At 49.3% G+C, this 72,089-nt stretch overlaps 1 protein-coding gene across 1 annotated transcript; it reads left to right on the top strand.

Annotated features, from left to right (window-relative positions):
* Positions 1-26,487: 26,487 nt before the first annotated feature.
* On the top strand, positions 26,488-58,050 carry LOC309398015 (serine/threonine-protein kinase PAK 1-like; the record flags this gene model as incomplete). The annotated part of the gene is made up of 6 exons (XM_081964498.1): positions 26,488-26,677; positions 35,756-35,856; positions 36,261-36,408; positions 43,006-43,043; positions 55,346-55,462; positions 57,873-58,050. Coding segments are annotated over 6 exons (772 nt in total), but the record flags the coding sequence as incomplete, so codon positions are not given.
* Positions 58,051-72,089: the final 14,039 nt, after the last annotated feature.

The following is a 72,089-nucleotide window of genomic DNA, read 5'->3' as shown; positions in this document are numbered from 1 at the left end:
AGCTCTCTGCTGGTGAAAACGGAGCTGGGGGGCAGCGTGACCCTCCCAAGCTTCATTTTCGCTGGCAGAGGCACCGTGGGCCAGTCCTTTGCTGCTTCCAGGGTGGCCCCCGGCCCCCTGTGGGCCAGATCTGGCCCCCGGGCCTTGAGTTTACCACCCCTGATCTAGTGGGATTGACATCAGCCTTACGAATCCGCTACTCCCTTTCAAGGCAGGCTGAAAATCTCGATTTTATTAGCAGAGGTAGCTCTGATCTGAGTGGAGAGGCTGTGTCAGGGCTGCCTCCAATCAATTTCTAGGAATGAAAACCCTGAACTCCATAGATTCAGAGAAAAGGTGCTTTTACTAAAAAAGAACTGAATTCAGCAAAAGTCAGGGAAGGTCCTCCTAGATGCCCGGCTGTCGATGGATGACCATGTGGCAGTCGTGGCAAGGGGGACGTTCCACCAGGTTCGCCTGGTGCACCAATTGCGCCCCCTATTGGACAGGGACGCCTTACGCACTCATGCGCTGGTGACGTCTCATCTGGACTACTGCAATGCTCTCTACATGGGGCTCCCCTTGAGATGCACCCGAAGACTACAGCTAGTTCAGAATGCGGCCGCGCGGGCTATCGTGGGGAGTACTAGGTACTCCCACATAACACCTCTCCTGCGCGAGCTGCACTGGATGCCTGTGGTTTTTCGGGTGCGTTTCAAGGTGTTGATTACCATCTTCAAAGCGCTCCATGGCACAGGACCTAGTTACCTGCGGGATCGCATCCTACCGCATACATCCCTGCGACCAATTCGCTCTCACAGGGAGGGACTCCTCCGGGTGCCGTCCACCAAGCAATGCCAACGGGCGGCGCCTATGAGTAGAGCCTTCTCTGTGATGGGCCCAACCCTCTGGAATGACCTCCCCCCCGATATCAGAACTACTACTGACCTCCGCTCCTTCCGACAAAAACTTAAGACTCACCTGTTCCAATTAGCTGGCCTGGCCCATTTATAGTCCCATTTATACCTCCTGGAAAATATTTTACCCTGGGATAGTTTTTAGGGGTGTTTTTTAATGTATTTTTAAATTTTAAAAATTTTAAATCTAACTTTAACTATTGTACAGTAAACTATTGCTACCTCCTCCAGCCACATCTATATTTATTTTATATTTATATTATGTATAGTTACTGTTTTTAATATGACTGTACACCGCCCCGAGTCCCTTCTGGGAGAGGGGCGGTCTAGAAATCAAATAAAAGTTAAAGTTAAAAGTTAAAGGTCTGAAGCAAATGCACACGAAAAAGACAAATTGAAAATAAGAGCTCCAGTAGTCAGGCTAACATATCATCAGCCAAGAAGACATTTTGAGAACATCTCTGGTCCAGGTGCTCCACGCTGCCCTCGTGCATGCTCTTCCCAGGATGGTTGGCCTTGAAGCTGTTAAACAACCCAAGCTGGCCTCTCTGAGTCCCCATCACTTCTCGGCAATTCCACCCTCCCGCCACCTGCACAGTTCCCCTCCCAAATGCCCATTGCTCCCTCCCGCAACGCTTCCACGGCAGCCAGCTTGAAGGAAAGCAGCAATGGCCAGACTGACAGGCTGCTTAGGAAACAATTAAAGTAGACTTCCCCAAACTTTCCAGCTTTGTGGACCGGTGGGGTGTGGGAGAGAGAGGAGATGGTTCTAGGCGGGTGGCAGGTTGTTTTATGGCCCACCAGCAGCCAACAGAGCTGGCAGCCGATTTGGACAGTGAGGAGGTTGGGGAGGAACCTGGGCCAGTCCTGGAGTCTGGGGAAGACTCTGTGTTGGAGGCAGAGATGGGGCCAGGGCCGTCTGACAGTTATCAGCTGCCTTCAGAGTCAGACATTAGTGAGACAGAGGAACAACTGGAGCCTGTTCCCGGTGTGCGCATGCACAGAGTTGCCAGACGAAGGGAACAGCTAGAGAACAGGGGTCGACTTGGGAGTAAGGCCACAGGAGGACGATGAATGGTCCCTCCCATAGGGAATAAAAGAGGAGCAAAAGGGGAGTGGAGTTTGCAGGAGACTATGAGTTCACTTCATTGGTTCGGGACTCTCCGAGACTCCTTGCCAAGTTCTGCAGATATCGGCCTGGCAGCTCTCCAAGCCAGAGAAGGTCTGTGACTGTAAATCCTCCCTTGAAAGATTTGGAGTTTTTGCCGGGACAAGGAATTTGCTTCATGCTCTTGGTCAGATAACAGGTAAGTGCATGTACAGCTTCATTTGCACAAGTGGCACAAACGTCTGCCACACGTAGAAATGGAGCATGCGTGTGTGAGCTTGCCCACTTTACTTTTACTTTATTTCAAGCTTATATACCGCCCCCTGTCCCAGAAGGGACTCGGGGCGGTGTACAATCAGGTTAAAAACATAAATACATAGGAGTAATACAAACATAGTTAAATACTAGTTACTTAAAAGAGGAGGTTGTAAAAAACTGTACCTAAAGTAAAGTAATTAAAAACAATGTTAAAAAATAACCCCTAAAAATACCCAATTAAAAATATCTGCCAGGAGGTAAGAAAGACTATAAATGGGCCAGGCCGGCTAAACAGAACAGGTGAGTCTTCAGTTTTTGTCGGAAGGAGCGGAAGTTGGTGGTGGTTCTGATATCAGGGGGGAGGTCATTCCAGAGGGTTGGGCCCATCACAGAGAAGGCTCTACTCCTAGGTGCCGCCCGTTGGCATTGCTTAGTGGACGGCACCAGGAGGAGTCCCTCCCTGTGAGACCGAATTGGTTGCAGGGAAGTATGTGGTAGGATGCGATCCCGCAAGTAGCTAGGTCCTATGCCATGGAGTGCTTTAAAGATGGTAATTAACACCTTGAAACGCACCCGAAAGACCACAGGCAGCCAGTGCAGCTCGCGCAGGAGCGGTGTTACGTGGGAGTACCTAGTACTCCCCATAATGGCCCGCGCGGCTGCGTTCTGGACTAGCTGCAGTCTTCGGGCGCGTCCCAAGGGAAGCCCCATGTAGAGAGCATTGCAGTAGTCCAGGCGAGACGTCACCAGTGCATGAGTGACCGTGCGTAGGGCATCCCGGTCCAGAAGGGGGCGCAATTGGCGCACCAGGCGAACCTGGTGGAACGCCCCCCTTGCCACGGCTGCCACATGGTCCCCTGCCAACACACATTGTGTCCGGTCGGAGAGGTAGGAGCCGAACCACCGCAAGACGGTGCCTCCAACTCCCATCCCCTCCAACCGGCGCAATAGGATACCATGGTCGATGGTATCAAAAGCCACTGACAGATCTAATAGGACCAGGATAGAGGAACAACCCCTATCTCTGGCCCTCCAGAGATCATCAACCAACGCGACCAAAGCCGTCTCCGTGCTGTGTCCGGGCTGGAAGCCGGACTGGCGTGGGCCTAGATATTCGGATTCTTCAAGGTGTCGTGGAAACGGCTGTGCCACCACATTCTCTACAACCTTCGCTAAAAAGGGAAGGTTGGAGACTGGACGGTAATTAGCTAGCTCCATCGGGTCAAGGGAAGGCCTCTTGAGTAAGGGCCTCACCATCGCCTCTTTCAAGGCGGTAGGTAAGGACCCCTTGCCCAATGAGGCGTTCACCAAGCCCAGTAGCCAACCTCGTGTCACTTCCCAGGATGCCAGTACCAGCCAGGAGGGACACGGGTCCATTAAACATGTGGTCGGTCGCAGCCGTCCACGCAACCTGTCCAAATCCTCGGGGGCAACAGAATCAAACTCCTCCCAGAATGGTCTCACAAGACTCACTGTTGACGGCTCCTCTGGTCCACTGAAGGGGGCCCATCCACTCCGGATCTGAGCGATTTTGTCCTGCAGATATTCCCCAAACTCCTCTGCTCTGCCCTGTAAAGGGGCTTCCTGCGTCCTCTGCGATAAGAGGGAGCGGGTCACCCGAAACAGGGCGGCAAGGCGGTTATCGGCGGACGCAATAAGAGTGGCACAATGTCTAAGTTTGGCCACTCTTAATTGGGCCACGAGGGAGGTCTACCCCTTGTGGAAATGTGCCCACCAGGTTATCGAGCATTTCACCAGCCTCGGGCCCAGGGAAGGGGCGGTGCGGTAGCTGTGATTATCCGGGAAGACTTAGAGCCGAGAGAGTTCACTGTGCCGCAGACATCCGGGTGTGAGTCCCTCGTCGTGAGATGGGGCCCAGGGAGGCAGTTGGGCCTGCTGATAGTATACCTGGCTCCTCGCTATACTTCAGCGGCCCTGCCCGAACTCCTTGAGCTGATCTCATCGGTGGCGGTTGAGACCCCCAAACTTTTAGTGATGGGGGACTTTAATCTGCCGTCGATGGGAGAAGCGTCTGAGGGGGTTCGGGAGTTCATGGCTTCCATGACAGCCATGGACCTGACCCAGTTAATTCAGGGCCCTACTCACGAGGGAGGCCACACCCTGGACCTTGTTTTTGTCTCTGGCCAGTGGACGAGTGATCTGGGAATAGGGGATTTAGACACTATTCCCCTGTCATGGTCGGATCACTCACTTCTCCGGCTGGACTTCCCTGGCGCTACCCCCCGCCGCGAGGAGGCGGAACTGGAAGGTATTAGATGGTTCCGCCCCAAGCGCCTGATGGAACCGGATAGGTTCCAGACGGAACTTGGGCCACCTACTGTGGACCTGACCCGCCCCCGAGTGGAGGACCTGGTAGACGCATGGAATAGTGCGACTACCGGGGCCCTAGACCGGGTGGCGCCTTTGCGGCCTCTCCTGCGGCGACGAACCACCCTGGCACCTTGGTTTACCGAGGAGCTAAGGGTGATGAAACGCCACAAGAGACGCCTAGAGAGTCGTTGGAGATCCTCCCGTTCCGAATTTGACCGAGCACAGGTACGAGCATATTTGAAGACGTACCTTGTGGCATTAAGAGCGGCCAAACGTCAACATTGTGCCGCTCTTATTGCGTCTGCAGATAACCGCCCTGCTGCCCTATTTCGGGTGACCCGTTCCCTCTTGTTTGAGAGACCACGGGAAGCCACACTACAGGGCAGAGCAGAGGAGTTTGGGAATTATCTACAGGACAAAGTCGCTCAAATCCGGATGGGATGGACCCCTTTCAGTGATTCAGTAGAGACGCCCGTTGCGAGTCTTGAGGGACCGCTTTGGGAGGAGTTTGACTCGGTTGCCATCGAGGATTTGGACAGGTTGCGTGGACGTCTGCGACCTACCACATGTTTATTGGACCCGTGTCCCTCCTGGCTTGTACTGGCATCCTGGGAGGTTACGCGCGACTGGCTCCTGGGCCTGGTGAACGCCTCGTTGGGTGAGGGTTCTCTACCGGCCGCCTTGAAAGAGGCGGTGGTGAGGCCCCTGCTCAAGAAGCCTTCCCTGGACCCAACGGACCTAGTCAATTATCGTCCAGTCTCCAACCTTCCTTTTTTAGCGAAGGTTGTAGAGAGTGTGGTAGCACAGCAGTTCCCACGCCACCTGGAGGAAAATGATTATCTAGACCCGCGCCAGTCCGGCTTCCGACCCGGGCACAGCACAGAGACGGCCTTGATCGCATTGGTTGATGATCTCTGGAGGGCCAGAGATAGGGGTTGTTCCTCTATCCTGGTCCTATTAGATCTCTCGGCGGCGTTCGATACCATCGACCATGGGATCCTGTTGCACCGGCTAGAGGGGCTGGGAGTCAGGGGCACCGTCTTACGGTGGTTTGGCTCCTACCTCTCTGATCGGACGCAACGTGTGTTGACAGGGGAGCAGAGTTCGACCCGGAGGCCACTCACATGTGGAGTGCCACAGGGATCGGTACTCTCGCCTCTCCTGTTCAACACATATATGAAACCGCTGGGCGAGATCATCCGTGGTTTTGGGGTGGGATATCATCTGTATGCTGATGATACTCAGCTATACATTTCCACCCCGAACCACCCCAATGAGGCCGTCGAAATGATGTCCCGGTGTCTGGAGGCCGTACGGGTCTGGATGGATGGCAACCGACTAAAACTCAACCCTTCCAAGACGGAGTGGCTGTGGCTTCCGGCCTCCCGGTTCAACCAGGTGTTTCCATCTCTGGCCATCGGGGGCATCCAACTAGCCCCCATGGAACAGGTGCGCAATTTGGGCGTCCTCCTGGATGCCCGGCTGTCCATGGATAACCATGTAACAGCCGTGGCAAGGGGGGCGTTCCATCAGGTCCGCCTGATGCGCCAATTGCGCCCCATATTGGACCGGGATGCCCTACGCACAGTCACCCATGCGCTAGTGACGTCTCGCCTGGATTACTGCAATGCTCTCTACATGGGGCTTCCCTTGAGATGCACTCGGAGACTACAGTTGGTCCAGAACGCGGCCGCGCGGGTGATTATGGGGAGGACTAGGTACTCCCCTGTAACACCTCTCCTGCGCGAGCTGCACTGGCTTCCTGTGGTCTACCGAGTGCGTTTCAAGGTTTTGATTATGATCTTTAAAGCGCTTCATGGCACAGGGCCTAGTTATATGCAGGATCGCATCCTGCCCCACACATCCCTACGACCAATTCGCTCACACAGAGAGGGACTTCTCCGGGTGCCGTCCGCCAAACAGTGCCGGGGGGCGACACCCAGGAGCAGAGCCTTCTCTGTGGTGGGCCCAGCCCTGTGGAATGACCTCCCCCGTGACATCAGGATTACTTCCGATCTCCGCTCCTTCCGTGTACAGCTGAAGACCCACCTCTTTCAATTATCTGGCCTGGCTCAATCGTAATTATTCTTATTCCTCCTAACTGTTTTTAAATTGTATTTTAAACGTTAAATTTTAATTCTATATTGGGTTTTTATAATTGGGGTATTTTAATGCGGGTCTTTTAACTGTCTATATGATGTAAATTGTTTACCTCCTCCGAGTCCGTGTTTGTGTATCTGTATGTATGTTCTGTATGTACGCCTATGTGTTTTATATATTTTCTGTGTTTTATATGCCCCATTGTACGCCGCCCCGAGTCCTACTTGGAAAGGGAGCGGCTAATAAATTCAAACTTATTATTATTATTAATGCCACAAGGTAGGTCCGTGAATAGGCTCTTACCTGTGTTCGATCAGATTCGGAGCGTGAGGACCTCCACCTGCCCTCTAGGCGTCTCCTATGGCGCTTCATCACCCTCAGGTCCTCGGTAAACCAAGGAGCCCGGGTGGGTCGTCGCCGCAGGAGAGGCCGCAAAGGCGCAACTCAGTCCAGGGCCCCAGCGGCCGCCCTATTCCAGGCGGCCACTAGGTTCTCGGAGCGAGAGCGGGTCAGGGCTACAGGGAATGGCCCAAGCTCCGTCTGGAACCTGTCCGGTTCCATCAGGCGCCTGGGGCGGTACCAACTTGGACAGTTTGGTTCCGCCTCCTCGCGGTGGGGGGTAGCGCCAAGGAAGTCCAGCCGGAGAAATGAGTGATCTGACCATGACAGGGGAGTGATGATAACATCCCCTCTTCCCAGATCACTCGTCCACTGTTCAGATACAAAAACAAGGTCCAGAGTGTGGCCACCTTCGTGTGTGGGGCCCTGAATTAATTGGGTCAGGTCCATGGCTGTCATGGAAGCCATGAACTCCCGAGCTACCTCGGATGCTTCCCCCGTCGATGGCAAGTTGAAATCCCCCATAACCACAAGCTTGCGGGTCTCAACTGCTGTTTCTGAGATCAGCTCGAGGAGCTCGGGCAGGGCTGCTGATGCATAGCGAGGAGCCAAGTATACAATCAGCAAGCCCCACTGCCTCCCTGGGCCCCATTTCACACCAAGGGACTCACACCCGGGTATCTGAGGGACAGTGAACTCCCTCGGCTCTAGACATTCCCGTATAACTACAGCCACCCCGCCACCCTTACCCAGGGCCCGAGGCTGATGGAATGCACGGAAACCCAGTGGGCACATTTCCACGAGGGGTAAACCACCCTCGTGGCCCAACCAGGTCTCCGTTATCCCTGCAAGGTCCAGCTCCCCCTCTGAGATTAACTCATTAATGAGGGGGGCCTTGTTGATCACGGACCTTGCATTGCAGAGCATCAGCCTCAGGCCCTGGCTCTGTAGTTCCTGACCACCTAGATTGCGGGGGTTGGTACAAACGACCGGGCGTATCCAACAGCCGCGGTCTCCCAACCGACCTTGCGATCTTCTCTTGTCCTCGCATCCCCTCCTCCCCGCGACCGTTGTAATAAAACAACCCTCTGTTGGAATGTCCTTTCCCCTCCCCCCCTCCACCACACTCACTTCCCTCCTAGACTCACCTGTTCGCCTGACACTGGCCCCCCCTCCTGAGCAGATTAACCCGCCCCACCCTGAAACCCTCCCTGGAACCCCCTAAAAAGGATAGAAAACATTTGGTTAAAAACCCCCTAAGCTTCCGTTTCCTCCACCTCTCGGGGTCTATAAACCCGTCATCAAGGCGGGCCCTTACAAGCGCCAAGGGCCATGCCTGCGAGAGGGGGGACTCCCGCAGACGGAGCAGGTCTAACCTCGAATAAATAATCTTAAAAACACGATGGGGTCAAAGGTGCTGTAGATAGTAAGTGATCAGTCACTAAAGGGGGGGGAGGGTGATCAAATGATCAACTGCTCATGCAAATGCTTGCCTGTCCCTTCAGGTAGCCTGGTTGTGAACAGCTCGTGGCCCAGTAGTGGGCTGTGGCTTCTGGGTTGGAGAGTTAGAGAACGGGGACAGGCGCCTTCAGAGGCTCATGAGTTAGAGGAAGGAATGGAGGCTGCACAAGGGGTAGGGATGCGGGTGAAATTTGGGCACACAGATTTCGCCATGGACTCACAACATCCTGGGGTCACCTTTTGCAAACATCTCAGCCAGATTCCGACAAGCAAAGTCAATGGGGAAAGCCAATTCGCTTAATGACCACATGATTCCCTTAACAACCACCTTGCTTAGCAACTAAATTCTGGTCCCAGTTGTGGTCGTAAGTCGAGCCCCAACCAGCGGTAAAAAAAATGACCTCCCTTTTTTGAGCAGCAGATGAGCGACCAGTTGCTCCTCTCTGGAGGCTTTTCAAGGGGAGACTGGGCAGCCCTTGGTCCAGGGTGGTATAAGGCGGTGAGGGTGAACCTATGGCACGCAGGGCACTCTCTGTCGCCAGCTGCTCTTCTGGTTTAAAAAACAGACCTTTTGGGGGGTGTTTTTTAGGCTGTTTTCAAGCTGAAAAACTGCCTGAAAATGCCCCCAAAACAGCCCAAAAACAGCCTGGAAAAGGCTCAAAAATGGCCAAAAAACAGGCATGCGTTCACTGACCAGTTGGTCTTTGGGCTTCCGGCACTCCGACGTGTGCACATGGACATGTATTTTGGTTTGGGCACTTGTTGCCGAAAAGCTTCACCATCATTGGTATAAGGTCTCCTGCTCAGACAGGGGGTTGGGCTACAGGACCTCTAGGGGCAATTCCAATTCCGCTATTCTGTTAATTGATCAGGGGAACAGCTTGCCTCGAGAAGTCATGGATGCTCCACCCCTGGAGGTTTTCAAGAAGAAACTGGACAGCTATTTCTCCAGAATGATACATGTTTCTTGCTTGAGCTGGGAGTTGGACTAGAGGACCTCTAAGGTCCCTTCCCATTCTGCTATTTTGTAAATTAATCAGTGGAATGGCTCGCCTTTCAAAAACAAACTGGACAGCTGTTTGTCCAGAATGGTATAAAATCTTCTGCTGGAAGCCACGCCTGATGTGCGTGTGTGCATATGCGCACCGGAGCTCCAGAAACCGGAAGACCAGCTGGCCTGTGTGTTAGGGATGTAACCCTAGGCTTGGCTTGGCAATGTATATAAACTATGATTACTTTACTGTTACTTTAAATGCTAAAGAGATGTACTTGGTTTGTTACCTCAAGTAGCCATAAGAGGGAGTCAGAATGGCTGTTAGCTCTGTTTTGTTAGAAGTTGATCGGTGAATTTTGAGGTATTGTGGTTTGCTACTGTTTAGCTATACCTTGTGTGTTAAACTGACTATTTTGATAACTGAATTACTGAACCGTGTATGACTTGGACTGTTAACTGGACTCTGAATACCTCTATATTGCTACATAATAAACTACCATATTTTATTCTATTCAGTGTATGCTGATTTGTGCGTGTTATTCCATATCATCCTCATTACGCTTCTCTGCATACTCGCTCTTCTAATAGGGAGCATAATTACTTAAGAGGTTGGACTAGAAGATCTCCAAGGTCTCTTCCAATCCTGTTATTCTATGTTCTTTCAGCAGACCCTAGACACAACGCTGCCAAAAATGAAGATTTATTAGTGAAAAGGTACTGCACATCTCCTACTTCACCGCCCCTGATTTTATTCCATTCGCCCCACCGGATTTCCCAGTTCTCCTGGTTTTGGGAACCCCTCCTGGCTTTTCCTGGCTCTTCCTCCAGAAACAAAGCTTTCCTTTCAGGATCTCTCTGCAGAGATGGAGCTTCCCCTGCAGGATGGTGCAGAAGGCGGAGCTCTGCTTGTCCATGGGTGACGACAATGGTTGTGGTAGTCTCCCTGCCTGTCCTCCTCCTCCTCCTCCTCCTCCTCCTCCTCCTCCTCCTCCTCCTCCTCCTCCTCCTCCTCCTCCTCCTCCTCCTCCTCCTTCCCTTTTGTCTCTCTTTTGCCCCCTTCCTTCTTTTTCTTTTGGTCTTGAGCTCTGCCTCCAAATGAACAGTCCCTCTTGAAGATTCAATTTCTTCTCCAGGATGTTCCCTAAAGTGGTCATCTTCTCGCTCTCTGGAGACCTCTGTTCCTGGGGCGTCTGTTTCTTCTTCCCAGCTTCTGGGGGCCTTCCTGGGGAACAGCCGATAGGCCTCCTCCCTCTAGGATGAGGACGTTGGGCCCCACCGCCCTGCCCCATATCTCCTGCTTGCATAAGGTCTACTGGAGCCTGTCTTTTCAGCCAGAGAACCTTGTCCTTACGGTCTGGAATCTCACTTGGCTTTAGGATGCCATGATCTCCAGATCCCACCACTGTGCTGTAGATCTGATCACTTGTTTTTTCCAAGGGGGCCACCAAGGAAAGGGGAGGACCCTCAGCTAAATTTGGGGGTTGTCTCGTTGCTGAGGAGTTAGCCCATCTCCAGCTGCCCATCTCTTCTCTGAGGGACTCTCCTGCTTCCTTGTTCTGGTCTTCCCACTTCACCTCCGACCTTCTCCCCTGGTCCCAATCATCTCCCCAAATGCCTGTTGGGCTGCCTTGGGACTTGGTCTCCAGGGACAAAAGGATCTGCTCCTTAGCAATAGAAAAGGTGACACTCTCCTTTCTCCCCTCTTCCTCACTGTCTGTCTTCAGGGTCACGATACAACTTTCATGATGGACCTGAAGTTCAACATCTGTCCTTATGGCGTCTTGCTTTTGAAGTGGGCCCCTTCTACTCTCCTTGGGAGATTGAACATCATGGCCTCCCGTGGGGGACCTGCTTTGTCTAGAGGATGAAGGATGTGGCAGGCAGAGGAATCTCTCGCATTCAGAAGACCACTGTTCCGGCAATTGGGTCCTACAAAAGGCTTGGCACCTGGTTGCTTCTCCCAGAGAGTGACCAAGGAACTCGTTCCACATAAGCCTCCTTCCTCTCCTTTGTAGCCTGCTGCTCCATGTTGCATGATGCTCCCTCTTGACTTGTCCGTAATGTCTCGTTACAACATCCTCGTAGGAGGAATTGGGAACATGAACACAGTGTGGGAAGAAATAGGAGATTTGTTGAGGGATGGAAGCATGATATGGTTGGCCCTCCCAAGGCCTGCAAGACATCTTGGCAGCTTCTGGCTCTTGGAGAGAAGAACTGCTCGTGACATCTCCTGAGGACCCTTCTGACCCTTCCATGTCGTCTCCTGAGGACCAAGAAGAATCCTGGGCTTCGTTGTCTTCTGCTAGCAGAGAGGAATCATCTACCAGATCTTCCTCTAGCTTCCATCGGACTTTCTCCTTCTTCTTTTTCTTCTTCTCCTCTGGCCATTTTGATGAGGCCATGGAGCTTTTCTTTGGGGCTGGTGAATGGTAGGAGAGACTGATGGGTATCTTAGGAGACCTTTTCAGTTCCCTGGTAGCCGCTGAAGGTTTTGGAGGAGAATCCATTCCTTCTAGTGCGTCTCTCTGCTTGGTTGTCCTTGGAGAACTGTCTTCCATCTGCCAGCTGACCATCTTTGCGTTAACGCCTGGAAGAGGCATCCTGTTTTTCCCCCTCGGCGTGGTCCCTCCATTTGCAAACGTCACTTTTTGGAAGCTGGCTCTCCTTTCAGGCTTACCAACATTGGACACGTCATTCCTGGTGGTGTATAAAGAAGGAGAGGAAGGTGGCAGGATTTGAGGATCTTCCGTTTATTTATTTATTTACTGAGCGCTTATAGACCGCCCCCTCTCCCGAAAGGGACTCGGGGCGGTGTACAGTCCATATCAGAAATACAACATATAAACAATTAAAATTATTAAATAGATAAATAGATACGAAGGAGGATAAAAAGGTAAAAAGAACTGTACAGCTGAGTAAATAATTTAAAACCCCAACAAATATCCCATAAAATTAAATTTAAAAAACAATACCCCTAAAATACCAGATTAAAAATATGTTTGCCAGGAGGTAGCAGTTATGATTATGCCAGGCCAGCCAATCGGAACAGGTGTGTCTTCAATTTTTGTCGGAAGGAGCGGAAGTCGGTGGTGGTTCTAATATCGGGGGGGAGGTCATTCCAGAGTGTTGGGCCCATCACAGAGAAGGCCCTACTCCTTTGCGCCGCCCGTTGGCATTGCCTAGTGGACGGCACTAGGAGAAGTCCCTCTCTGTGAGAGCGGATTGGCCGCAGGGATGTATGTGGAGAGATGCGATCCCGCAGGTAGCTAGGTCCTGTGCCATGGAGCGCTTTAAAGATGGTGATCAAAACCTTGAAACACACCCGAAAAACCACAGGCAGCCAGTGCAGCTCGCGCAGGAGTGGTGTTATGTGGGAGTACCTAGTACTCCCCATGACAGCCCGCGCGGCTGCGTTCTGGACTAGCTGCAGTCTTCGGGCGCATCCCAAGGGAAGCCCCATGTAGAGAGCATTGCAGTAGTCCAGGCGAGACGTCACCAGTGCATGAGTGACCGTGTGTAGGGCATCCCGGTCCAGAAGGGGGCACAATTGGCGCACCAGGCGAACCTGGTGGAACGCCCCCCTTGCCACGGCTGCCACATGGTCATCCATTGACAGCCGGGCATCTAGGAGGACGCCCAAATTGTGCGTCCGTTCCACAGGGGGCAATTGTTCGCCCTCTATGGCCAGCGATGGAGTCAGCTGGCTGAACCGAGGCGCTGGAAGCCACAGCCACTCAGTCTTGGAGGGGTTGAGTTTGAGTCTGTTGTCCCCCATCCAGACCCCGACGGCTTCCAAACACCGGGACATCACTTCGACAGCCTCGTTGGGGTGGTTTGGGGTTGAGATGTACAGCTGAGTATCATCAGCGTACAGATGATACTCAACCCCAAAACCACGGATGATCTCACCCAGCGGCTTCACATATGCGTTGAACAAAAGGGGCGAGAGGACCGACCCCTGCGGCACCCCACAAGTGAGTGGCCTCAGGGTCGACCTCTGCCCCCCTGTCAACACACATTGCATCCGGTCGGAGAGGTAGGAGCCGAACCACCGGAAAACGGTGCCTCCGACTCCCATCCCCTCCAACCGGCGCAATAGGATACCATGGTCGATGGTATCAAAAGCCGCCGAGAGATCTAATAGGACCAGGATAGAGGAACAACCTCTATCTCTGGCCCTCCAGAGATCATCAACCAACGCGACCAAGGCTGTCTCTGTGCTGTGCCCGGGTCGGAAGCCGGACTGGCGTGGGTCTAGATATTCGGATTCGTCAAGGTGTCGCGGAAATTGCTGTGCCACCACATTCTCAACAACCTTCGCTAGAAAGGGAAGGTTGGAGACTGGACGATAATTAGCTAGCTCCGTTGGGTCAAGTGAAGGCCTCTTGAGTAAGGGCCTCACCACCGCCTCTTTCAAGGCAGTTGGTAAGGATCCCTCACCCAATGAGGCGTTCACCAGGCCCAGAAGCCAGCCTCGTGTCACCTCCCAGGATGCCAGTACCAGCCAGGAGGGACACAGGTCCATTGAACATGTGGTGGGTCGCAGCCGTCCACGCAACCTGTCCATATCCTCAGGGGCAACAGAGTCAAACTCCTCCCAGAATGGTCTCACAAGACTCACTGTTGACGGCTCGTCCGGTCCACTGGAGGGGGCCCATCCACTCCGGATCTGAGCGACTTTGTCCTGCAGATATTCCCCAAACTCCTCTGCTCTTCCCTGCAAGGGTGCCCCCCGCGTCCTCTGCGACAAGAGGGAGCGGGTCACCCTAAACAGGGCGGCAGGGCAGTTATCCGCGGACGCAATAAGAGCGGCACAATGTCTACGTTTGGCCGCTCTCAATGCCACAAGGTAGGTCCGTAAATAGGCTCTTACCTGTGTTCGATCAGACTCGGAGCGTGAGGACCTCCACCTGCTCTCTAGACGTCTCCTATGGCGCTTCATCACCCTCAACTCCTCGGTATACCAAGGAGCTCGGGTGAGTCGCTGCCGTAGGAGAGGTCGCAAAGGTGCAACCTGGTCCAAGGCCCCAGCCATCACCCTATTCCAGGCGGCCACTAGGTCCTCCGACCGAGCGCTGGTCAGGGCTACAGGTAGTGGCCCAAGCTCCGTCTGGAACCTATCCGGTTCCATCAGGTGCTTGGGGCGGTACCAGCTTGGACAGTCTGGTTCCGCCTCCTCGCGGTGGGGGGTAGCGCCAGGGAAGTTGAGCCGGAGACATGAGTGATCTGACCATGACAGGGGAGTAACAACTAAATCCCCTATTCCCAGATCACTCGTCCACTGCTCAGATACAAAAACAAGGTCCAGTGTGTGACCACCTTCGTGTGTGGGGCCCTGAATTAATTGGGTCAGGCCCATGGCTGTCATGGAAGCCATGAACTCCCGAGCCACCTCAGATGCTGCTCCCGTCGACGGCAGGTTGAAGTCCCCCATAATCAAAAGCTTGGGGATCTCAACCGCCGTCTCTGAGATCAGCTCGAGGAGCTCGGGCAGGGCCGCTGATGTATAGCGAGGAGCCAAGTATACAATCAGCAGACCCCACTGCCTCCCTGGGCCCCATTTCACACCTAGGGACTCACACCCGGGTATCTGAGGGACAGTGAACTCCCTCGGCTCTAGACAATCCCGTATAACTACTGCCACCCCACCACCCTTACCCAGGGCCCGAGGCTGATGGAATGCACGGAAACCCGGTGGGCACATTTCCACGAGGGGTAAACCACCCTCGTGGCCCAACCAGGTCTCCGTAATCCCTGCAAGGTCCAGCTCCCCCTCAGAGATCAACTCATTAATGAGGGGGGCCTTGTTGGTCACGGACCTTGCATTGCAAAGCATCAGCCGCAGGCCCTGGCTCTGTAGTTCCTGACCACCTAGGCTGAAGTCCACAAAGGCTGCATGTAGGTGGCTGTGGGTCGATAGGGCGAGAGCGGCAGGGATCCAGTCATCTCGCGGGGGGAGAGGAGGCGATATGGGTGGCAGAAAGGCCCTCAGAGATCGCTGAACCCTTTTGGGAAGTCCCCATCGATGCTTCAATGTAAGATGTCTCGGGTGGGCCTCCAAGCGTTCCTTTTCCTCAACGCTAAGGAAATCGAGGTCTTGACTAATGATTTGCACTTCTCCATCCCATGGGGAAACCTTGGCCATCATCCCTCTAGTGCACTTCTCAGTTTTAAAGAGATGTGGGGCAAAAGCTTGCCATGACTGTAGCTCCGTTGACAGCAAACCCCATGCGTGCTGGATCCTTTTCCACTGGATGTGGAATTCCAGAATGTTCTGGATGCCCTCTGGGAGGAAAGAGAGTCCCGTCTTGGTCCCTGAGCAAGTCTGAGCTTTAGTTTGCTGAGATCTGCCTGTTGCTCTCTGTCTCTTACCACAAACACTCCATTTTATAAAAGTCTTCTGCTTGGGCTTGGGCTTAAAAATCACCGGTTCATAGACATCTTCCATTGTCGGCAACGATTTGGGTGGCAAAGGCAAAAGAGGGTGGGATCCAGTCATCCCAGGATGAGAAGGAGATCCGGGTGGCAGGAAGGCCCTCAGAGATCACCGGATTCTTCCCGGAAGGCCCCATCTGTGCTCTGAGGTACGATGTCTCAGGTGGGCCTCCAAGCGTTCCTTCATCTCAGCGCTGAGGAAAATGAGGTCTTGAGTGAGGATTTGCACGTCCCTTGTCTCCCTTCTGGGTTTCCTAGACTTAGTTCTCTCTGCTTGAAGATATGGGGCAAAGACATGGAGAGATCTAAGCATCATCAACGGTAGGGCCCACGCATGCTGGATTTTCTTGTGTTGGATATGGAATTCCAGAAGATCCCTCTCCTCAACAGGGAGGAAAGAGGGCATCATTTTGGGACAAAAGAACCTCATTGTTTCAGTAGTCTCCCCTGCCTTAACCTGTAATGCTCTTTGGGGTGTCTCTATTGCCCCCAAATGGCGCTTTGCCTTTTGCAATGGTGCCAAAACTTGGGGAGCAAGTGATGTGTCCTGAGGCCGTCTATACCTGTGAGACCAGAGAAGTCGTTCTGGAACCTGGGAAGAGGGCTGAGGAGGGGGGAATGGATGAAACAGGTGTTGAATCCGTTTTGGAATCTCCAATCTATGCTTTGTGACCATAGTCTTCACACTGCTCTCTAGATGTTGCCGTATGTTTGTGTTGAGGAACCAAAGCTGCTGGGCCTTCGTTTCCACATCTGCCTTGTCTCCTGGAAGCCTCTGGGGTCTCCTTCCAGTGTGCTTCTCTAGGTTGAGTGGAAAGGGAGCAAAAATGTCCAGAGATTTCAAGATGCCAGATGGCAGGCCCCAGGCATGCTGGATCTTCTTCTGGATGACGTGAAACTCCAGAAGGTTCCAGGACGTATGGACGTAGGAAAGCAGCCTGACCTCAGAGGATCTGACGGCAGCTGCTGGGAAGCTGGAACTAGATCTTGCCTCTGGTTTCCTCTGGTGGATGTTGTTCACCGGCTTGACGGTGGCTTCGTTCCAGGATGAGGTCCACCAGGGTGGTCCTTCTCTTCTGGAATGGGAAGCATGAACTCCCTCTCGCAGGTGGAATCCCACATGACGTTTACGGTGGGCCTTTTCGACAGGGACCTGATGTGGAGGGACCATTGCTCTCAACGAATCTTGGATCAGTAGAGGAAGGCCCCATGTGTGTTCCCGGATCTGACGGCTCACATGATACTCCAGGCGGTCCTTTGCCTCTTGACTTCTCAGAGAAGGGACTGTCGCAAAAGCCTGCAGAGATCTCTGGAGCAACGGTGGACCTGTGACCACTGAACTTTTGGCCTTTTCCAGTTTCTGCACTACAGAAGTTTCAATCTTGGGCAGAGGAGGAGGAGCAAGAGCAGGAGGAGGAGGAGATGACTTCATGTGTCTGAGAGCTTCTTGGACCTTCCAGGGCAGCTGCCAACGCTTCAGTTGGACTCTCTTCTTCAGGTGAAGCTCCAGCTTCTTTTTGGTCTCGGCGGCCACAAAGGCGAGGACTCGAGGCCTCCTCACCACAACTGTGACCCCCAGGGGCCTGTCTGAGGTGGAAGCGGGAGCAGAGGGCATGAAGCTCTTGAGGAACCTGAGAAGAACCAAGGGCATCCCCAGAAGATGCTGGAGCCTCTTGGCTACCCAGTGAGACTCTAAGCCCTGAATCATGGCTTCGTTCATGAAGGGGACGGGCACAGGCAGAAAGCGCATCTCCTCTACCTTGGCAGCCTCAGGAGAAGCTCGCTCAGATGAGCCTCTGCTGCTCTTCTGCTTCTGGACACGTTTGTGGTATTTACTGGACCGGTGGCTCTTCAAGCTGCTGAAGACGAGGGTGGAGTCACTAGAAGAGTCCGTTCAGGTACTGATGGAAGAGGTCTCATACGTGCTGGATGACCAACTTGAGACGTCCTCCATATAATCATCCAGCTCCCTAGAGAAACTGTCCCATGTCTCTCGGTCCTGGGAGGTGGCTTTCAAGGCCTTCTGCCCCACAGGAACACTCGCCACATGCTGACCGTTTTCGGCAAAGCCCTCCTCCCATACATAAAAGGCACCACAGACAGAATCAGCAAGATCCTCCACAAACACAACATCAAGACAGCATTCTACACAAACCGAAAAATATCCACCATCCTAAGAAACCCCAAAGACAAAATAGAGTTAGAAAATCAAGGAGTATATGAAATCTCATGCATGGATTCCCCAGCCAGCATACCGGCTAGGGAATTCTGGGAGTTGAAATCCACCCCATTCTGAAAGTTGCCAAGTTTGAGAAACACTCAAAGGGAATGAAAAATAAGCCGAATTATTTTTATATTATAGATATTAGATCTTTTTGAGGTTTAGAGAAACTGGGCCCTTTCTGTTCTGACTGAGGCTTCCCAAGAGCATGAAGCAAACTCCTTGTCCCGACAAAAACCCCTTTTATTAATTGACTGCGAATTCTGCTCATTCACTTCCAGCAAAATCTTTCGAGGGAAGATTTACAGTCACAGACCTTCTCTGGCTTGGAGAGCTGCCAGGCCGATCTCTGCAAAACTTGGCAAGGAGTCTCGGAGAGTCACGTACCAATGAAGGGAACTAATTGACTCCTGCAAACTCCCCTCCCCTGTCGCTCCTCTTTTATTCCCTCAGGGAGGGGCCATTCATCGTCCACCTGTGGCCTTACTCCTGAGTCGACCCCTGTTCTTTAGCAATTTCCTTTGTCTGGCAGCTCTGTGCATGCGCACACTGGGAACAGGCTCCAGCTGTTCTTCTGCCTCACTGATGTCTGATTCCGAAGGCAGCTGATAACTGTCTGACGGCCCTGGCCCCCTCTCTGCCTCGTGACAGAGCCCTCGTCCGATCCTTCCCCAGACTCCAGGACTGGCCCAGGTTCCTCCCCAACCTCCTCACTGCCACTGCATCTTGGTGGGCCACAACACTTTCTGAGCTGAGAATGCAAGAAGGGAAAGAACTGAATTCTTATTTTATTGATTTACATCCTGCCTATTTTTACAAATAACTCAAAGGGGCGAACATATGCAGCACACCTTCTATTTTCCCCACAACAACAACTCTGTTAGGTAGGTTAGGTTGAGGGAGAGCGATTGGCCCAAAGTCATCTTTCATGCCTAAGGCGGGACTAGAACTCACCATCTCCCTGCTTTCTAGCCCGGTGATTTAATTACTAGACTGGCTCTCTGACTTTCAATTTTGGGCTCAGTTTCGGTCGTAAGTCGAGGCCAGCCTATAGGGCAGTGTCTGACATCTTGCCAATCACCGAAGTGTTTTTAAGAAGGCAGCCAGGGTAATGGTACAGGGTCTCCTGCCTGAGCAGGGGGTTGGACTAGATGACCTCCAAGTCACAGACTGGCTTGGAGAGCAGCCAGGCCGATATCTGCAGAACTTGGCAAGGAGTTTCGGAGAGTCACGAACCAATGAAGTGAACTAATGGTCTCCTGCAAACTCCATTCCCCGTCCGCTTCTCTTTTATTTCCTTGCCGACATCTTGCCGATCACCAAAGTGTTTTTAAGAAGACAGCCATTTGTCTGGAATGGTGCAGGGTCTCCTGCCTGAGCAGGGGGTTGGACTGGATGACCTCCAAGTCCCTTCCAACTCTTGTTATTCCGTATTCTGTTCTGTAAGGTTTTTTGACTCCTTCCTTAACAGGCGTCCTGGTTCTTTTTCCTCCCTTGAAATTTATACTGACTTAATCCTACAAAGGCCTGCTTTCCGAGACTCCCATGAATTATAAATGCTCGCCTTTTTACGAGGTCTTCTGGGGGAAATGCAGATAATTGGAAAGCGGGAGGCTCGGCCTCAGTGCTGGCTCAGGCATTTTCTTCCCTACCTCGTTCGGTTTCATCAAAGCCCATCTGCTTTTTGAGATTTTGCCTCTCCCACCCATAAGGAAAAGGGGAAATTTGGATGAATTTTACATAGGTGGAATGTGTAGCATTTCTGCCCTGTTTTTTTGTTCCTTTTAGTGTCGTGTCCGTTTGTGCAAGGTTGAAAAAATTCCTGCATTTTACCACCAGCCGTCTGCGGCTCTGCTTTCCCTTATTTCGCTCAACTCTGAGGGAAATTGAAAGAAATTTGGAAGGAAAAATAAGATAGAAGATCAAGGGAATTGCAAAAAGTAGACAAGTAGTAAAATTGCAGAACGTATACAGGTAGTAAAAGGGGCTCAGTGGCTAAGACGGTGAGTTTGTTGATCAGTAGGTTGGCAGTTTGGCGGTTCGAATCCCCAGCGCCGCATAACGGAGTGAGTTCCCATGACTTGTCCCAGCTTCTGCCAACCTAGCAGTTCGAAAGCACGTAAAAAATGCAAGTAGAAAAATAGGAACCACCTTTGGTGGGAAGGTAAACTGCGTTCTGTGCACCTTTCAGCATTGAGTCATGCCGGCGACATGACCATGGCAACGTCTTCGGACAGCGCTGGCTCTTTGACTTTGAAACGGAGATGAGCACCGCCCCCTAGAGTCGGGAATGAGTAGCACAGATGTGCTAGGGGAATCTTTACCTTTTATACAGGTGTTCCTTGACTTAAAATCCTTTGTTGAGAGATTGTTTGTACTTACAATGACGCTGAAAAAAAAGGAGTTAGGACTACTTTTCACACTTACGACCGTCGTAGCATTCTCCCATGGTCATGTGATCGCCATTCGGACACTTGGCAGCCGACTCATATTTATGATGGTTACACTGTCTTGGGATCATGTGATTGGCACTTACGACCTATCCAGCTGGCTTTCGAAAAAGTAAAATCAATGTGGGAAACCAGATTCGCTTAAGAATTGCAGTGATTCACTGCAGTGTGGCAAGAAAGAAAATACTGAAACTTTGGGGCTCAGGTGTGGTGGTAGGTCGAGGACTATAGAGATAGATAGGTAGGTAGATAGGTAGATAGATAGATATAGATGATAGATGATAGATAGGTAGGTAGGTAGGATGATAGATAGATAGATGATAGATGGATAGATGGATAGATAGATAGATAGATAGATAGATAGATAGATAGATAGATAGATAGATAGATTAGATGATAGATAGATAGATAGATAGATAGATAGATAGATAGATAGATAGATAGATAGATAGAGGTATAGGTGGTACCGTGCTCAATAGTAGTAACTGTGAGAAGGATCTTGGAGTCCTAGTGGACAACCATTTAAATAGGAGTCAGCCATGTGCAGCAGCTGCCAAAAAAGCCAACACAGTTCTAGGCTGCATCAACAGAGGGATAGAATCAAGATCACGTGAAGGGTTAATACCACTTTATAATGCCTTGGTAAGGCCACACTTGAAATACTGCATTCAGTTCTGGTCGCCACGATGTAAAAAAGATGTGGAGACCCTAGAAAGAGTGCAGAGAAGAGCAACAAAGATGATTAGGGGACTGGAGACTAAAACATATGAAGAACGGTTGCAGGAACTAGGTATGTCTAGCTTAAGAGAAAGAAGGACTAGGGGAGACATGATAGCAGTGTTCCAATATCTCAGGGGTTGCCACAAAGAAGAGGGAGTCAAACTATTCTCCAAGGCACCTGAGGGTAGAACAAGACGCAATGGGTGGAAACTAATCAAGGAGAGAAGCAACTTAGAACTGAGGAGAAACTTCCTGACAGTTAGAACAATTAATCAGTGGAACAGAAGTTGCCTCCAGAAGTTGTGAATGCCCCAACACTGGAAGTCTTTAAGAAGATGTTGGATAGCCATCTGTCTGAAATGGTATAGGGCCTAGGCAGGGGGTTGGACTAGAAGACCTCCAAGGACCTTTCCAACTCTACTATTGTATTATTGTGTTATTGTATTATTGTATAGATGGATGAGCAGAGATAGATAGATAGATAAATAGATGATAGATAGATAGATAGATAGATAGATTGATAGATAGATAGATAGATAGATAGATAGATAGATAGATAGATGATAGATAGATGGATGGATGGGCAGATAGATAGATAGATAAATAGATGATAGATAGATAGATAGATAGATAGATAGATAGGTAGATAGATAGGTAGGTAGGTAGGTAGGTAGGTAGGTAGGTAGGTAGATAGATAGATAGATAGATAGATAGATAGATAGATAGATAGATAGATAGATAGATAGATAGATAGATGATAGAAGAAATGGAGGATATATGATAGATGGAAACATAAGAGAGAGGAGAGATAGAGAGTTGGAGAGATGAAGAGAAATAGATAGATAGGATGATAGATAGATAGATAGATAGATAGATAGATAGATAGATAGATAGATAGATAGATGGAGAAATGGATGATAGATGATAGATGGAGAGATAAGAGAGAGGAGAGTTGGAGAGATGAGGAGAAATAAATAGATAGATTGATAGATGATAGACAGACAGATGATAGATAAAAAAAATACCCCTCAACACCATTAATTTTACTTATCAATTTGTGATATTCTTATTCCCATTTCTTGTTCAGGAACTCCAGTTGACCAATGTTTGTAGCATCCTATCTCTCCCTCCCCCCTGCCCGCCCCCAGAAAACCCTGCAAGGTAGGACAGTTCCGTAGTTGAGGGAGAACTCGAACCTGGATCTCCTGGGGCCAGCGCAGGACTTTCCCTGCCACACCACGAACTTTAGTGTGATGTAAAAGAGTGCTTTCTGAATTAAAGTTACTGTGCGTACATTGTATGACGATGGAATGTTTCTATTTTTTTTTAAATTGCTTTGTCATCTACCCATAAAATAGCAATGACTGAAAGTATTTTTTTAAAAAAAAACAAGCTAGATAATATCAGAAGGAATAAAAAATGGAAGGAAAGTAAAGGAAAAGAAAGGAAAGGAGGGAAGGAAAGGAGGAAAGGAAAGGAAGGTAGGAAGGTAAAGGAACACTTTTTAAAATAAACCCAGAAAACAGAGCAACGACTAAAATGGAAAGAAGGAAAAGGAAAGGAAAAGAAAGGAAAGAAAAGGAGGGAAGGAAAAGAAAGGAAAGGTGGAAAGGAAAGGAAAAGAAGGTAAAGGAACACCTTTTTAAATAAACCCAGAAAACAGAGCAATTACTAAAATGGAAAGAAGGAAAAGGAAAAGAAAGGAGAGGGAAGGAAGGAAGGGAGACAAGAAACAGGATCTGCTTGTTGAGCCCAGAAAGATAAATATTCCAGTTAAGGAAACACAAGGAAATTGGCATGCTGTGCACATTTCCTTAATTTAAAATTTTGTCTTGAGAAGGCATGGCTGCCATATGAGGCCACAAACAGCAGACCCTCTCTGAGGGAGGGGCTACATGCGCATCCATCTTTCCAACCTTGACAATAAAAGAGAAAAAGAGAAACTGAGGCATGGAAGCCCTTGCCAGGATAGGCAGATATGAAACGGGGATTCTGGACGTTTTATTGGTCGGATCTTCACTCAGGCTAAAAAGGCAGGTAAACCGAGGCAGCGATGCTTGTCAGAAATCCTGCGGTTTGGCCAGGCAGTCAACCACGCACAATGTTGGCACGGGCACAAGGATGGCATTGCGCCAAAGCCATCATTAATATTTGCATTCAGGGATGACGCAGGGACGCCCTAAGCCAGGATTATCTTAACCCACTGATGGCGAACCTTTTTGGCACCAAGTGCCCAAATCGGAATATATTTGCATATGCGTGCGTGCGTATGCCGGAAACCCAGAGACCAGCTGGCCGGTGCACGCATGCCTGGTTTTTTGGCCATTTTGGGGGCCATTTTTGGGCCAAACATAGTCTGAAAACTACCATCTTTTTTGGAGTATAAGACGCACCAAGGTTTTGAAGAGGCATTTTTTTAAAAAAGTAGGTAGGTAGATAGAGGGATAGACCGGGACAGAAAGAGAGAGAAATACAGTAGGTAGGTAGGGAGAGAGAGAGTAGTTAAGTAGGTAGATAAAGGGAGAGGGAGAGAGGGAGAGAAATACAGTAGATAGCTAGGTAGGGAGAGAAAGTAATTAGGGAGGTAGGGAGGTAGATAAAGGGATAGAGAGAGAGAGAAATAGAGAGAGAGAGAGAAATACAGTAGATAGGGAGAGAAAGAGTAATTAGGTAGGTAGGTAGAGAAAGGGATAGAGAGAGAGGGAGAAAGAGATAGAGAGAGAAATACAGTAGATAGGTAGGGGGGAGAGAGTAGTGAGGTAGTTAGGTAGAGAAAGGAATAGAGAGAGAAAGAGAGAGAGAAATACAGTAGGTAGATAGGGAGAGAGAGAGTGTGTAGGTAGGTAGGTAGAGGGATAGAGAGAAATACAGTAGATAGGGAGAGAGAGTAGTTAGTTAGGTAGGTAGATAAAGGGGTAGAGAGAGAGCGAAATAGTGAGAGAAATACACTAGGTATGTGGGGGAGAGAGAGAGAGAGTAGGTAGGTAGAGGGATAGAGAGAGAAATAGAGAGAGAGAGAAATACAGTAGATAGGTAGGTGTTTCTGCTGGCACAGCACTTGATCAATCTAATTCTCATCAATCAGTTAAAGAGCTTTCCAAAAGGGGGGAAAAAAAAGTTTTGCACTCTGCAAACCTCCCGAAAACGGGCCCATAAAAGGCATGAATAGCCTTGAAGTGGGGGGGCGGGGAGCAAAAAACCAGCCCGTTTTTCACAAAAACGGAGCTGATTTTTGTCCCACAAAATGCATGCATAGCCTTATGGAGGGTTATAGAGTGCTGCGGGGGGGGGGGGGAGGCAAAAACGGCTCGTTTCTTGCTCATTTCTGCCCTCCCCAGCCCCCCGGGAGCTCTCTGAAAGCCTCCATAAGGGTATGCACGGCCATTTTGGTGAAGGGGGCTTGGTTTCGGGAGGCAAAAAATGCTGTATTCGGTGTATAAGACGCACCCAGATTTTCAGCCTCTTTTTTGAGGAAAAAAGGTGCGTCTTATACTCCAAAAAATTTGGTACCTGAAAACGGCACGAAAAACAGCCTGAAAATGGCCCTGAAATGGCCCCGGGATTTTGGGGCGTTTTTGAGCCGTTTTCAGGCCATTTTCTGGTGCTCCAGTGCCCGTGGAGAGTAGCTGGCAACCGTGTGTGTTCTCACAGAAATGGCTGCGTGCCACCTCTGGCATGCGTGCCATAGGTTTGCTATCACTGCCCTAACCATTAGCCACTTTAAGAATAACAGAGCTGGAGGGGACCTTGGAGGTCTTCTAGTCCAACCCCCTGTTGAAGCAGGAAACCGTATACCACTTCGAACAAATGATTGTTCAGTTTATTCTTAAAAACCTCCAGTGGTGACGCACCCACAATTTCTGGAGGCAAGTCGTTCCACTGATTAGGTGTTGTTTCGGTGTGTGTCAAGTATTTACGGCCATTCAGCTACCGGCGACCGTGCCTTTAATTTGGGATATATATTTTTGCCAGAAAATGGGTTTTACTTTCTACAAAAAAAGCCAGTGCAAAGAATGGATTCAATTTTTTTTCTGTAATCCCTCCTTAACTTGTGGTGGAGTCGGGATGACTGGATGGAGCTGAGCATTTACTGGCCGGATGCCCTTCCTGTCACTTACCTGGAGTTCGCAGCAGATACAGATAGTCCTCGAGTGACAACGGTCCATTTGGTGACCGTTCAAAGTTACCACCCCATGGCAAAAAGTCGCCAATGACTGTTTTTCACACTTAACGACCGTTGCAGCATCCCCACGGTCACATGATTTACTATTTGGATGCTTGACAACTGACTGGTATTTATGACGGTTGCAGTGTCCCAGGGTCATGTGATCCCCTATTTCTATCTTCTGACAAACAAAGTGATTGGGAAAACCAAGTGTGAGTCAATTGCCAAGCTATTCTGACCAAGGCTTCCCAAGTTCATAAAGCTTACTCCTCGTCCCGATAAAACCTCTTTTATTTAGGTTAAAGGGAATTCCTCTCCAGCAAAGTCTCTTTCGTGAGATTTCACAACTACAGACCTTGATCAGGCTTGGAGAGCTGCCAGGCCGATATCTTCTAAATGCCATGCTGTAGCAGCAATTCCTTGGCAAGAAGTCAGGAACAGCTCTTCACCCTCATGAACTGAACTCCTGCAAACTCCAGTCCCCTTTTGCTCCTCTTTATTCCCTATGGGAGGGGCCATTCACTGTCCACCTGTGCCTTTACTCCCGAGTCGACCCCTGTTCCTTAGCTGTTCCCTTCTCCCGGCAGCTCTGCACAAGCGCCCAATGGAAACAGGCTCCAGCTGTTCTTCTGCCCCACTGATCTCTGACTCCGAAGGCAGCTGATAACTGTCGGACGGCCTTGGCTCCTTCTCTGCCTCCGGCACAGAGCCCTCATCAGAGCCTTCCCCAGACTCCAGGACTGGTGCATCTTCCCCCCCAACCTCCTCACTGTCGAATATGCTGCCAGATCCGCTGGTTGCTGGCGGGCCACAACACCAGCGCCCAAAGTTAAAATGAAATACCTGTTAGTCACACTTAAATATTTTTAGACCCTGTGGGGGTGTGAGAAACGCCAATTCCTTCCCCATTTTGTCCAATTTTGCTGCCGGTTGGAAGTACAGCATTTGCCTGGCTTGGTCCTCATTTTACGTCCTTTCTTCTCCATCCTAGCTGTAGCTGCCGCTGAAGATGTCCAACAGTGGCCTCAACCCAGAAGACAAGCGGCCGGCCCCTCCCATGCGGAATACAAGCACCATGATCTGCTCCAGCAGCAAAGATGTCGGTACCCTCAACCATGGCTCGAAACCCCTGCCTCCTAACCCAGAAGAAAAGAAAAGGAGAGATCGTTTTTATCGCTCCATCCTGCCTGGAGACAAAGATATTGCAATTTCTTTCATTCTTCCTTTTTTTTTCTTTTTATAAGAATCCTTTTGTTTTTGTTTTGAGTTAAATCAGTGTTTCTCAGTCTTTGCCCCTTTAAGACCTGTGGACTTCAACTCCCAGAATTCTCTGCCCCTTTAAGACCTGTGGACTTCAAGTCCCAGAATTCTCTGCCCCCAATCTCTGCCCTTTTAAGACCTGTAAGAACTCCCAGAATTCCCCAGCCACCAAAGGTGGTTCCTATTTTTCTACTTGCATTTTTTACGTGCTTTCGGATTGCTAGATTGACAGAAGCTGGGAAAAGTCAAGGGAGCTCACTCCATTACGCAGTGCTAAGGATTCAAACTGCCGAACTATCTGATCAAGAAGCTCAGCGTCTTAGCCACTGAGCCATCATGTCCCTCTGACATACATACATAATAAGATGGTATAGGATAGATAGATAGATAGATAGATAGAGATAGATAGATAGATAGATAGATAGATAGATAGATAGATAGATAGATGATAGATAGATACATACATAGATAATAGATAGATAGATGATAGATAGATAGATAGATAGATAGATAGATAGATAGAGATAGATAGATAGATAGATAGATAGATAGATAGATGATAGATAGATACATACATAGATAATAGATAGATAGATGATAGATAGATAGATAGATAGATAGATAGATAGATAGATAGATAGATAGATAGATAGATGATAGATAGATGATAGATAGATAGATGATAGATAGATAGATGATAGATAGATAGATAGATGATAGATAGATAGATAGATAGATAGATAGATAGATAGATAGATAGATAGATAGATAGACACACCCATAGACAAATCTACAAAAAAACCATAAAAACTGGTTATGTAAATATATATGTATATATACAGTATATAAAGAGAAAATGTAAATATCGAGATATGACTAACTAAATCCATCATAATCCATAATAAGAAAAAACAAATTAAAAAATATTAAGCCAGTTTTTTTAAAAAAAAATCACTGATTGAAAGACTGAAATGATATTTTGTAGGCTAAGTTGGACTGTGCTGGCAGAAGCAGGGTCCTGAATTCTTATTTCGGATGATTTAAAGCTACAGTATTTTTACCCTCTACATGCTAATTTTTTACATGCAGGATTCCTCCCACAATTTTTTTTAAAAATAAGAGAAATAAAGAAACAGTAAGGATATAGATTGGTTTAGAAGCACGATGAAAGCAGGCCAAACCAGTCAGAAGTTTTTTTTTTAATAAAGGTTTTTTTTTAAAAAATCAATTCTGTCCCTGAGTGGTTAATGTTTTTTTTAAAATACCATCCCCAGTTCTCACTCTGTATCAACGCAGAGTTCTCTTCCTCTTTCTGCCATTCATCTGCAGCGGCAGAATTACTTCCGTTTTCGGTTGTGCAACCTGAAAAAGGAACTAACTTATTGCATTAGGTTCCTCAGGAATCGGTGGGGGGTTATTTAATTTTTTTTCCAGCTGGTGCTGCAAGATGCTTTACCAGTTGGATGGCTGCTTGCCCCTTTTAAGGCAGATCTGTCTGTCAGACTTCCTTACATGAGATGGAGTGTGGGCCGCATTACTTTCAGCAGATGGAGAAAAATCCCCAAGCAATTTATTACATGTTTTACATATCGATAAAGGCAACTGCAAATATCAAGGCAGTCACTAGTGGCAGCAGAGTGTAAGCAAATTCTGTCTCTCTCTCTCTCTCTCTCTGATGCCATCTAGTGGTTCTCTGAATCTCTGCAGCCCATATCATTTAACCTGCAAATAGGTAGTCCTCGACTTAACAACAATTTGTTTAAAGGTAAAGGTTCCCCTCGTACATATGTGCTAGTCGTTCTCGACTCTAGGGGGCGGTGCTCATCTCCATTTCAAAGCCAAGGAGCCAGCGCTGTCCGAACACATCTTCATGGTCATGTGGCCGGCATGACTAAACGCTGAAAGTGCATGGAACGCTGTTACAATGTTTAAAAAGTTACAATGGCATTAAAAAAGTGACTGTTTTTCACACTTACGACCATGTAACAGCTTAACAACTGTGTTACTAATTTAACAATTGATGCACTTAACAACTGTGGCTAGAAAGTTTTTAAAATGGGACAAAACTCACTTAACAACTGTGTGACTTCGAAGTCACAACTGAGTCGAAAAAAGTTACAAATAGTTTTGAAAAACTTTGCAGTCCAGAATGTTGGGTTCTAAACTTGAGTTAAAAAGTTGCACCAAGTTTCAGAAAAATATAATCCATTGAGACTTTTATTTTAGGTTTGCTTAAATCCTATTTCCCCTAGTAAACCCAACATATTCCGAGTGCAGTACAGGGAATATTCCTCTCATTTATGACCACAACTGAGCCCAAAATTTCTATTGCTAAGTGAAATGAATTTTGCCCCATTTTACAACCTTTCTTGCCACAGTTGTTAAGTGAATCGCTTCAGTTGTTCAGGAAATAGCACCGTTGTTAAATGAATCTGGCTTCCCCGTTGACTTTGCTTATCAGAAAAAGGGGATTGCGAGGCTGCAAGGGTCCTAAGTGTGAAAAAGTCACTTTTTTCCAGTGCCTTTGTAAATGAACTGTTGTAAGTCCGAGACTACCTTTAGCGAATTGGAAAGCATAAAACATAAGGGAAAAAGCAGGGAAGGAGAATTGTACCAGACCTCCAGAATACAGTGGGATTAGCAGTAGCACAAAAGGAAAGTATATTTAGTGCAGGTTTTTTTTAACAGAATACCCCTGAGCGAAAATGATTTCCATCTTCAATTGGAGGAACTTCTCTGCTTGCTCATAGCGTCGCGTTTCCTGCTCCCAATTCGTACCCATCGGTTTCAATTTTCAGATCCCTAAAAAAAAAAAAGTTTTTAAAAGAAGTAAAGTATTGTGAAACTGTCTCAGTTTGAAGCAAGGCAGTCATTTCCCCCTGGAGATCGCACAGTGCTTAGAGTGCAGTACTGCAGGCTACGTCTGCTGACTGCAGACCAGAGATGGGTTCGGACCGCTTCGGCCCAATAGGTAGTAACTCGACCGGACACATGACCGTAACCGGTTCTATCCTGGGCGCCGCCATCTTTATTTTCTGTTCTGCACATGCGCAGAACAATCTTCAATGAAAAAATGTAAACCCCCCCTTTTTTTTTAATGGTGTGCGCATGCCAGTCCCAGAAATTGGGTGTTTTTCGCAAAAACGGAGGAGTTTTTGCTCTCCCCCATCCTCCAGAGGCACTCTGCAGGCTTCAGCAGGGCTGGGGAAAGGCAAAAATGCCCCGTTTTTTAAAACGGGGGCATTTTTGCCTTCCCCCAACCCTGCTGAAGCCTGTAGAGTGTTTCTGGGGGCCCAGGAGAACAAAAACGTTTTTTTCTTACTGGGTAGTTTGCAGGCGCTTCCTTAGCTCCGGAGAGCCTCCCCCCCACACACACACACATCAAAACTTTTCGCCACTGTTTCGGTACGCATGGTTTGGTGAGGGAGGGTGTCATGTGACTGAATTGTGCGTGATGTCAAGTTGGCCATGCCCACCTAGTCACATGCCTCCCCCCCTCCAATCTATCCACAACCACAAACCGGTAGCAAACATTTTTGAAACCCACCCCTGCTGCAGACTGACTGCAATTTGGCGGTTCAAATCTCACCCAGCTCATGGTTGACTCAGCCTTCCGTCCTTCCGAGGTCGGTTAAATGAGGACCCAGATTGTTGGGGTCAAGAGGCTGACTCTGTAAACCGCTTAGAGAGGGCTGTAAAAGCACTGAAGCGGTATATAAGTCTAAGTGCTATTGCTATTTTCCTATGAATGCTGGAATTTCAGCATTCTTTCCTGACTTTAGAGATCTTTTGCAAGGATGGGCAGTCCTCGACTTACAACCTTTCGCTCAGTGACCATTTGAAATTACAACGGCCCTGAACAGAGTGACTTACATGACCATGTTTCACACTTACGACCGTCACACCATTCCCGTGGTCACGTGGTCCAAATTCAGATACTTGACCATTGTTTCATATTTATGACGGTCACCATGTCCCCATTTTGTGTCCTTCCGACAAGCAAAGTCAATGGGGGAAGCCAGATTCACTGAACAACCGTGTTACTGAGTTAACAACAGCCGTGATTCACTTAAGAACTGTGGCAAGAAAGGTTGTAAACTGATCCGAAGCTCACTTAACGAATGTTTCACTTAGCAACAGAAATTTTGGGCTAGCATTGTGGTCGTAAGTCGAGGACAAGCTTTACTTCCAGTAAGCCCATCCACGGATAAGCTGACTCTCAAATTTTTAAGCAAAACACCCTGAAAAATGGATAATCCGTGGATTACCCAGGGGGTAAGCCAATTGTAAAAAAATTAAGCCATATGAAAATTTCAAAGGTCCCTTTATCTGTGGATAGGCTTATCCCTGAATATATACCGTAATGTCTGTTAGCTCAGCAGGCCATGAAATCATTAATTCTTTTAAACTCAGGAATCTTCCTGCAAAACAGGTTGTTTTAGACCGCATAAAGGGTTGGGAATCATTAATATTCTAATACTTCCCTAGCCCAGCTCTTGTTCGTAGTAACCCCATTGCTTGCTTTTTACACTTTTGTAAGCCTTCTTAAACCAGGAATTTAAATGTCTGCTTACTTAAGAAATTTGCAAGCCAATTAATTGAATTCTTAATCCTCGCTGCTGCCCAGTTTTTTAAACTGCTTATTATAAAAGGCAGAAAATAGATTCTCGAGAGATGATTTTCCTGAAGTTGGTGACCTGTTGATGTGCAGGGGTTACGATGCCAAAAGTCCCCGCAAGCGTGGCCAGGTTTAAGTCTGCAAAAGCTAACCCCTGTTTTTCTCAATCTTGATAACATTAAGATCACGTGAAGTGTTTGTTAGATGGGCAATGGAGAGGCACACACAGGCTTAATGGTAACAACAGCTCTTTATTAAGTACAAGAAGTGAGAACCATCCAGCGAAGGTTGACTCTGACAGCAGCCCTTTTATAGGGAGTTGTCAGACCCTTCGACCAGTAGGATTAAACGACTGTTCCCGGCAGAACAGAGGACCTGGGTGGAAACCACTCAAGTTAGAGCAAGTATCTAACAGTGTTAATGCCACTTTATAAGGCCTTGGTAAGGCCACACTTGGAATACTGCATTCAGTTTTGGTCACCACGATGTAGAAAAGATGTGGAGACTCTGGAAAGAGTGCAGAGAAGAGCAACAAAGAGGATTAGGGGACTGGAGGATAAAACATATGAAGAACGGTTGCTGGAATTGGGTATGTCTAGTTTAATGAAAAGAAGGACCAGGGGAGACATGATAGCAGTCTTCCAATATCTCAGGGGTTGCCACAAAGAAGAGGGAGTCAAGCTATTCTCCAAAGCACCTGAGGGCAGGAGTAGAAGCAATGGGTGGAAACTAATCAAGGAGAGAAGCAACTTAGAACTGAGGAGAAATTTCCTGAGAGTTAGAAGAATTAATCAGTGGAACAGCTTGCCTCCAGAAGTTGTGAATGCCCCAACACTGGAAGTCTTCAAGAAGATGTTGGATAGCCATTTGTCTGGAACAGTATAGGGTTTCCTGCCTAGGCAGAGGGTTGGACTAGAAGACCTCCAACGTCCCTTCCAATTCTGCTATTGTATTGTATTACTTTAACATGGGACTTATTTTATCTTTGCTTAGTTAATAGAGGTAGAAATTAGAAGGTAAAAGATTATTGTTATGTAAAAGTTAACGATGAAATATTATTATCACATATAAGCAAGCATTATAAGAATCAAATAGAATAACAGAGTTGGAAGGGACCTTGGAGGTCTTCTAGTCCAACCCCGCTTAGACAGGAAACCCTACACCACTATCAGAAAAATGGTTATCCAGTCTCTTCTTAAAAACGTCCAGTGTTGGGGCATTCACAACTTCTGGAGGCAAGCTGTTCCACTGGTTAATTGTTCTAACTCTCAGGAAATTCCTCCTCAATTCTAAGCTGCTTCTCTCCTTGATTAGTTTCCACCCATTGCTTCTTGTTTTACCCTCAGGTGCCTTGGAGAATAGTTTGACTCCCTCTTCTTTGTGGCAACCCCTGAGATATTGGAAGACTGCTATCATGTCTCCCCTAGTCCTTCTTTTCATTAAACTAGACATACCCAGTTCCTGCAACCGTTCTTCATATGTTTTAGCCTCCAGTCCCCTAATCCTCTTTGTTGCTCTTCTCTGCACTCTTTCTAAAGTCTCCACATCTTTTCTACATGGTGGCGGCCAAAACTGAATGCAGGATTCCAAGTGTGGCCTTACCAAGGCCTGATAAAGTGGTATTAACCCTTCATGTGATCTTGATTCCATCCCTCTGTTGATGCAGCCTAGAACCATGTTGGCTTTTTTGGCAGCTGCTGCACACGGCTGGCTCATGTTATTATCACTATTACTATGTTTATTATTACTAGCACAGTTATTATTTTGTAAAAGTAAATGGACTCAGACAAAACAATTGATTAAGCGCTTTTGTATATTAAAGGAAAAAATGTGTAAGTATAAATTTAAAAAAAAGAAAAAAGAAACCAAATTAAGCAAAATAAAATTCATCAGGGGAATAATTATTTTTGTAATTATTGTATTTCTTTGCCACCTGATGGCTAGCAATTGACACTTTTGCCAGGAACTGGAATTTACTTCCTGCTTCCAGCAAAAAATAGCAAACAATGGCTTCACTTAATGACTGCAACAATCACTTAACTACTGCTAAAAAGACCGTAAAATTAGGCACAGATGCCCCTTTTAATAACTATCGCTACAGGTAGTCCTCGATTTATATCAGTTCATTTAGTGACCATCCAAAGCTACAATGGCACTGAAAAAAAATGACTTATATGACCATTTTCACACTTATGACCGTTGCATTATCCCATGGTCATTTGATTTACATTCATATGCTTGACAACTAACTCACATTTACGACAGTTGGAGTATCCTGGGGTCATGTGATCCCCTTTTGCAACCTTCTGTCAAGCAAAGAAAATGGGGACGCCAGATTCACTTAACAACCATGTGACTCACTTAACAACTGCAGTGAAAGGTCGTAAACCTCAGTTAACAAATTTCTTGCTTAGCAACAGAAATCCTGGGCTCAACTGTGTTCGTACGTCAAGGACTCTCTGTACACTCAATAAACCACCATCAAACCAGCCACATTATGGTCAGTTTCAAATGAAATACCAAGCCACGATTTCCTTAGCTATAGATTGCCAAGCAAACAATCACTGAGAATGTAGAACACATTAAGCCACAAATTGTGGTTTACAGTCCACATTAAGCTGGGTTCACACAATACATACCCAGCAACAAAGTCACCAGCATTTTGCCTTCAGCTGCTCATGTAATTAACCTGTTTTCTGGATTCACACAAGATACTGAATCAAAAACTAACCACAGATAAGGTGTTCTGATCCAGGCTTCCCAAGATTATGAAGCCGACTCCTCGTCCCAATAAAACCTCTTTTATTTAGGTTAAAGGAAATTCATCTCCAGCAAAGTCCTGGCCAAGAGTCTTTCGTGAGATTTCACAACTATGGATCTTTATCAGGCTTGGAGAGCTACCAGGCCGATATCTTCCAAACTCCATGCTGTAGCAGCAATTACTTGGCAAGAAGTCAGGAAGGGATCTTCACCGTAATGAATTGAATTGTCTCCTGCAAACTCCTCTCCCCTTTCACTCCTCTTTATTACCTATGGGAGGGGCCGTTCAACGTCCACCTGTGGCCTTACTCCCAAGTCAACCCTTGTCTCTTAGCCGTTTCCTTCTCCTGGCAACTCTGTGCATGCGCACACTGGGAACAGGCTCCAGCTGTTCTTCTGCCCCACTGATCTCCAACTCCAAAACTCCGAAGGCAGCTGATAACTGTCAGACGGCCCTGGCCCCCACTCTGCCTCCGGCACAGAGCCCTCATCAGAGCCTTCCCCAGACTCCAGGACTGGCACATGTTCCTCCCCAAACTCCTCACTGTTTGCCACCAGCTCCACTGATGGGCCACAACCCAAGGTCAGTGCAAAATGTTAAGCCAGGAACAAACTAACCTAATTTAGCATGCTGGGCTTCTGTAGATATTAGGACTTTAACTAATTCAATTCCAGCAATGTTGTGGGAATCTAAGCAAGCCACTTCTTTTTAATAAACTCTTTTTATAGAACTTACCAGAACTTTCTAACTTGGCTCCCATCTCCTCTTGGGTTTCCTCTGTGCAAATTCCACCAAGGAAGCCCAAAATTTGCTTTTATCCACTCAAAAGCCCCTCCCTAATCTCTCATTGGTTGATCCAGGAGTTACAGAAAATCCCCGGATCTACTAAGACTTCTTGGGGTTAATTAGCAAAAGCTTGACATATGGATCTAAACTACAAAATAGCCCTTTTGATTACAACCCAAATTTCTGTTGCTAAGCCAGGCAGTTGTTAAATAAGTTTGCCCCATTTGGGGACTTTTCTTGTCAGGCTGGCTGGGGAATTCTGGGAGTTGAAGTCCACACACACCTTAGAGTAGAATTGAATAACAGAGTTGGAAGGGACCTTGGAGATCCACTAGTCCAACCCCCTGCTTAGGCAGGAAACCTACACCACTTCAGATAAATGGTTATCCAACATCTCCTTAAAAACTTCCAGTGTTCATTAAACTAGACATACCCAGTTCCTGCAACCGTTCTTCATATGTTTTACCCTCCAGTCTCCTAATCCTCTTTGTTGCTCTTCTCTGCACTCTTTCTAGAGTCTCCACATCTTTTCTACATCGTGGTGACCAAAACTGAATGCAGTATTCCAAATGTGGCCTTACCAAGGCCTTATAAAGTGGTATTAACCCTTCACGTGATCTTGATTCTCTCCCTCTCTTGATGCAGCCTAGAACTGTGTTGGCTTTTTTGGCAGCTGCTGCACACGGCTGGCTCCTATTTAAATGGTTGTCCACTAGGACTCCAAGATCCCTCTTACAATTACTACTATTGAGCCAGGTACCACCTATACTGCACCTGTGCATTCTGTTTTTCTTGCCTAAATGTAGAACCTTTTACTCTTTGTTGTAAAGTTTGGTTTCTTTTTCATGACAGCCAACAAGAAGAAGGAGAAAGAACGGCTGGAGATCTCCCTCCCGTCAGACTTCGAACACACGATCCACGTTGGATTTGATGCCGTGACAGGCGAACTTACAGTAAGAATGACAGGCTTCGCTTCTAGTGTAGGCCGTGAAGCTACCAGTTGTGGAATAACATTGTGGTACAAATAAATTGGAACTTTGAGCAATTCTTTGCCTCGGACTCTGATTTAATTTTGGATGCTATTTGGAACCCTGACAGATAGACGATGTCGTATCCTTCCCCCTCTATTGAGAGAGGGACGTTCAATTTTGACCTAGATGGCCTCTTTGACCCCTCTTTCCAACCAGCGATCTTCTCTGTCCAAAATGTGGACTTTGCTGTCTTCCAGCGAGTGGCCTGTATCTTTTGAAGGCTACCTGTATAGCTTAGTCAACCATAAGTTGCAGAATGTGTTCAGGCAACACGTTACATGGGATAGCAGACAATGCTAATCGTTTGTTCTTATTATTATTTCCAGGGCATGCCAGAGCAATGGGTCCGCTTGCTTCAGACATCCAACATCACCAAACTGGAGCAGAAGAAGAATCCTCAAGCCGTCCTGGACGTTCTCGAATTCTACAACTCCAAAAAGACTTCCAACAGCCAGAAATACATGAGTTTCACAGGTAGGTCACCTTGTTTTTAGACAAGATCAGGAAGGCTGTTCTTGAGGAGGTGATAGCTGGGCCTTGATAGGCATTGCGTGTTTGGAGATCGACAGAGAACCGGCATTGATCTTGGCCAATCGGCTAAGGAATAAATTCAGATAGTCTTTGTCTTACGACAGTTCGTTTAGTGACCCTCCGAAGTTACAACGTGTTGTGGCCCATGAGGAACCTGGGCCAGTCCTGGAGTCTGCGGAAGGCTCTGATGAGGGCTCTGTGTTGGAGGTAGAGGTGGGGCCAGGGCCGTATGCCAGTTATCAGCTGCCTTCAGAGTCAGACATCGGTGAGGCAGACGAACAGCTGGAGCCTGTTCCCAGTGCGCGCATGCGCAGAGCTGCCAGGAGAAGGGAACAGCTAAGGAACAAGGGCCGACTCAGGAGTTAAAGTCACAGGTGGACCATGAATGGCCCCTCCCGTAGGGAATGAAGAGGACCAAAAGGGGAGTGGAGTTTGCAGGAGTTCAGTTCATGAGGGTGAAGAGCTGTTCCTGACTTCTTGCCAAGGAATTGCTGCTACAGCGTGGAATTTAGAAGATATCGGCCTGGCAGCTCTCCAAGCCTGATAAAGGTCTGTAGTTGTGAAATCTCATGAAAGACTGTTGGCTGGGACTTTGCTGGAGAGGAATTCCCTTTAATTGAAATAAAAGGGGTTTTATCGGGACGAGGAGTCAGCTTCATGATCTTGGGAAGCCTTGGTGAGAAGACAATGGCATTGAAAAAAAGTGCATTATGACCATTTTTCACACTTATGAAAGTGTGCTCCATACCTCCCATGATCAAAATTCAGATGTTTGGCAACTGGCTCATATTTATGACAATTGCAGTGTCTTGGGGTCACGAAATCCTCTTTTGCAACTTTCCCAACTGGCTTCTGTCAAGGAAAGTCAATGGGGAAGCCAGATTCACTTAAGAACCATGTTACTAACTTAATCACTGAACAACTCTGGCGTGGAAGGTCGTAACACGGGTCAAAGCTCACTTAACAACTCTCTCGTTGAGCAACAAAAATTCTGGGCTCTATTTATTTATTTATTATTTATTTATTTTATTGAACTTATTAGTCGCCCCCTCTCCCCACAGGGACTCGGGGCGACGTACAGAGCAATAATCAAGATAGCACCATAAAATCGTGCAGAGGAGGTAAAAATAAGTCCATAAATAAGCATACTTACAAAGTTTAAAACCCCAAAAATATTAAAAACAAAATTTCCCATTGTAAAATGACCTGGGGTGGCAAGATAGTAACGTTATGCCAGGCCGGCTTGACAAAACAGGTAGGTCTTCAGCTTCATACGGAAGGAGCGAAGATCGGTTGTTGTCCGGATGTCTGGGGGGAGGTCATTCCAAAGGGTAGGGCCCACCACAGAGAAGGCCCTACTCCTGGGCACCGTCCCCAGGCACTCTCTAGAGGACGGCACCCGGAGTAGCCCCTCCCTGTGTGAGCGAGTGGGTCGCAGGGATGTATGGGGCAGGACGCGATCCCGCAGGTAACTAGGCCCTGTGCCATGGAGCGCTTTGAAGATGGTAACCAGTACCTTGAAGCGCACCCGGTAGGCCACAGGAAGCCAGTGCAGCTCGCGCAGGATAGGTGTTATATGGGAGAATCTCGATCTCCCCATAATAACCCGCGCGGCTGCATTCTGGACCAACTGCAGTCTCCGGGCGCACCTCAAGGGGAGCCCCATGTAGAGAGCGTTACAGTAGTCCAGGCGGGACGTCACCAGCGCGTGAGTGACTGTGCGCAAGGCCTCCCGGTCCAAAAGGGGCCGCAACTGGCGCACGAGGCGAACCTGGAGGAACGCCCCCCTTGCCACGGTCGCCACGTGATCTTCTAAGGTCAGCCGATCGTCAAGGAGGACGCCCAAGTTGCGCGCCCCTTCCACCGGGGCTAATTGCTCATCCCCGATGGTCAGCGATGGAATATGCTGATTGAATCGGGAAGCCGGGAACCACAGCCACTCTGTCTTGGAGGGGTTGAGCCTGAGCCTGCTGTCATCCATCCAGACCCGTACGGCTTCCAGACATCGGGTCATCACTTCGACAGCCTCGTTGGGGTGGTTTGGGGTGGAAATGTACAACTGAGTATCATCAGCGTACAGATGGTAACTCACCCCAAAACCACGGATGATCTCGCCCAGCGGCTTCATATATATGTTGAACAAGAGAGGCGAGAGAATCGACCCCTGTGGGACCCCACAAATGAGGGGCCTTGCGGTCGACCTCTGCTCCCCCGTCAACACACATTGCGTCCGGCCAGAGAGGTAGGAGTGGAACCACCGTAGCACGGTGCCTCCAATCCCCAACCCCTCCAGCCGGCGCAATAGGATACCATGGTCGATGGTATCGAAGGCCGCCGAGAGATCTAATAGAACAAGGATGGAGGAACAACCCTCATCCTTTGCCCTCCAGAGATCATCCACCAACGCGACCAAGGCCGTCTCCGTGCTGTGACCGAGTCGGAAGCCGGACTGGCGCGGGTCTAGATAATCATCTTCCTCCAGGTGACGCGGAAACTGCTGAGCCACCACACTCTCAACAACCTTTGCTAAAAAAGGAAGGTTGGAGACAGGACGATAATTTGCTAGTTCCTTTGGGTCCAGAGAAGGCTTCTTGAGCAGGGGCCTGACCACCGCCTCTTTCAGGGCGGCCGGCATCCGGCCCTCCCCCAACGAAGCGTTCACCAGCCCCAGTAGCCAGCCTCGTGAGCCCTCCCAGGAGGCCAGCACCAACCAGGAGGGACACGGGTCCAGTAAACATGTGGTGGCCCGCAGTCGCCCGCGCAACCTGTCCAAATCTTTGATGACAACAGGGTCAAACTCCTCCCAGCATGGTCTCTCAAGACTAGTCTCGGACGTCCCCACTGGAGCACTGGAGTGGGTCCAACCTCTCCGGATATGATCGATTTTATCCTGCAGGAACTCTCCAAATTCCTCTGCCCTGCCCTGCAATGGGGGGTCCCGCTGCTCCTGTGACAGAAGGGAGCGGGTCACCCGAAACAGGGCAGCAGGGCGGTTCTCTGCGGACGCTATAAGAGTGGCACAATACTGACGTTTGGCCACTCTTATTGCCACAAGGTAGGTCCTTATGTAGGCTCTTACCTGTGTTCGGTCAGCTTCGGAGCGGGAGGATCTCCACTTACTCTCCAGGCGTCTCCTAAGGCGTTTCATCGCCCTTAGCTCCCCGTTAAACCAGGGGGCCCGGGTCGATCGTGGCCGTCGGAGAGGCCACAAAGGCGCCACCCGGTCCAAGGCACCGGCAGCCGCACTATTCCATGCGGCTACCAGGTCCTCAGCCCGGGAGCGGGACAGGTCAGCAGGAAATGGCCCAAGCTCAGCCTGGAACCTATCCGGTTCCATCAGGCGCTTGGGGCGGAACCATCTGGGATAATCTGGTTCCGCCTCCCCGCGGTGGGGAGTAGCGCCAGGGAAGTCAAGCTGGAGAAGTGAGTGATCTGACCATGACAGGGGCGTGATGACTAAATGCCCTCTTCCCAGATCACTCGTCCACTGGTCGGAGACAAACACAAGATCCAGAATGTGGCCTCGCTCGTGAGTGGGGTCCTGAATTACTTGAGTCAGACCCATGGCTGTCATGGAAGCCATGAATTCCCGGGCTACCTCGGATGCCTTTCCCGTTGACGGCAGGTTGAAATCCCCCATCACTAGTAGTTTGGGGGTCTCAACCGCCATCTCCGCGATCCGCTCGAGGAGCTCGGGCAGGGCCGTTGATGTATGGCGGGGAGCCAGGTATACTATCAACAGGCCCAACTGACTCCCTGGACCCCACTTTACGCCCAGAGACTCACAACCAGATGTCTGCGACACAGTGAATTCTCTCGGTGCCAGATCGTCCCGGATGATAATTGCTACCCCCCCACCCCTACCTTGGGCCCGTGGCTGGTGGAATACACGGTAACCTGGAGGGCACATTTCCCTGAGGGGCAACCCCCCCTCCGGGCCCAACCAGGTTTCCGCTATTCCTGCGAGGTCCGGCTCCCCCTCTGTGATCAAGTCACTGATGAGGGGGGCCTTGTTAACCACGGACCTCGCGTTACATAACATCAGCCTAAGGCCCAGGCTCTGCTGATCCTGTCCACCTAGTCTGCGGGGGTTGGTGCAAGCGACCGGGCGTATCCAGTGGCCCCGGTCTGCCAACCGACTATACGTTCTTCTGGTGTCCTCGCGCCTGCCCCTCCCTACGACCGTCGTGATTGGAATTCCCCTTATAGGGATGTTATTTCCTCCCACCCGCTCCGCTTCGCTACCTTCCGTCTTGACCCTCCCTTCCGTCTTGACCCTACATGTTGGCCTGGTTGTATCCATACCCCAGGGCCAAACCAACCCTCCCCGCTCCCTGGAACCCCTTAAAAGCTTTACAAAACATTTTACTAAAAAACCCCTAATCCCCCGCTTCCTCCACCTCTCTGGGTTAATAAACCCCTCATTGAGGTGGGCCTTCGTCAGGGCAGGGGGGCACGCCTGCGAGAGGGGGGAACCTCGCAGTCGAAGGATGTCAGACCTTGAATAAGTTGGGATGATGACCAATCTATGATTATGGCTATGGCAGGGTCTCTCTTTGTAGCAGGTCTAGGATGTAAGATTAACAAAGAATGAAGTAGAGAGATATTTAAAAGGCAAATAATAAGATGGGAGGGGACAGACCTCACAGTCCACAATAATCTACGTTCCACCAGTGAGGCCCAGGGCAGTTCTTTAGGCAGTTCTTTAGGCCCAGAGGCCTAGGGCAGTTCTTTAGGCAGTTCTTTAGGCCCAGAGGCCCGAAAGCAGTTCTTGGAGTATGAAGGAATCGCACCTCAGCGGGGGGGGGGGGGGTAGACGAGGTGCCAAGGCCGGCTGCTCGACCTATTGCTCTTCAGGGGTCGCCCCGAGCCTCCGGCGACCCCCCCGGCTTCCCTCTTCGATCCCTGCAGCTTCTTTCCCGACCTCCAGCCCCCAATGGCCTCTCCACCTGGCAGTTGGAAAGAAATATGGCGCCCGATATTCCAGCGATATTCTATTGTGATCGTAACGCCAAGACTACCTGTAATTATCGTTGTCTCTGGCTTCTGTTTTTAATTTCTGTGTTATCTAAGTTTTATAATTCCTCCCACTCTCATTCACAATGATCCGTCCCTCCATCTGGTGCAGAGAATTATTTCATGCGATCTAATCTCAAAATAAACTGTTGGCTTTTGCTGTGCTGTAATTAACACAGTCATCCTTGTAGAAATCAGAGCAGATTGAAAAGTGATGCAATGTTTGGGACAACTGAGCAACAACAAAATTAAAAGGCTGAAGGGCTGAATTCAAAATACCTGAATAGAAATACTTGTATTATTTTTAATATAAATACGTATTAAAATACGTATTAAAAAGGCAGTATCTTAGATGCAGATAGATCATTCATAGCATGACTTAAGACCTGTACAGACTAAAGACACTATAAGACCAGACTTGGAATATTTGCATCCAGTTTTGGTCACCACAATATAAAAAGTTTGTTGAGACTTTAGAAAGAGTGCAGAGAAGAGCAACAAAGAGGATTAGGGGACTGGAGGCTGAAACATATGAAGAACGGTTGCAGGAACTGGGCATGTCTAGTTTAATAGAAAGAAGGACTAGGGGAGACATGATAGCAGTGTTCCAATATCTCAGGGGTTGCCACAAAGAAGAGGGAGTCAAACTATTCTCAAGCACCTGAGGGCAGAACAAGAAGCAATGGGTGGAAACTAATCAAGGAGAGAAGCAACAAAACTGAGGAGAAATTTCCTGACAATTAGAATAATTAACCAGTGGAACAGAAGTTGCCTCCAGAAGTTGTAAATGCTCCAACACTGGAAGTTTTTAAAAGAGATTGGAGAACCATTTGTCTGAAGTGATGTAGGGTTTCCTGCCTGAGCAGGGGGTTAGACTAGAAAACCTCCAAAGTCCCTTTTAACACTTGTTATTTTTGACCCGGTGGCTCAGTGGCTAAGACACTGAGCTTGTTGATCAGTAGGTCGGCAGTTTGGTGGTTCAAAACCCCAGCGCCGTGTAACGGAGTGAGCTCCCATGACTTGTCCCAACTTCTGCCAATCTAGCAGTTCAAAAGCATGTAAAAATGCAAGTAGAAAAATAGGAACCACCTTTGGTGGGAAGGGAAACTGCGTTCTGTGCGCCTTTCAGCCTTGAGTCATGCTGTCCACGTGACCACGGCGACGTCTTCAGACAGCGCTGGCTCTTCGGCTTTGAAACGGAGATGAGCACCGCCCCCTAGAGTCAGGAATGACCAGCACATACGTGCGAGGGGAACCTTTACCTTTAAACTTCTTAATTCTTCTACCTTACCTCTAGCAAACAGGTGACTCCCAAGGGATATAGATATGACGTCTCAACTAGCCTTCGCCTTGGGAATTATGGTTATCGGAGTCTTTCCCAAGCATATAACTAGATGTGCATCTGAATGATTAAATTTCAGTTTCAGTGTTTCCTTTTTTGCTGGTTTGATTTGAGTGCTGATCTCTGTCATTAATGAGATATGATAGGCCTAATTATCTCACCAGATTCTGTTTTTCTTCCAGATAAATCTGCGGAAGATTATAACTCCTCAAATACTCTGGTGATTCACATTCATGCCTTCAATATCCAAATATTAAATTCTTTGTAGAATGCGATGTGTGAAAACCCACGGTGAATTGTTGCTTCAGCTGTCAACAGCCTTCACATCAGATCAGCGTTGAGGTTATGGAGATTCTGGGTAAATCCATTGATTTTCCAAAGAACAGTTATAGATATATCTGGATATTTATAATATTCCAATATCTAAAGGGCTGCCACAAAGAAGAGGGGGGAGTTTGTCAGCTTATTCTTAAGGCAGGATAAAAAGCAATGAGTGGAAACTAATCAAAGAGAAGCAACCTAGAACTAAGGAGAAATTTCCTGACAGAACAATTGAGCAGTAATTTTTTAATTTTAATTTAATTTAATGCTTCTAGACCGCCCCCTCTCCCGAAAGGGACTCGGGGCGGTGTACAGTTCATACAAAATATAACAAGATACAATAAAATTAAATATGTACAGTTGACAGTTGACATGGAGGAGGTTAAAATGCCATTAAAAGAACTGTACAAAGCAGATATAAAATAAATTCAAACCCCTAAAAACAAATACAGTAAATTAAAAAACTCCTAAAATAACCAGATATAGTACATTTGCCAGGAGGGACAGTTGAATTATGCCAGGCCTGCTAATCGGAACAGGTGAGTCTTCAGTTTTTGCTGGAAGGAGCGGAGGTCAGAAGTGGTTCTAATGTCGGGGGGGAGGTCATTCCAGAGGGTTGGGCCCATCACAGAGAAGGCCCTACTCCTCGGTGTCACCCGCCGGCATTGTCCAGTGGATGGCACCAGGAGAAGTCCCTCCCTGTGTGAGCGTATTGGCCGCAGGGATGTATGTGGGAGGATGCGATCCCGCAAGTAACTAGGTCCCGTGCCATGGAGCGCTTTAAAGATGGTAATCAGCACCTTGAAACGCACCCGGAAAACCACAGGTAGCCAGTGCAGCTCGCGCAGGAGAGGTGTTACGTGGGAGTACCTCGTACTCCCCATCACAGCCCGCGCGGCTGCATTCTGAACTAACTGCAGTCTCCGGGCGCGTCCCAAGGGCAGCCCCATGTAGAGAGCGTTGCAGTAATCCAGGCGGGACGTCACCAGCGCATGAGTGACCGTGCGTAGGGCATCCCGGTCCAGTAGGGGGCGCAATTGGCGCACCAGGCGAACCTGGTGGAACGCCCCCCTTGCCACGGCCGCCACATGGTCATCCATTGACAGCCGGGCATCAAGGAGGACGCCCAAATTGCGTGCCCGTTCCACAGGGGGCAATTGCTCGCCCCCTATGGCCAGCGATGGAATCAGCTGGCTGAACCGAGGTGCCGGTAGCCACAGCCACTCAGTCTTGGAGGGGTTGAGTTTAAGTCTGTTGTCCCCCATCCAGACCCCGACGGCCTCCAAACACCGGGACATCACTTCGACAGCCTCGTTGGGGTGGTTTGGAGTTGAAATATACAGCTGAGTATCATCAGCGTAGAGGTGATACTCAACCCCAAAACCACGGATGATCTCACCCAGCGGCTTCACATATGTGTTGAACAGGAGAGGCGAGAGGACCGACCCCTGTGGCACCCCACAAGTGAGTGGCCTCGGGGTCGACCTCTGTCCCCCTGTCAACACACATTGCCTCCGGTCGGAGAGGTAGGAGCCGAACCACCGCAAAACGGTACCTCCGACTCCCATCCCCTCCAACCGGCGCAATAGGATACCATGGTCGATGGTATCAAAAGCCGCCGAGAGGTCTAATAGGACCAGGATAGAGGAACAACCTCTATCTCTGGCCCTCCAGAGATCATCAACCAACGCGACCAAGGCTGTCTCTGTGCTGTGCCCAGGTCGGAAGCCGGACTGGCGTGAGTCTAGATACTCGGATTCGTCAAGGTGTCGTGGAAACTGCTGGGCCACCACATTCTCAACAACCTTCACTAGAAACGGAAGGTTGGAGACTGGACGATAGTTAGCTAGCTCCATTGGGTCGAGTGAGGGCCTCTTAAGTAAGGGCCTCACCACCGCCTCTTTCAAGGCGGTTGGTAAGGATCCCTCACCCAATGAGGCATTCACCAGGCCCAGAAGCCAGCCTCGTGTCACCTCCCAAGATGCCAGTACCAACCAGGAGGGACACGGGTCCATTAAACATGTGGTGGGTCGCAGCCGTCCACGCAACCTATCTAAATCCTCGGGGGCAACAGAATCAAACTCCTCCCAGGATGGTCTCACAAGACTCGCTGTTGGCGGCTCGTCTGGTCCACTGAGTGGGGCCCATCCGCTCCGGATCTGAGCGACTTTGTCCTGCAGATATTCCCCAAATTCCTCTGCTCTGCCCTGTAAGGGTGCCCCCTGCGTCCTCTGTGACAAGAGGGAGCGGGTCACCCTAAACAGGGCGGCAGGGCGGTTATCCGCGGACGCAATAAGGGTGGCACAATATCTACGTTTGGCCGCCCTTAATGCCACCAGGTAGGTCCGCAAGTAGGATCTTACCTGTGTTCGATCAGATTCGGAGCGTGAGGACCTCCACCTGCTCTCTAGACGTCTCCTGTGGCGCTTCATCACCCTCAGCTCCTCGGTATACCAAGGAGCCCGGGTGGGTCGCTGCCGCAGGAGAGGTCGCAAAGGCGCAACCCGGTCCAAGGCCCCAGCCGCCGCCCTATTCCAGGCGGCCGCTAGGTCCTCCCACCGAGCGCGGGTCAGGGCTACAGGTAATGGCCCAAGCTCCGTCTGGAACCTATCCGGCTCCATCAGGCGCTTGGGGCGGTACCAGTGTGGACCGTCTGGTCCCGCCTCCTCGCGGTGGGGGGTAGCGCCAGGGAAGTCAAGCCGGAGACATGAGTGATCTGACCATGACAGGGGTGTAACAGTAAAATCCCCTCTACCCAGATCACTCGTCCACTGCTCAGATACAAAGACAAGGTCCAATGTGTGGCCTCCTTCGTGTGTGGGGCCCTGAATTAACTGGGTCAGGCCCATGGCTGTCATGGAAGCCATGAACTCCCGAGCTACCTCAGATGCTGCTCCCGTCGACGGCAGGTTGAAATCCCCCATGACCATAAGCCTGGGGATCTCAACCGCTGTCTCCGAGATCAGCTCGAGGAGCTCAGGCAGGGCTGCTGATGTATAGCGAGGAGCCAAGTATACAATCAGCAAACCCAACTGCCTCCGTGGGCCCCATTTCACACCAAGGGACTCACACCCGGATATCTGAGGAACAGTGAACTCCCTCGGCTCTAGACCTTCCCGTATAACTACCGCCACCCCACCACCCTTACCCAGGGCCCGAGGCTGATGGAATGCACGGAAACCTGGTGGGCACATTTCCACGAGGGGTAAACCACCCTCGTGGCCCAACCAGGTTTCCGTTATCCCTGCAAGGTCTAGCTCCCCCTCAGAGATCAACTCATTAATGAGGGGGGCCTTGTTGGTTACGGACCTTGCATTGCAAAGCATCAGCCGTAGGCCCGGGCTCTGTAGTTCCTGGCCACCTAGGTTGCGGGGGTTGGTGCAAACGACCGGGCATAGCCAACAACCACGGTCTCCCAACCGACCTTGTGATCTTCTCTTGTCCTCGCATCCCCCCCTCCCCGCGACCGTTGTAATCAAACAACCCTCTATTGGAATCACTTGTTCCCTCTCCCCCCCCCGCTCCGCTCACTTCCTTCCCGGACTCACCTGTCCATCCAGCACTGGCACTGGCGCCTCTCCTGGCCTGGTTATCACACCCCCCCTCCCTGGAACCCCTTAATAACAATAAAAAACTTCTGGATAAAAAGCCCCTCAGCCTCCGTTTCTTCCACCTCTCGGGGTTCACAAACCTGTCATCAAGGCAGGCCCTTGAGAGAGCCAAGGGCCATACCTGCGAGAGCGGGGCCTCCCGCAGGCGGAGCAGGTCCAACCTCGAATAAATAGTTCGTTAAAAGTCCAATGGAATCAGGATGCTAATAAAGGTTGATAGAAAGTTGGTAAAAGTTCATAAAAGTTGATGGTTAATGAGTCGGGGTCTTAGAGGGAGGAAGGAGATGTTAAAATATTTAGATAGAGAAGAAGGGGGTGGGAATGATCGAATACCCCCAATTACATAAAATTGCATAAAACGACGAAGGTGACCACAAGGTGAGAGATTGTTCAAGGTGTTCAGGATGTTCCATGGCAGAGTGACCCAAACGTGGGAGATTATTCGCGCTGGTTCAGGGTGGTTCCTTCCTAGAGGTCCACAGAGACTTACAGTTAGAGTTTGGTGTCCCCTGCTGGCGTTGACAAGGCCTGGGGGGGGGCATAGGGGCGTTGGGAGCAGCCAGGGTATGATGGAAAAAACAGCAGAAGTCCAGGCAATGGCGGCCTTCCTTTCCCTCACCCGCCGCCATAGCCACCTTTAGTTGGTCTCTCCCGGCTAACTCACCAACTCCTAGCCATATCTTATTCTCCTTATTCCCCCCCCCCCCCGGTCCTAGGTTAGTTGCCAGCAGCAATGCAAATCTCTTGCAAATCTCTTGCGCCTCAAGCCTCACACCCATCTGACCTTTTTTGGTTGTTGTTATTTTGTTGTTATTTTGTTGTTGTTCTCTCCAGCGCTGTTCATGCCAGTATCTTTCACCTTGCACCATTCGTCCTGGGGCAACTCGCAGTCCGCTCCATGCTGCTATTCCGCTCCGTGTTACTGTTCTCACTGTAACCACCATTGCAGCCCCGCCTTCTCCTCGCTCCAAACAGCCTTCCTTCTGTTTCTATTTCAGCGCTCTCCGCGCTCTCAGCCAGACTCCGAACTCCTCCGACCACCCTGGCAGCCCAAAATGGGCTCAAAACAAGCCAGGGTGGACAGGCTATCAAACCCTCGGGCCTCGGATGGCATGAGGCCCGGCAGCAGCCCTAATCCATCGGGGAACTCCGCGGCGTTCTCCGGAGCTCAGGAGGCGACCGCCATCACCGGAAGCTCTCCTCCATCCCAAGAACAACTTGCCTCCAGAAGTTGTGTTTAATGACAAAAAACCATTAAAGAGGTTCGATCACATCACCATCATTTAATGAACCCCCGAATCCCTTGCTGGGTGGAGTCTGGGGCAACTGAATGGAGCTAGCAGAGTGTTTAATGGCCGGATGCCCTTCCTCTCGCCAATTCAGAGTTTTGTTCAGCAGATATATTCTCATTATGTCCAGGGAGAGAAATATCTCCCTCTACTTTGCACCGAACTCACAGCCTCCTGATTTGGGAGGCGAGAGCTCCACTCCCAGGCCACCCGCCACTCGCTTCACACCCAACACATCTTATGACTATAATTCCAGGCTCAATGACTGTCGTAAATTGAGGACTCTTAGAATTAAAATTCACGTCTCCCGCTCCTGGTATTTATCAAAAGAAATGTGATCGCTTGGTTATGAGGGGTTTAGATCAGCCTTTATTAAAATGCATTTTCTTTAAGGTTAATGGTCAAGAGCCATAATAGTAAATTTAGCTATTAAGTACCATGCAATAACGATGGAAGACGCTTTTAGATTGATTACACTTAATGGAGAGCTATTATCCAATTTTGCTGACCCGGGTTATGACAGTATATTTACAGGCAGCCCTCTATTATGGCATGGGCATAGATGCAAGGGAAGCAGGATTGAAAACCAGTCCCAGGATGTCTTGATGCACGCTTTCTGCGCATGCCTTTCGATGTTGCATGCCGTCACAAAAAGGTGTGACACTCACTGCTCATTTTGAGGTACACTTTTCAGTCTTGTAGGTCAGGGGTCCCCAAACCCTGGGGCATGTTCGGAATTGGGCCGTGTGAGTAGCTGGCGCCTAGCTCAAGTTGCACAAGCGGTGGGGCCAATGGGTTAGGGTTAGGGTTTGTTTTCTTGCACACGTTTCATTACCCAGCTAGGTGATCTTTTCAGTGCTAGAAGGGAGGGTGGTTTGTGGAGAAGGAGAATGGGAGGAGGAGGAGAACTGTGGAGTCCTTGGTGCTCTCTGAACGTGGATGTTTTCTTGGAGATGTTTCATTACCCAACTAGGTAATATCATCAGTGTTAGAAGGGAGTGGGAGAGGAGGAAGAGGAGCTGTGGGGTCCTTGGTGCTTTCAGAGCTTTGATGTTTTCTTGCAGACATTTTATTACCCTACTAGGTAATATCATCAGTGTTAGAAGGGAGTGGGATTTATGGAGAAGCAGGAGGAGGGAGGGAAGAGGAGGAGGAGGAAAACTGTGGGGTCCTTGTGCTCTCTGAACTTAGATATTTTCTTGGAGACATTTCATTACCCAACTAGGTAATATCATCAGTGCTAGAAGGGAAGAGAAGGAGGAGGAGGGGGCTGGGCTGTGGAGTCCTTGGTGCTCTCTGAGCTTGGATGTTTTCTTGGAGACGTTTCATTACCGAACTAGCTAACATAATCAGTGCTAGAAGGGAGAAGGAGGAGAAGGAGCTTGGATGTTTTCTTGCAGACGTTTCATTACCCACCTAGGTAACATCATCAGTGCTAGTGACTACCTACTTGGGTGATGAGACGTCTGCCAGAAAACAAACAAGCCCAGAGAGAATCAAGGATTCCCTCTGAATATCTTCCAGCTGAATGTGTGGTGAGGGGAAATGGGGAACCCCAGGGCTGGGGTTTGTGGGCTAATTACCAAAATGAATGCCTAATATGGGGGTGGCATCAGAGGAGAGATTTACATCTTCGTGGTCCAGGCCTCCATCTCTTCCTTCAGGCCAGGGCAGGTACATAAGGACGCCCGGTGGCCTTCAGTAAAATGTCTTCACCATTGAATGGTAATGGTGGGTTTTGGAGCCCCTGCATTGGGCTGAGGCTGGGGAGATGCAGTAAACCAGTTCCCAAGTTTGGACACCCCTGCAGTAAACTAAGATGGCGGCTCATTTCCTGGCTGGTAGAGGAGGGGTCCCCAGCACACTGCTGTACCGTAGCCTGCTTGAAACCAGGCCCCACAAGTGATGGACAAGCACATGAGTGTGAAACTCCACTTGCACAAGCAGCTCTATGCACACAAATGGAGTTCATGCACCAGCAACCTATTCTTAAAAATGTCCAGTATTGGAGCATTCATAACTTCTGGAGGCAAGCTGTTCCACTGATTAATTGTTCTCGCTGTCACAATATTCTTTCTTTCTTTCTTTCTTTCTTTCTTTCTTTCTTTCTTTCTTTCTTTCTTTCTTTCTTTCTTTCTTTCTTTCTTTCTTTTCTTCCTTCCCTCCCTCCTTCCTTCCTTTCTTTCTTTTTTTTCTTTGTTCCTTCTTTCCTTTCTTTCCTCCCTCCCTCCCTCTTTCTTTCCTTCTTTCTTTTTTCTTTCTTTCCTTGATTAGTTTCCACCCATTGCTTCTTGTTCTACCCTCAGGTGCTTTAGAGAATAGCTAGACTCCCTCTTCTTTGGGGCAGCCCTTGAGATATCGGAAGACTGCTATCCTGTCTCCCCTGGTCCTTCTTTTCATTCAACTAGACATACCCAGTTCCTGCAACCGTTCTTCGTATGTTTTAGCCTCCAGTCCCTTAATCCTATGACATTTTTTATTATCTCCTCAAATGCTTCATGATAGTTTGTGGCATATAATTTTGCCAAATTTCAATTCTACATGACTCAAAAGGTTCTGGATTTTGGATGCATTCTGTTAGTGAGCCCGTTCAAAAAATTGTTGTACTGCGATGTCCCATTTAGCTCAGTTAAAGGTTAAAAACAGAGATTTAGCCGTTTATGGACGGAATTAAGTTTTTATCTAACTTGGTTTGCTTGCTGTGTGAATATTGGCATTAAATGCCAGGCCTTTCTATCACTGAATATTGGTCTGAAACCCAAAATATAAAGTTTTGCAAGCCTAGGCAAGTAAATATAGTCCTTGACATATGACCCTAATTGAGTCCAAAATTTAGGTTGTTAAGTGAAAAGTATGTCAAGTGAGTTTCCACCCCCCCATTTCATGACCTTTTTTGCCACAGTTGTTAAGTGAATCACTGCAATTGATTGCAGTTGTTAAGTGAATCTGGCTTCCCTGTTGAATTTGCTTGGCAGAAGGTTCCAAAAAGTTATCCTTATCAGTTTCCACGACATCTGGAGGAAAATGATTATCTAGACCCGCGCCAGTCCGGCTTCCGCCCTGGGCACAGCACGGAGACGGCCTTGGTTGCGTTGGTGGATGATCTCTGGAGGGCCAGAGATAGGGGTTGTTCCTCTATCCTGGTCCTATTAGACCTCTTGGCGGCTTTTGATACCATCGACCATGGTATCTTGTTGCGCCGACTGGATGGGGATGGGGGTCGGGGGCACCGTTTTACGGTGGTTCGGCTCCTACCTTTCCGGCCGGACGCAACATGTGTTGACAGGGGAGCAGAGTTCGACTCTGTGCCCCCTTACCTGTGGGGTGCCACAGGGGTCGGTCTTCTCGCCGCTCCTGTTCAACACATATATGAAGCCGCTGGGTGAGATCATCCGTGGTTTCGGGATGGGATACCATCTGTACGCTGATGATACTCAGCTGTACATTTCCACCCCGAACCACCCCAACGAGGCCGTCGAAATGATGTCCCGGTGTGTGGAAGCCGTACGGGTCTGGATGGATGACAACCGACTCAAGCTCAACCCCTCCAAGACGGAGTGGCTGTGGGTTCCGGCCCCCCGGTTCAACCAGTTAATTCCATCTCTGGCCATCGGGGGCGTTCAACTTGCCCCAGTGGAGCGGGCGCGCAATTTGGGCGTCCTCCTTGATGCTCGGCTGTCCATGGATGACCATGTGACAGCCGTGGCAAGGGGGGCGTTCCACCAGGTTCGCCTGGTGCGCCAATTGCGCCCCCTATTGGACCGGGATGCCTTGCGCACAGTCACTCGTGCGCTGGTGACGTCTCGCCTGGACTACTGTAACACTCTCTACATGGGGCTTCCCTTGAAATGCACTCGTAGACTACAGTTGATCCAGAACGCGGCCGCGCGGGTAATTATGGGGAGTACAAGGTACTCCCATGTGACACCGTTCCTGCGCGAGCTGCACTGGCTCCCTGTGGTCTACCGGGTGCATTTCAAGGTCTTGATAACGATCTTTAAAGCGCTCCATGGCTCAGGACCTAGCTACTTGCGGGATCGTATCCTGCCCCATACATCCCTGCGACCAATTCGCTCGCACAGAGAGGGACTCCTCCAGGTGCCGTCCACCAGACAATGTCGGGGGGCGGCGTCTAGGAGTAGAGCCTTCTCTGTTGCGGGCCCAGCCCTGTGGAATGACCTTCCCCCGGATATTAGGACTACCTCTGACCTCCGCGCCTTCCGGATAAAGCTCAAGACGCACCTATTTCAAGTAGCTGGCCTGGCTCAACCATAGTTCGTTCACACTGCTCCTGACGGGTTTTTTAATTTTTGTGACTTTTAGACTTTTATTAGGGGATTTTAAACTATGTTTTAACTGTCTTTTCTTATCTTCATACCTCCTCCATGTACGCGTGTTCGTTTATTCTGTGTGTGTATTGTCCATATTGTTTTTTATGTGTTTTATTGTACGCTGCCCCGAGTCCTTCAGGAGAGGGTGCGGCTAAGAAATAAATTTATTATTATTATTATTATTATTATTATTATTATTATTATTATTATTATTATTATTATTATTATTATCCTTTGACCCTGGGACACAACAACTGTCATACGTATATGCCAGTTGCCAAGCATCTGAATTTTGACCATGTGACCCTGGGGATGCTACAATGGTTGTAAGTGTGAAAAACGGTCATAAGTCACTTTTTTCAGTGCTGTTATAACTTTGAATGGTCACTAAATAAAGTGTTATAAGTCGAGGACTACCTGTAGTGATAGTTAGTAAAAGGGGCATCTGTGCCCTATTTAAGGTCTTTTCAGCAGCCGTTGTTAAGTGAATGTAGCAGTCATTAAGAGAATCCGTTGTTTGCTATTGGATGTTTATTTGTTTTTTTGCTGGAAAATGGAAGTCCACTCCAGTTTCTGGCAAAAAACGCAAATTGCTGACAATCAGGTGGCAAACAAATACAATGCTAATAAAAATAATAATTCTCCCACTTAATTTTATTTTGCTTAATTAGGTTTCTTTTTTGCAATGGTCATTAGTGTGAAAAGGTCATTTTTTTCAGTGCCGTTGTAAGTTTGAACAGTCACTAAATGAACTGTTGTAAAACGAGGATTAGCTGCTTTACTTCACCTGTTCCTTGTGTGATTGTTAGTAGAAATGATTCAAGTTTGCTTTCCCTTAAAAGGCATATATAGATAGGAAACAGGGAGACATGAAATAAGAGAGAGAACTGAATTGGCAGGACTAAAAATAATGTCTCACATCTGAATTTATTTTACTGCTGCAATTTTTTAAAAACAAGCCCACTGAATATTCAAGCACCAAACAAAACATGTTTGTGAAATGAACTATTTTTAAAACCCAGCCTTTTCCAAATAACAGGTAAAAAACCTGGCATCTGTATTTAACACAATCAGATGAATCTAATTCTCTCACTTCCAAGCAATAATATTTATTTTTAAACAAGCTAGTTTTTCCCAGTGGCTGTTTTCGCACATAGAGAGAAAAAGTGATAGGTTGATAAGTTGGTCCTCAGTTCCCAGGATTTTAGTTTGTGTGAACGCCCTGTCTCACATCTAAACCAGCAATGTCAGTTTCAGGCCGTTTCATGTGAATTTCTTGGCCTGGAATAAAAAAAACCCGTAATCTGTTTTCTTCCAATTTGCCAATGAAAATCTGTGAGAATCATATTTTGTGGTTAATCCAATTTCTGCTATTTTAATGTTTATCCCCATTCTTCAGCCACGACAAAAAACAGAGTCTAATTGTATTATAGGAACACAAGCCCAGTGTTTTGCTGACACCAAATTCCAGAGTTTTTCAGATTGTCCTCCTTACTTGCTTCAAACCGAAGTCAAGTTTCTAGCCCTCATGTTTTGGGAGTCATTCGCCGGGCTGATTTTTTTCTGGACTGGAAATTAAGCAAGGGTAGGCCTGGTTGATATTTTCTAAGGAATTCCCCTTTATCTTCTGCCTCTCCTCAGCTTTAATCCAAATTACGGGTAGTCTTCACTTAACAACTGATCAGTCCCAGAGCCAGATTCACTTAATGGCCCTGTCATTAATTTAAGGACTTCAGTGATTCACTTGAATGACTTCGGCAAGAAAGGTAGTGAAATGGGGCGAAGCTCACATAACAACCGTCTTGTTTAGGAATTCATTTAACAAATGTCTGGTTTAGCAACCGAAAATTTGTAGTTGTAAATCGAGGACCACTCTGAAATGGCTCGTCTTGAGATCCCGGGTATCAATTATTGTTATTTTTTTCTGACGCTCCTGCCTCTAATGATGGAAATGTTATCGGTTGCTTATAAAACCACATATGACATATTCATGACTCAGCAGGTGAATGGATGTACATCTTGAACAAAGGAATTTTAAAAAAATATGCGCTCAGCCAGTGTTTTAATAAGCAGCAATAAATATTGTTGGTTTGGCTGCTGGTCAAGGCATCCTTTGTTAGTTTGGCAGAGGGAATTTGCCATGCTGAGAGAAGTCCTTGACGTGATTACAGATTTACAGAGTTGGAAGGGACCTTTTGGGTCATCTAGTCCAACCCCCCCACCCAAGCAACACCATTTCTGACCAACAGCAGTCCGGTCTCTTCTTGAAAGCCTCCATTCAGATTGGACTTAATTGTATTCAACCAATCAGCAATTCATAAGAGATGCGATTAAGAAACAAACATGGATTTTTGACCGCGGACCAATTACAAGTAGTCCTCAACCTATGGCCACCATTTCTGTTACTAAATGAGACATTTGTTAAGTGATTTTTGCTCCATTTTGCCCCATAAGAGATGCTATTAAGAAACAAATGTGGATTTTTGATCCAGGACCAATTGCAGGTTGTCCTCAATTTATGACCACCATTTCCGTTGCTAAGCGAGTCATCTGTGAAGTGAATCTTGCTCCATTTTACCACCTTTTTTTGCCACAGGTGTTAAGCGAACCACCACAGTAGTTAAGTGAGTCACGTGGTTGTTAAGCGAATCAGGCTTCCTCCTTGGCAATGAGGTCATAAAATTGTGATTCACATTAACGACTGCCTCGCCTTGGCAACAGTAGCTTCAGTTGTGGTCGTAAGTCGAGGACTCCCTGTAAAGCACATTCTTCCTTTCGGCAGAAAAGGGCAGTCCGGCCTAAGGGATGGAACTGATGGATGGGGACGCTAGTCGGTCCTCAGCTCTCCAAGGTTGTTTTGGGCAGCCATTTTGTGAAAAATGTCCGTACGTTTCCTTCAGTTATTGGGACAAAAGCTGGGAAATAGTGAAAAATCAAATGAATAATGAAATGAGGGTTATTGCCACGCAGAACGTGAAGGCTGTGTCGGAAACTCCGGCGGTTCCCTCTGTGTCAGAAGATGAGGACGATGACGATGAAGCTGTCTCTCCGCCGGTCATCGCCCCTCGGCCTGAACACACGAAATCGGTGAGTGGTTCGTCTCCTTTGGAATCGTTTTGAAAACAGGTAGTCCTCGACATACGATGGTTCGCTTAGTGACCATCTCAAGTTAAGACAGCACTGACTTGGGACCTCGTTTCAGACTTACGACCGTTGCGCCGTCCCTACGGTCACGCAATTTACATTCGGATGCTTGGAAACTGACTCGTATTTTATGACGGTCGCAGCGTCCCAGGGTTGCGCGATCCAGTTTGGCAATCTTCCGACAAGCAGAGTCAATTGGGGGGGGGGAGCCGGATTCACTTAACAACGGTGTTGCTAATTTAACAACTGCCGTGATTCACTTAACACGTGGCAAAAAAAAAAAAAAGCCATAAAATGGGAGACAAATTCGCTTCACAAATGTCTCACTTAGCAACATACATTTTAGGCTCAATTGTGGTCGTACGTTGAGGACTAAGCGTACTCCTCAACTAGCAACAATTCATTTAGTGACCATTTGAATGGCGGCAGTGAAAAAAGTAACATGCCCGTTTTTCACACTTTTTTCAGCGTTCCCATGGTCACATGATCAAAATCTGGACACTTGGCAACTGACTCGTATTTACGATGGTTGCAGCATCCCAGGATCGTGGGATCCCCTTTTGTGACCTTCTAACGAGCAAAGTCAGTGGACAAATCAGATTCACACAACAACAGTGTGACTCACTTAACGACTGCCGTTGATTCGCGTAGCAGCTGTGGCCAAAAAAGGTTGTAAAACTCACTTAGCCAACGGTTAGCAACATAAATTTTGGGCTCAACTGTGGTCGTAAGTCGAGGACTACGTGTATTTTATTATGGGGAAACTAGGGAAAGGTGGAAAAAGGTGCAACATTATTCTCAAAATTGAGAGATAATGAAAAATTGAAAAAGTTTCTGAAAAAAAGAAGGAAGTAGGCCTGGGAATTGCAGGTTTTCCTTGATTTCTGACCACAGTTGAGCCCAAAATTTCTGTTAATAAGCAAGATAAGTGAATTTTGCCCCATTTTACGACCTTTCTTGCCACAATTGTTGGGCTGCAGTTAGGAACTACGGTTGTTAAGTGAATCGGTTAAGTGAACCCTTTGCTTGTCACACGATTGCAAAAGGTATGACCCCGGGACACTGCAACCGTCATGAGTCATTGCCAAGCGTCCAAATTTTGATGATGTAACTGTGGGGATTCTGCAACGGTCATAAGTGTGATAGTCGCCTCTTTCAGTTGCTGTCGTAACTTCAAACACTAAATCAAATGTCGTAAGTCGAGGACTGCCTATACTGGGGTTAGAAGAACATATACCCCCTTTTAAGATAGAAGTAGCAATAAACCTTGTTGTTTTTTTACCAGTCCCAGCTACTGAAGGTAGACTGGAAGCTCCACTTGGTACCAATGATAAAACAGTGGCTGAAAATTTCGTTTTTAGCACTTGGTTTGCACTCTGCTAAGTGGGATCTCCTTTTGAGGGCATTGGCAGATCCCAGCAATTCTACCTTGATCTTTGTGTCATTTGTTTAATGCCCATTTCTCTCTCTCTCTCTTCTCTCTCTCTTCTCTCTGTTTTCTCTCTCTCTCGCTCTGTTTCTCTGTCTCTGTTTCTTTCTCTCTGTTTCTCTCTCTGTGTTTCTCTGTTTCTCTCCCTCTGTTTCTGTCTCTGGCTTTCTCTATTTCTCTCTCTCTCGGTCTCTCTGTTTCTCTGTCTCTTTCTCTCGGTCTCTCAGTCTCTCTCTGTTTCTCTCTCTGTGTGTGTGTCTCTTTCTCTGTTTCTCTGTCTCTGTTTCTCTCCCTCTCCCTCTGTTTCTCTCTCTGTCTCTTTCTCTCTGTTTATGCTTCTCTCTGTTTCTCTCTTTCTCTCGCTGTCTCTCTGTGTGTTTCTCTGTTTCTCTCTCTGTGTTTCTGTCTCTCTATTTCTCTCTGTCTCTTTCTCTTTCCCTGTCTCTCTCTTTCTCTCTTTTCTCTCTCTCTGTTTCTTTCTCTTTCTGTCTCGCTCTCTCTGTTTCTCTGTCTCTCTCTGTCTCTCTCTCTGGCTCTCTTTCTCTCTCTGGCTCTCTCTTTTTCCCTCTCTTTTTCTCTCTGGCTCTCTGTCTCTTTCTCTTTCTGTCTCACTCTCTCTGTTTCTCTGTCTCTCTCTGTCTCTCTCTCTCTTTCTCTCTTTTTCTCTCTCTTTTTCTCTCTATCTCTCTCTGTTTCTCTGTCTCTTTCTCTCTCCCTGTCTCTCTCTCTGGCTCTGTTTCTCTCTACCTCTTTTTCTCTCTCTTTTTCTCTGTCTCTCTCTCTGTTCCTCTCTGGCTGTCTCTTTCTGGCTCTCTCTGTGTGTTTCTCTCTGTTTCTCTATCTCTGTCTCTGTTTCTCTCTGGTTCTCTCTGTGTTTGTCTCTATTTCTCTCTGTGTGTGTGTCTCTCCTTCCCAAAAATACAGATTTACACCCGCTCCGTGATTGAACCTCTTCCGCCAGCCCAAACCAGGGATGTGACCACCTCCCCCACGAACTCTCCTTCTGAGAACAGCATCACACCACCCGACACGCTGGCGAGAAATGCCGAAAAACAGAAGAAAAAACCTAAAATGACCGATGAAGAAATACTAGAAAAATTAAGTAAGAATTGTTTTGAATTGGAATGACGAAGGTTAGAGGGGGGCTATTGGAAAAGACAGAAAGAAAAAAAACTACAGGTAGCCCTCGAAGTACGACCACAGTTGAGGCCAACATCTCTGTTGCTAAGCGAGACATTGCTTAAGGGAGCCTTGCCCCTTTTTACAACCTTTCTTCCCACAGTTGCTTAATGAATCACCGCAGTTGTTAAGTGAGTCACACAGTTGTTAACTGAAACTGGCTTCCCCATTGACGTGGCGTGTCAGAAGGTCGTAAAAGGGGATTGCATGACCCCGCCGGGACGCTGCGACTGTCATAAGTGTGAGTCGCTTGCCAAGCGTGTGGCGATTATGATCGTATGGCCGTTGGGATGCTTCAACGGTCGTAAGTGTGAAAAACGGTCATAGTTCACTTTTTTCAGTGCTGTTTTATTGGCAAAAAAACTCAATTCAGCCAGAAAACGTAATTTTTGACCCAGAGCTTGGTTTCGAACAACGTACACATAGTGGTGTCCTGAATCGGGGAAGCTAAAGAACCACTCCATTCGCTGATCTGAGCTTTCTGTGAGGAGTTAGACCAAAGCTCATCCCCAATTGACAAAGGAACTCAATTCAGCCAGAAAACGGAACTTTTGACCCAGAGCTCGGTTCCGAACCACGTACACATCTTAGTTGGGTCCTGGGTCGGGGAAGCTAAAAAACCACACCATTCGCTGATCTGAACTTTCCCTGAGGAGTTAGACTAAATCGAATCCCAGAATTGGCAAAAAACCTGAATTCAGCCAGAAAACGTTACTTTTGACCCAGAGCTGTTTCGAACACGAAACACCTATTGGTTATGTCTCATGACAGGAAAGCTAAAAAACCACTCCATTCGCTGATCTGACCAAAGCACATCTCCCAATTGGCAAAGGAACTCAATTCAGCAATTGACCCAGAGCTCGGTTCGGAACCACATGAATTTTATCCCAGAATTGGCAAAAAAACCTGAATTCAGCCAGAAAACCTAACTTTTTACCCAGAGCTCGGTTCCGAACCACATACAAATCTTAGTTGGGTCCTGGGTCGGGGAAGCTAAAGAACCACTCCATTCGCTGATCTGAGCTTTCCCTGAGGAGTTAGACCAAAGCTCATCTCCCAATTGGCAAAGGAACTCAATTCAGCCAGAAAAGGGAACTTTTGACTTGAGCTCGTTTCAACCACATACACATCTTAGTGGTGTCCTGGTTCGGGGAAGCTAAAAAACCACTCCATTCGCTGAACTGAGCATTCCCCGGGGAGTTACACCTAATCGTACCTCAGAATTGGCAAAAGAGCCCAATTCAGCCAGTAACGTAACTTTTGACCCAGAGCTCACTTTCTGAGCATTCCCTGGGGAGTTAGACAAAGCTTACATCAGAATTGGCAAAAGAGCTCAATTCAGCCAGAAACGTAACTTTTGACCCAGAGCTCACTTTCGTACCACATGCCCATGTTACTGGTGTCCTTTGTAGGGAAGCAAAAAAACCACTCCATTCGCTGATCTGATCTTTCCCTGAGGAGTTAGACCAAAGCTTACTTCAGAATTGGCAAAAGAGCCCAATTCAGCCAGAAACGTAACTTTTGACCCAGGGTCAGGGTCAGGGGTCAAAGGTCAAGGTTGGCAACGACTCCATTCGCTGATCTGAGATTTCCCCGAGGAGTTAGACCAAAGCTTACATCAGAATTGGCAAAAGAGCCCAATTCAGCCAGAATCGTCACGTTTGACCCAGAGCTCACTTTCGAACCACATGCACATGTTATTAGTGTCCTATGTCGGGAACCTAAAAAACCACTCCATTCGCTGATCTGAGCATTCCCAGGGGAGTTAGACCAAAGCTTACATCAGAATTGGCAAAAGAGCCCAATTCAGCCAGAAACGTAACATTTGACCCAGAGCTCACTTTCGAACCACATGGACATGTTACTGGTGTCCTGAGTCGGGGAAGCTAAAAAACCACTCCATTCGCTGATCTGTTTCCCTGAGGAGTTAAACCAAAGCTTACCTCCCAAATGGCAAAGGAACTCAATTCAGCCAGAAAACGTAATTTTTGACCCAGAGCTCGGTTTCGAACAACATACACATATTAGTGGTGTCCTAAATCGGGGAAGCTAAAGAACAATTCCATTCGCTCATCTGAGCTTTCCCTGAGGAGTTAGACCAAAGCTTATCTCCCAAATGGCAAAGGAACTATTCAGCCAGAAAACGTAACTTTTGACCCAGAGCTCCGTTCCGAACCACATTACATCTTAGTGGTGTCCTGGGTCGGGGAAGCTAAAGAACCATTCCATTCGCTGATCTGAGCTTTCCCTGAGGAGTTAGACCAAAGCTCATCTTCCAATTGACAAAGGAACTCAGTTCCGCGAGAAATCGTGACCTTTGACCGAACCACATACAAATCTTAGTTGGGTCCTGGGTCGGGGAAGCTAAAAAACCACTCCATTCACTGATCTGAGCATTTCCCGGGGAGTTAGACCTAAGCATACCTCAGAATTTGCAAAAGAGCCCAATTCAGCCAGAAACGTAACTTTTGACCTAGAGCTCACTTTCTGAGCATTCCCTGGGGAGTTAGATCAAAGCTTACATCAGAATTGGCAAAAGAGCCCAATTCAGCCAGAAACGTAACTTTTGACCCAGAGCTCACTTTCGTACCACATGCCCATGTTACTGGTGTCCTGAGTCGGGGAAGCTAAAAAACCACTCCATTCGCTGATCTGGGCATTTCCCGGGGAGTTAGACCAAAGCGTACCTCAGAATTGGCAAAAGAGCCCAATTCAGCCAGAAACGTCACGTTTGACCCAGAGCTCACTTTCGAACCACATGCACATGTTATTAGTGTCCTATGTCGGGAACCTAAAAAACCACTCCATTCGCTGATCTGAGGTTTCCCTGAGGAGTTAGACCAAAGCTTACATCAGCATTGGCAAAAGAGCCCAATTCAGCCAGAAACGTAACTTTTGACCCAGAGCTCACTTTCGAACCACATGGACATGTTACTGGTGTCCTGAGTCGGGGAAGCTAAAAAACCACTCCATTCGCTGATCTGAGCATTTCCCGGGGAGTTAGACCTAAGCCTACCTCAGAATTGGCAAAAGACCCCAATTCAGCCAGAAACGTAACTTTTGACCTAGAGCTCACTTTCTGAGCATTCCCTGGGGAGTTAGACCAAAGCTTACATCAGAATTGGCAAAAGAGCCCAATTCAGCCAGAAACGTAACTTTTGACCCAGAGCTCACTTTCGAACCACATGCACATGTTACTGCTGTCCTTTGTCGGCAAGCTAAAAAACCACTCCATTCGCTGATCTGAGCATTCCCCGAGGAGTTAGACCAAAGCGTACCTCAGAATTGGCAAAAGAGCCCAATTCAGCCAGAAACGTAACGTTTGACCCAGAGCTCACTTTCGAACCACATGCACATGTTATTAGTGTCCTATGTCGGGAACCTAAAAAACCACTCCATTCGCTGATCTGAGGTTTCCCTGAGGAGTTAGACCAAAGCTTACATCAGCATTGGCAAAAGAGCCCAATTCAGCCAGAAACGTAACTTTTGACCCAGAGCTCACTTTCGAACCACATGGACATGTTACTGGTGTCCTGAGTCGGGGAAGCTAAAAAACCACTCCATTCGCTGATCTGAGTATTTCCCGGGGAGTTAGACCTAAGCCTACCTCAGAATTGGCAAAAGACCCCAATTCAGCCAGAAACGTAACTTTTGACCCAGAGCTCACTTTCGAACCACATGCACATGTTACTGCTGTCCTTTGTCGGCAAGCTAAAAAACCACTCCATTCGCTGATCTGAGCATTCCCCGAGGAGTTAGACCAAAGCGTACCTCAGAATTGGCAAAAGAGCCCAATTCAGCCAGAAACGTAACTTTTGACCCAGAGCTCACTTTCGAACCACATGCACATGTTACTGGTGTCCTGAGTGGGGGAAGCTAAAAAACCACTCCATTCGCTGATCTGAGCATTTCCCGGGGAGTTAGACCTAAGCCTACCTCAGAATTGGCAAAAGACCCCAATTCAGCCAGAAACGTAACTTTTGACCTAGAGCTCACTTTCTGAGCATTCCCTGGGGAGTTAGACCAAAGCTTACATCAGAATTGGCAAAAGAGCCCAATTCAGCCAGAAACGTAACTTTTGACCCAGAGCTCACTTTCGAACCACATGCACATGTTACTGCTGTCCTTTGTCGGCAAGCTAAAAAACCACTCCATTCGCTGATCTGAGCATTCCCCGAGGAGTTAGACCAAAGCGTACCTCAGAATTGGCAAAAGAGCCCAATTCAGCCAGAAACGTAACGTTTGACCCAGAGCTCACTTTCGAACCACATGCACATGTTATTAGTGTCCTATGTCGGGAACCTAAAAAACCACTCCATTCGCTGATCTGAGGTTTCCCTGAGGAGTTAGACCAAAGCTTACATCAGCATTGGCAAAAGAGCCCAATTCAGCCAGAAACGTAACTTTTGACCCAGAGCTCACTTTCGAACCACATGGACATGTTACTGGTGTCCTGAGTCGGGGAAGCTAAAAAACCACTCCATTCGCTGATCTGAGTATTTCCCGGGGAGTTAGACCTAAGCCTACCTCAGAATTGGCAAAAGACCCCAATTCAGCCAGAAACGTAACTTTTGACCTAGAGCTCACTTTCTGAGCATTCCCTGGGGAGTTAGACCAAAGCTTACATCAGAATTGGCAAAAGAGCCCAATTCAGCCAGAAACGTAACTTTTGACCCAGAGCTCACTTTCGAACCACATGCACATGTTACTGCTGTCCTTTGTCGGCAAGCTAAAAAACCACTCCATTCGCTGATCTGAGCATTCCCCGAGGAGTTAGACCAAAGCGTACCTCAGAATTGGCAAAAGAGCCCAATTCAGCCAGAAACGTAACTTTTGACCCAGAGCTCACTTTCGAACCACATGCACATGTTACTGGTGTCCTGAGTGGGGGAAGCTAAAAAACCACTCCATTCGCTGATCTGAACTTTCCCCGAGGAGTTAGATCAAAGTATATATCAGAATTGGCAAAAGAGCCCAATTCAGCCAGAAACGTAACTTTTGACCCAGAGCTCACTTTCTGAGCATTCCCCGGGGAGTTAGACCAAAGCTTACATCAGAATTGGCAAAAGAGCGCAATTCAGCCAGAAACGTAACTTTTGACCCAGAGGTCGGTTCCGAGCCACATACACATCTTAGTGGTTTCTTGGGTCGGGGAAGTGAAAAACCACACCATTCGCTGATCTGAGCTTTCCCTGAAGAGTTAGCCTAAAGCTTATCTCCCAAATGGCAAAGGAACTCTATTCAGCCAGAAAGCGTTACTTTTGTCCCAGAGCTCAGTTTAGAACATGACAGGAAAGCTAAAAAACCACTCCATTCGCTGATCTGACCAAAGCTCATCTCCCAAACGCAAAGGAACTCAATACAGCCAGAAAAAGGAACTTTTGACCCAGAGCTCGTTTCAACCACATACACATCTGTTCTGACCCCCCTTCCTCCGTTGCCCACACAGCACACACACTCCGGAACAGTACAAGGGAACAAGGTTTATTACACCAACAGACAAGAGGTTTTGTGGCAGCAAGCCACCAAGACAGAACTCACAAAGACAGAACACACAAAAGCAGCAATCCAGCTTGCCAGGATCCCAGACTAGAGTTGCTCTCCAAAGTCCTTTGTTGATTGCTACGCAGAGCCTGTCCAGAGTCAACCCTTTTATAACCTAAAAAGGGCGTCTCCCAACAGCACCTGAGAGCTCTTTACTGCCTATAATTACGCCCACGCTCCTTGCGTTTGTGGGCGCGCCGGAAACGGGCATCTCGAAACGCCCTACTAAGTCCTGAGTCACTATCCTCTCCGCTGCTCCAAGGCAGGGCATCGGGAGTCCTCCTCCTCTCGGTCTCACCGCTGCTCCATGCCTCTGGCGCCACCTGGTGGCCGACCAGACTCTCGGATTCCTGCTCAGCCTCCGAATCCTGTCCAGGATCGCACATCTCTGGAGCTGACTCGTATGGAGTATCACTCTCGGAGTCTGGTGACAGCGGCACCGGCTGGGCCACAACACTATCCCTCACCGCAGGGCCCTTCCCCCGGGCCTGACGCTCGGGATGCGGTCGAGAGGGAAATTGTCCATGATAGGCCCGCACCAAAGCTGGAGCATGCACAGCCGTCGCATCGGTCCAGGACCCCCCGTCCGAGTCCTCATCCGCCCAGTCGACCAAATACTGGAACCGACCCTTGAGCCATCTCGAGTCACGGATCCGGATCACTCTGTGCGATGGCCGTGCGTGCACCTCAGGCGACGACGGCAGGGGTGAAGAGGGACGTCGGAGAGGACAATCCGACCGCTCAGGGATCAGGAGCGAGCGATGGAACACCGGGTGTACTCGCATCGAGCGCGGGAGGGTCAGGCGATAGGCCACCGGATTGATAACGGCCTCCACAGGGAACGGCCCCAGATACCGGTGGTCCAACTTCCTCGTAGGCCGGTGGGACGGAAGATGCCGCGTGGACAACCACACGCGATCACCCTCGGCCAATTCCGGCACCGCACGGCGAGACCTGTCCGCCACCCGCTTGTAATCCTCCTTCGCCTGATTCAAGTAGCGGCACACCATCTGGTGAACTGCCTGAAGCTCAGAGAGGAAATCCTGTGCTGCGGGGACCGGAGAGTCCACGGGGGTGAGAGGGAAAAAACGAGGGTGGTACCCGACATTCGCCATGAAAGGCGTCGTCCGTATGGAGGAGTGCTGCGAGTTGTTGAACGCAAACTCCGCCACAGCGAGGTACTCTGCCCAATTGTTCTGCTGCTGGTTCACGAAGCAGCGTAGATATTGTTCCAGAATCCCAATCACCTTCTTCGTCCCTCCATCGGTTTCGGGATGGTGCGCCGAGGACAGACAAACTTGAACGTCAAGAGCGGCCATCAGCCCTTTCCAGAACTGGGCCGTGAATTGTGTACCACGATCGGAGACGACCCGGTCAGGTAGGCCGTGCAGCCGGAACACGTGCTGGATGAACATGCGGGCGGTGGCGCGGGCTGTCGGCAATCTCCGGCAGGGGATGAAATGCGCCATCTTGGTGAGCATGTCCACCACCACTAGGACCGTAGTGAAACCGGACGACGGAGGCAGTTCTGTCAAGAAGTCCATGGACACGGCTCCCCAGGGTCTGTCCGGGGTCGGCAATGGCTGTAGCAAGCCTGGAGGAGCTCCCGTCGCTGATTTGGCCTGTCGACACTGCACACATGACGTGACGTACGTCTGCACGTCGTGTCGCAGGCGAGGCCACCAAAACGTACGGGAAACCAGGTGCAAAGTTTTGAATAGGCCAAAGTGTCCCGCTGCCGGAGTGTCATGACATTGGGAGAGAACCAATCCACGGAGCGGTCCTGCAGGCACGTAGAGCCGATCCTGATACCTCAAAAGGTCCTTGTCAAAGGTCCACGGGGATGTCGGCCCTACCTCTGCCCGCCGTTGTTCCACCCACTCGTCGTTTCGCTGCGCATTCCATATCAAAGACCGTAAATCCACGGGTTCCTGGATTGCAGCGAAGGACTCGACGGGTAGGACCGTCCGGGGGGGCAGTGAGTCAGCAGGGTCTGAGTACTCCGGCTTTCTAGACAGGGCATCCGCCCTCTGGTTCAAGGCACTGGGGATATACGTGACCTTGAAGTGGAACTGGGCAAAAAACAGAGACCACTGGATCTGGCGCTGATTGAGCTTCCGCGCTGTTGTCAAAAACTCCAGATTCCGATGGTCTGTCCAGACTTCGACCTGATGCCTGGCCCCCTCCAGGTGATGTCGCCAGGCTTCGAACGCCGCCTTGATAGCCAGCAACTCCTTCTCCCAGATGGTATAATTGCGCTCGGAAGGATTGAGTTTCCGAGAGTAATAGGCAGAAGGGAAAAGGGTGCCATCAGGGGCGTGAGCCTGCAATAACACCGCCCCCACCGCGATGTCGGATGCATCCGCCTCGACTACAAAGGGGCGATGGGGATCAGGGTGTTTCAAGATTGGCTCCTTTGTAAAAGCGTGCTTCAAGGCCACGAACGCTTGTTGTTCCGTGGACCCCCAGTGAAACGGCACTTTCTTTTGCAGGAGCCGAGTGAGGGGCGCGGTCAAGAAAGCAAAGCCGGGGATGAAGGACCGGTAGTAGTTGGCAAACCCGAGGAGTCTCTGAACGTCTTTCATCCGTCGAGGAGATTGCCAACTTCGTAATGCCTCCACTTTGCCTGGCTCCATCGCAATTCCTTCAGGGGATATACGGTGCCCCAGGAACTCGATGGTGGTCTGCCAGAACTGACACTTCTCCAGCTTGGCAAACAAGCGATGCTTTCGAAGGCGCTGCAAGACCTGACGCAAATGCTGTTGATGATCCTTCCGAGACGTAGAGTAGATCAAGATGTCGTCCAGGTAGATGACGACAAACTGATCCAAAAGGTCCCGAAAGATATCGTTCATAAAATGTTGGAAGACAGCTGGGGCATTGGTCAACCCGAACGGCATGACTGTATACTCCCCCTCATCCACGATCTAATTTTGGAGGGTTATTCCTCGCAGGAATAACCGAGACCTGGTTGGGCCACGAGGGTGGTTTACCCCTCGTGGAAATGTGCCCGCCAGGTTATCGAGCATTCCACCAGCCTCGGGCCCAGGGAAGGGGCGGTGGGGTAGCAGTGATTATCCGGGAAGACTTAGAGCCGAGAGAGTTCACTGTGCCACAGACATCCGGGTGTGAGTCCCTTGTCATGAGATGGGGCCCAGGGAGGCAGTTGGGCCTGCTGATAGTATACCTGGCTCCTCGCTATACGTCAGCGGCCCTGCCTGAACTCCTCGAGCTGATCTCATCGGTGGCGGTTGAGACCCCCAAACTGTTAGTGATGGGGGATTTTAATCTGCCGTCGATGGGAGAAGCGTCTGAGGGGGTTCGGGAGTTCATGGCTTCCATGACAGCCATGGACCTGACCCAGTTAATTCAGGGCCCTACTCACGAGGGAGGCCACACGCTGGACCTTGTCTTTGTCTCTGGCCAGTGGACGAGTGATCTGGGAATAGGGGATCTAGCCATTTCTCCCCTGTCATGGTCGGATCACTCACTTCTCCGGCTGGACTTCCCTGGAGCTACCCCCCACCGCGAGGAGGCGGAACCGGAAGGTATTAGATGGTTCCGCCCCAAGCGCCTGATGGAACCAGATAGGTTCCAGACGGAGCTTGGGCCACCTCCTGTGGATCTGACCTGCCCCCGAGTTGAGGACCTGGTGGACGCATGGAATAGTGCGACTACCGGGGCCCTAGACCGGGTGGCGCCTTTGCGGCCTCTCCTGTGGCGACGAACCACCCTGGCCCCTTGGTTTACTGAGGAGCTAAGGGTGATGAAACGCCACAAGAGAGTCGTTGGAGATCCTCCCGTTCCGAATCTGACCGAGCACAGGCACGAGCCTATTTGAGGACGTACCTTGTGGCATTAAGAGCGGCCAAACGTCAACATTGTGCCGCTCTTATTGCGTCCGCAGATAACCGCCCTGCCGCCCTGTTTCGGGTGACTCGCTCCCTCTTGTTTGAGAGACCGCGGGAAGCCCCTTTACAGGGCAGAGCAGAGGAGTTTGGGAAATATCTACAGGACAAAGTCGCTCAAATCCGGATGGGATGGGCCCCTTTCAGTGGTCCAGTAGAGACGCCCATGGCGAGTCTTGAGGGACCGCTTTGGGAGGAGTTTGACTCGGTTGCCATCGAGGATTTGGACAGGTTGCGTGGACGTCTGCGACCCACCACATGTTTATTGGACCCGTGTCCCTCCTGGCTTGTACTGGCATCCTGGGAGGTTACGCGCGACTGGCTCCTGGGCCTAGTGAACGCCTCGTTGGGTGAGGGGTCTCTACCGGCCGCCTTGAAAGAGGCGGTGGTGAGGCCCCTGCTCAAGAAGCCTTCCCTGGACCCAACGGACCTAGTCAATTATCGTCCTGTCTCCAACCTTCCTTTTTTAGCGAAGGTTGTAGAGAGTGTGGTGGCACAGCAGTTCCCACGTCACCTGGAGGAAAATGATTATCTAGACCCGCGCCAGTCCGGCTTCCGACCCGGGCACAGCACGGAGACGGCCTTGGTCGCATTGGTCGATGATCTCTGGAGGGCCAGAGATAGGGGTTGTTCCTCTATCCTGGTCCTATTAGACCTCTCGGCGGCGTTCGATACCATCGACCATGGTATCCTGTTGCACCGGCTAGAGGGGCTGGGAGTCAGGGGCACCATTTTACGGTGGTTTGGCTCCTACCTCTCTGACCGGACGCAACGTGTGTTGGCAGAGGAGCAGAGTTCGACCCGGAGGTCACTCACATGTGGAGTGCCACAGGGATCGGTGCTCTCGCCTCTCCTGTTCAACACATACATGAAACCGCTGGGCGAGATCATCCGTGGTTTTCGGGTGGGATATCATCTGTATGCTGATGATACTCAGCTATACATTTCCACCCCGAACCACCCCAATGAGGCCGCCGAAATGATGTCCCGGTGTTTGGAGGCCGTACGGGTCTGGATGGATGGCAACCGACTAAAACTCAACCCTTCCAAGACGGAGTGGCTGTGGCTTCCAGCCCCCCGGTTCAACCAGGTGCTTCCATCTCTGGCCATTGGGGGCGTGCAACTAGCCCCCATGGAACAGGTGCGCAATTTGGGCGTCCTCCTAGATGCCCGGCTGTCCATGGATGACCATGTAACAGCCGTGGCGAGGGGGGCGTTCCATCAGGTCCGCCTGATGCGCCAATTGCGCCCCTTATTGGACCGGGATGCCCTACGCACAGTCACCCATGCGCTAGTGACGTCTCGCCTGGACTACTGCAATGGTCTCTACATGGGGCTTCCCTTGAGATGCACTCGGAGACTACAGTTGGTCCAGAACGCGGCCGCGCGGGTGATTATGGGGAGGACTAGATACTCCCCTATAACACCTCTCCTGCGCGAGCTGCACTGGCTTCCTGTGGTCTACCGAGTGCGTTTCAAGGTTTTGATTATGATCTTTAAAGCGCTTCATGGCACAGGACCTAGTTACATGCAGGATCGCATCCTGCCCCACACATCCCTACGACCAATTCGCTCACACAGAGAGGGACTTCTCCGGGTGCCGTCCGCCAAACAGTGTCGGGGGGCGACACCCAGGAGCAGAGCCTTCTCTGTGATGGGCCCAGCCCTGTGGAATGACCTCCCCCGTGACATCAGGATTATTTCCGATCTCCGCTCCTTCCGTGTTCAGCTGAAGACCCACCTCTTTCAATTATCTGGCCTGGCTCAACCGTAATTTTTCATATTCCTCCTGACTGTCTTTTTAAATTTTAAATTTATATTGTATATTGGGTTTTTATTATTGGGGTATGTTACTGGTTTTAATTGTCTAAATGTTGTAATCTATTACCTCCTCCATGCATGTATGCATGTATGTCTTTGTATATATGTATGTTTATATATGTCCTGGTGTACGCCGCCCCGAGTCCTGCCTGGAAAGGGAGCGGCTAATAAATCCAAATTTATTATTATTATTATTATTATTACTCAAAATGTCCGTATCGGGTGCCAAAAGCTGTCTTCCATTCGTCCCCCGCCCTGACTCGAACCAGATTGTAAGCTCCACGTAAGTCCAGTTTTGTAAACACCACACCTCCCGGAGCCGCTCCAACAACTCGGGAATCAGAGGCAACGGGTAGCGATTACGGATCGTGATGGCGTTCAAGCGCCGGTAATCGCAACAAAGTCTTAGATCCCCGGTCTTCTTTTTGACGAACAAAACCGGGGCAGACAAGGGTGAAGACGAAGGCCGGATAAAACCCCGGGCCAGGTTCTTGTCCAGGAAGTCCCGCAATGCGGCCAACTCCGGTTCAGACATGGAGTATAGGCGGTCCGTCGGGAGTTTCGCATCAGGTACCAGGTCAATGGGATAGTCGTAAGGCCGGTGCGGTGGCAGTTGATCCGCCTCCTGCTCGCAAAACACGTCCGCGAACTCCGCTAAATCCGGCGGCACTGTCACCTCGGCCGAACTGGGCACCTGAGCCGCGCAAACATGACGGGTATGGTCCACGCATTGCAAGGACGGGAACGAGATGCGGTTCTGCGACCAGTGGATCTGGGGATCGTGCGCCCGCAGCCAAGCCAAGCCCAACACCACGGGGAAATGCAGACCCGAAGCCACGTAAAATTGAATGGCCTCCTCATGCTCCCCGAGGATCAGGCACAAAGGCTGCGTGGCGTTCTTGATGGGCCCAGACAGAAGCACCCGGCCGTCAATGGTCTCCACTCGCATCGGAGGGTCTACCAGGCACAGAGGGACGTGATATTTCGTGACAAATGCTGCATCCATAAAATTCGTGGTAGCCCCGGAATCGACCAAGGCATGGGCTGGAATTCCCTGCGGACTACCCGACAAGAGAATGTGCGCTGCAAGAATCAGATGTCGTGGAGGCCCCTCCGCCTCTGTTCCGGCCTGTGCCTGACCCGAAGTCTCCCTCAGATCAGGCTTTCCCCGTTTCCCGAGACGGAGGTCCGTCGTTGAGGGGGGGCCGTCGACCATGCAGCCCCTCTACCTCCCTTCTTGGGGCAACCCGTAGCCAGATGTCCCGGATCCCCACAGTAAAAACACAACCCCCATGCACGCCGTCTCTCCATCTCCGTGCGTGACAAGCGGGGTCTGGCTGCACCCAACTCCATGGGCTCCTCTCGTGGGACAGGAGTCTCTCGTGGAACTGGCACTCTCAGCACCTCCCGGGACGCTCGGCGAGGCCTCCGCCTCTGCAGCCGGCCGTCAATCCGGAGGCATAGATGAACCAACGCGTCAAACGTTGGAGGCCTGTCCACTCTCACCAGCTCATCCTGCAGGTCCTCTGACAGGCCATCCTGAAAAGCATCCATAAGGGCTGGCTCATTCCACTCAGAGTCCTGACTGAGCAGCCGGAACTCGGTAACGTAGTCCAGTAAAGAACCACGCCCTTGGTGCAACTCTTTCAGGAGTCTGGTGGCTGTTTCTCCTTTGATGGGGTCCTCGAACATCAGCCGAAGATGAGTGCAAAAACCCTGGAAGTCATCCAGCAGGGGGCTCGGCTGAGTCAGCAAAAGGCGTAGCCCACCGTGCTGCTGTGCCTGAGAGCAAGCTTATCACAAAGCCCACCTTCGTCTGGTCGGGAAAGTCCTCCGCTCTCAAGGCAATGAACAACCAGCATTGGCCCAGGAACGCCGGGAAAAGTTTCGGACTGCCATCAAACTTATCCGGCATGGCCACTGGGCATTTCCTTCGTTGCTGCTGGGGGGGTGGGGGGTTGGCAGGAGCAGACAGCTGTGCAACTTGCGCTGTTAGCAAGGCAAGTTGCTGTGCGAAGAGAGCATTCTCCGCCTGAAGTTGCTCCATCATAGCTGAATGGAGATACGTTTGGGGTAGCAATCAATCTGTTCTGACCCCCCCTTCCTCCGTTGCCCACACAGCACACACACTATGGAACAGTACAAGGGAATAAGGTTTATTACACCAACAGACAAGAGGTTTTGTGGCAGCAAGCCACCAAGACAGAACTCACAAAGACAGAACACACAAAAGCAGCAATCCAGCTTGCCAGGATCCCAGACTAGAGTTGCTGTCCAAAGTCCTTTGTTGATTGCTACGCAGAGCCTGTCCAGAGTCAACCCTTTTATAACCTAAAAAGGGCGTCTCCCAACAGCACCTGAGAGCTCTTTACTGCCTATAATTACGCCCACGCTCCATGCGTTTGTGGGCGCGCCGGAAACGGGCATCTCGAAACGCCCTACTAAGTCCTGAGTCACTATCCTCTCCGCTGCTCCAAGGCAGGGCATCGGGAGTCCTCCTCCTCTCGGTCTCACCGCTGCTCCATGCCTCTGGCGCCACGTGGTGGCCGACCAGACTCTCGGATTCCTGCTCAGCCTCCGAATCCTGTCCAGGATCGCACATCTCTGGAGCTGACTCGTATGGAGTATCACTCTCGGAGTCTGGTGACAGCGGCACCGGCTGGGCCACAACACACATCTTAGTGGTGTC

Source organism: Natrix helvetica (genome assembly GCF_964273705.1).
Source record: "Natrix helvetica genome assembly, chromosome: 12".
NCBI lineage: Eukaryota > Metazoa > Chordata > Lepidosauria > Squamata > Natricidae > Natrix > Natrix helvetica.
Note: the sequence above shows the minus strand (reverse complement) of the source record. Positions and strands in the feature narration are given on the sequence as shown.